The 72,089-nt window shown below is 32.1% G+C and overlaps 3 protein-coding genes, 1 long non-coding RNA gene and 1 pseudogene across 4 annotated transcripts; 2 read left to right on the top strand and 3 right to left on the bottom strand.

Annotated features, from left to right (window-relative positions):
* Positions 1–3,844: 3,844 nt before the first annotated feature.
* Positions 3,845–10,644, bottom strand: LOC114386452 (NAD(P)H-dependent 6'-deoxychalcone synthase-like). The gene is made up of 4 exons (XM_028346455.1): positions 10,308–10,644; positions 5,476–5,719; positions 5,197–5,376; positions 3,845–4,067 (listed from the first exon to the last, which is right to left on the bottom strand). Exons 1-4 carry the CDS (start codon positions 10,625–10,627, stop codon positions 3,864–3,866), a joined length of 948 nt encoding a protein of 315 aa, XP_028202256.1. The 5' UTR covers positions 10,628–10,644; the 3' UTR covers positions 3,845–3,863.
* An 11,864-nt stretch (positions 10,645–22,508) lies between these two features.
* LOC114385937 lies at positions 22,509–34,733 on the top strand (annotated as a pseudogene).
* A 6,517-nt stretch (positions 34,734–41,250) lies between these two features.
* Positions 41,251–42,809, top strand: LOC114385938 (GABA transporter 1-like). Its single transcript, XM_028345966.1, has 4 exons — positions 41,251–41,386; positions 41,493–41,623; positions 41,733–41,969; positions 42,795–42,809. Exons 1-4 carry the CDS (start codon positions 41,251–41,253, stop codon positions 42,807–42,809), a joined length of 519 nt encoding a protein of 172 aa, XP_028201767.1.
* A 10,730-nt stretch (positions 42,810–53,539) lies between these two features.
* LOC114387557 lies at positions 53,540–54,555 on the bottom strand. Its single transcript, XR_003661347.1, has 3 exons — positions 54,331–54,555; positions 54,025–54,184; positions 53,540–53,904 (listed from the first exon to the last, which is right to left on the bottom strand). It is a non-coding gene; the product is annotated as an uncharacterized LOC114387557 (long non-coding RNA).
* Positions 54,556–58,691: 4,136 nt separating this feature from the next.
* On the bottom strand, positions 58,692–59,438 carry LOC114387514. Its single transcript, XM_028347715.1, has one exon. It carries the CDS (start codon positions 59,399–59,401, stop codon positions 58,919–58,921), a length of 483 nt encoding a protein of 160 aa, XP_028203516.1. The 5' UTR covers positions 59,402–59,438; the 3' UTR covers positions 58,692–58,918.
* Positions 59,439–72,089: the final 12,651 nt, after the last annotated feature.

Raw genomic sequence — 72,089 nt, forward strand, 5'->3', positions numbered from 1 at the left:
TCAAATGTTTTTCAAAGGAAGTGTAAAAACACCCTATTGCGGTATCCAAAACACAAGAGACACTAAGAGAAACTCAAACTAACTAGGAGAGAGGCTTAGAAGTCAAGATTACCTCAGAGAAGCTATGAAATGAAAGATTGGGGAAATTTTCTCCACTGAATCCTTGAGGAGGATTCTAAGGATTCTGCTCCGATAACAACGTTCTTCTTGGTGTGGAGGTTCGACGACAAGCAATGGCGGCTCGTGGTGGTCAACAATGGTCATGGATGGTGGAGAAGGAGGTGTTAGGGTTTGGGTGGCGTTTGGAGAGGAGGAGAGGAGGAGAGGGGGGAAAATTGTGTTTTTCACGCTAAAGAAAGTATTTATAATCTGCAGATCTCACTTAGCGAGCTCGTCTTGCTAAGCGGGAGTCCAATTTTTGTGCTTAGCGCGACAATTCATGCTGAGAGCAACTCCCTGTGCACTAATTATCGCTTAGCGTAATTCCCTCTCGGGTTGGAATTATACTTAGCATGTTAATTCTCGCTCAGCGCAATTCCCTCTTAGGTTGGAATTACACTTAGCGCGCTCCTCGCACTTAGCAAGACATTCAAAGTTGCTATTTTCAAGATCCCAATGGTCAAACTATGGAGATTTGTCTTTGGAACCTCCAGCCAAAATTTGAAGACGATCCAACAATTAACGAATTCGGGATCGCGATTTTACTGAAATAGGTTTAGGTAAAATTTGAAATCTCATAATTTCAACTTAACTCAACAAAAATCCACATAACTCAACATTCACATCAAGAAATTCACATATGACTAATTCAATACATACCTCAACTCATTCAAGTCAACCATATAATCAAATAACACGATAAATACAATTAAACATTGATTTATAATTAGTAATATTTCAGGGTGTTACAATTGTGGAATTTATGGTTTAGTATTTTGTTTTATTATGTTGTTAAAATTTTTAATTGGTATGTTATAGGTATTTTGTTATTATTTTTATATGAAGTAAACTCTTATAAGTCTGCATGTCGAGTCCATGAGTTACATCTATGGAGATCCCATAAGTCTATGTAGACTTTCAAGTTCAAGAACATTGTAAACAACACATAAACATGCCATTAGATTATTTTTTACGAGAAAATGTAGGAATATTATTGTAATTAATGTTTTGAGATTTAGTGAACATAAGAATCAATTTTGTGATCAGAGTAGTGAATGAGAACATTTCGAGACTCGCCTCGGATCCAAACTTCGCAAAAACATGGATGAACACCAATGTCATTTTATACTACCTTGTAAACAACATTATCCTTATAATTATCAACAATGGGGTGATACCCTCGAACAACTCAAACCTAATGAAGCAAATGTTGTTAGTGATTTTGATCATGCAGAACATATTCAACACTACTTCTCTAGGCAACAATACCAAGGTCTCAACAATGCATTCCATAAAAGTTCACAAAGACTCTAAAACTTCGTTCTTTGCATGCTTTATGTCTTCCTTGTCACTTCATTGGTTTGATGGCTTCCGTCGTGGTTGTCGCCACTGCACCCAAACTCATCCATCTTGATCCCACTATAGTGGCTACTTCATGTTACCCGCCTTGGACAACATAGAGACATTAGGGTTTTATTTGTGTTTTTTGTGGCAATTTGAGTTCATTATTGTGAAATAGAAAATATCTCTTTAGAAGGGGGGGTTGAATAGTGTGTTGGATAATTATGAAAGTTTGTCATAATGAGTGATTTTCTTAAATAAATATGCCAAAAACAAAGTTTTGAGAGTATCGTCCAATGAATGAAAACACAACTTTGTTAAGAGAAACATAAATTATCATCTAATGCTAGTAAAATAGGTTTTCACAAAGATTTTCCAATGCAGACTTGTGTGACAAAGTGTGTCAAAATAAGCACAAGAGAATACAAGTCAAATAGTTGTAGAGAGGAGTAGAAACACTTAGGTTTATACTAGTTTACTCAAACTGAGCTACATCCAGATTTCTTATAAAGGGTTCTACTAATCAAAACATGATTACAAACAAGCATTATGACTTGCCACACTCGGCTACAATAGTATTCTCTAGGCCACTTTTGGTACACTTGTTAGGCTTCCCTTGAATCTAAGAACACCCAAATGTTGTTTAACCTTAAGTCACTCTTGGATTTTAGAAACAACATAGGTTTGAAATGAATACACAGATTCAAAACACTCAAAAAGTGTATAAGCACTTAAGCGCTAATACAATCAATTGACTTTTCAGAGAAAAGGATAATGATTTCAACAAAATGTTGTATCATCCAATGACTTGACAAAATCTCAGGACTTCAAATTCACTGGCTTGTTTTTCTCTTCATTTTTTTGTGTATTCATAGAAGTGCTTGAATCACCTTTTATAGACTTCAAAGAAGAGATTCGTTATGGGATTTGAGCCTTCCTTGATATGATTATTGTCTCACGGTTGGTGGCTTGTGCACTGTGTCACTTACTTGAGGTGAGAAAAGGAATAAAAGTACAGATGATTGCATGTCCACCTCTCTTCAACGATAATGACCTTTGAGAAATATTCTCTTCTGATTTCTTATTTACTCTTCTACTATGTCTTTACATACTTGAAATTCTAACATTAACATTTAAAATAAGAGAGGCAAAGTGTAAGAGAGTTGGTACGAACACTTCTCTTTTTAGCTAACCTTAATCGAACAAGGTTGGACATCACTTATACTTAATATAAAATTCCTTGTGTGAGTTATTAAGTCCATTGGACATGTGTTTAAAGGCACAATGTATAGACTCTAGTTTTCACAAATGATTGAATGCTTGAAACAAGTTCTAGTTATGAATGAACGATAACTAATAAAAGCATAAGATAGAGAATCATTACTACATGTGCTCATAAAAATACCAAAAGTGCTAGGATCAAGTGGGGATTATGTTCAATTTGAATTGAGTTCCTAATTATTGTGTTGCTTATGGGATGAAATTGAGTTCCAATTTGAATTATTCAATTACGTTTCATTTTAACTTGGCACATTATATATGGGATTGGACATACAAGTGTTTTACAATGAAGTAAATTTTGACGGATTTTAACCACCACAAAGAGTTATAAAAATATTAGTGAAACTAGCGTTGTGACATTATTTAATGGCAAAAAATAATGCTAGGGACCAAAAGTGGTGATGGAAGAAAATATACAAAAATGTTTAATAATGATAACTAAATCATAATTTGTGTGTGTGTGTGTCAGTGTGTGCGTGTGCGTGTGTGTGCACACATGGGTGTGCATGTGTGTGTGTGCGTGTGCGTGTGCGCGTGTATAACTAAATTATTTTGGACATGGTTAATATAAATAAAGTAACAAATGATTTTGAATTAATATGAAATTTTGCACATATGATTTATGTGAAAGGAACCTTTCAATCCAACAATAAGTTTTACAAAAATATTATTTAGTTAAAAATTATAGAATAGTGTAATAATTGTCAAAGTTATACCAGTGTAATTATATATATATATATATATATATATTATCATAATATTATTCGATTCACCTCAAATATAAAATAAGACAAGACATAAACTATATGTGAGATTATCTAACATGTGCCCGGTATAAGAGTTTATCATTCTCTATCCTATTTTACTGCCGTCCAACTTCTTATAATTTATCTTGTTGGTATTTTGAAGTTTTGTAAAGTAATGAGACAAACCAGTAGAATAAGATTTTTTTTATTGGATTCTTATAGAAAATAAAAGTACCAACACATTTAACTAACCTAAAATTTATTAGATCCAAAGTAAATTTGGAGCAAAAGACAAAGCTTTGCAACAGTGTTGCAAATAACATTCATAGTTATGTATTAATTTTCTCCATCCCAAAGGTCAACAATAAATTTTGTTGGTCCGATCTTGCTCAACTGATGCTGCTTCACCTGATCAATCTTTTCATTGTCATATTTGTTGAGTGACCAATCAAATATTTCCAAATTTTGCTTCATTCTTTCTTTGTTGTAGCTCTTAACGGCAATAGTAACTCCTAACTCATACAACCATCTAAGAGATACCTATTGCATCGAAGAGGACTACGTCAATGTTGGCTCAATACATAGATAAACATTTGTTAATAACAAACAACAGATACACTTATTATGTAATATTGATGTACTTCTTTTTATTTTGGTTAAATTAATATTTTTTTCATTTAATTTATTTTTTAGTTTTAAGTTGGTCTTCTTATTATTAAGGTTATATTTTACAAAATTAGCGAAAAGTTAACTGAAAACAAGAAAGTTAATTAGAAGCTAAAAGCTAGAAGATGAAAAGCTAACTTATATCTATTCGATAAAATTAGATGTTGAAATAGTTAAAAAGTGAGAAATGATTGAAAAATAATAAAATCATGATCTATTTAAAAATGATAACTAGAAAATTAGATAAATATATTGAGAATAAAAATGAAAAAAAAAATATAAAAACTACTTACTAGAAGCTAATGTTTTAAGAAACACTATTCCAAATAATGTTTTAAAAAATGCTAGAAGCTACTAAACTAAATTGATTTATCGAACCGTTAAACAAACTATTTAGCTGGTAAAAAAAAGACTAAAAATGAGCTGAAATATCTTGTCAAACATAACCTAAAAGATCCAATTAGGATCTATCATTTTTAAAAAATGATTGAATTAACTCCTTTTATTTTTAAAAGTTTCAATTAAGTAATTTATTTTTTTTAAATGGGATCAATTTAGTCTCGTTTAAAATCAACTTTTTTCCTTTTTTTTTAATTTCAAGGCAAATGGAAGAAAAAAGAGGACCAGATTAAACATATTTTAAAATTAAATGACCTTATTAAATCTTTTAAAAGTAAAACAACCTAATTGAACTATTTTTAAAAATTATAGGATCTAATAAAACATTTTAATTATAATAAGATTAAATTGAACTAGCGGATTAAAACTTTTATTTATTACGTAATTAGTGTTTATCATTATGCACCATTAAGTTTTTTATTAACTACGTATTCTTTCCTTTGTTGTGCATATGTAGTATCACCCATGTTTCTTCTTCCAATAAATTAACAATAAAGTGTTTATTTCTGGAGCCATAGACATGTACAGTTTTGAATATTCCTCATGTTAAACTAAATTCTGTGATAGTTGATTGAAGAAGGAAGTTGAAGTAAGAAATCGATACCTGAGCTGAAGATTTGCCATGAGCCATTGCAATTTCCTTCAGCAATTCATTGTCCACAACATTATCGGAACCCCACATGCACCCCGTTGATCCTAAAGGAGAATATGCAGTTATGATTATACCTTTTACCTGACAGTATTCTTTCAACTTCTTTTGTTGCCAAGTAGGATTCATCTCAACCTTTTTGATGATATAAAGTGAGCAAAAGTGGGTTGATCAAGTTTAATTGGTCTAAATTGAAAGGTAAAAAATATATCCAATAGGAGTTTATGGGCTTACTTGATTGATAGAAGGAGGAATAGTAGCAAATGAGAGCAAATTTTCAAGTTTGTTGCAACTAAAATTGCTGACTCCAATGCATTTTGTAAGACCTAGCTTTTGGCATTCCTCCATTGCTTTCCATACACCCTTTAAGTCAAATGATGTTACGGCCTCTTCAGGATAAGGAAATTCCCAATCTCCAGGCTTCACAGCAATGGGCCAGTGGATCAAATAAAGATCCAAATATTCCAACTTTAGAGACCTACATTAGTTTTGGGTCCCACGTTGAAAATTTGCTTTAGTATATTATTCAAATGGATGTAATGTTATATTCATTAATGGGCACATGATGGCCAAAATTAAACAGAGTTAGGATGACAATTCTATACAAATTTTATAGGTATTTGCAAAACATAGTCGCAATCTCGTTCAATTAAAATAAATTTAAGAGTCTAGAAGTTATCTACCAAAAATTAATAGGAATAAGTATCGATATGGACACCATAGTACTTAATTTGTTTCATACTTATATATATATATATATATATATATATATATATATATATATATATATATAATCAAAATATCTTATATATATAATTACAATATATTGTGGGCTTTTATTATTTTATTTATTTATTAATAATGTTATTCATAAATATAGTGTTTTTGCATTTTACTCAAGTTTACTTTTTGAATTACTGAAAACGGTACTCAAATGTGGATTTGGTTTTTCTTGGTCAAATGTTAGTTACTTCTACACAAATGGCATTTCTTAATTGGAATACATACATATATATATATATATATGGAGTAATTCTAGAGCCCAAAAGTTATTTACATTTGTAGTTGTAATTCATTTATTAAAAAAATTAGAGAAACAGTAAAACCTGGACAAATTATATTACCAACTAAAATAAAATGATTGTCACCCTAATAAATTCCATCTTGGAACATACAAAACAATAACAACTTAATTTCTTTGGGTCATATGAACTATTATATTTCTTTTTAGTATCGTACTATGGATTATCAAAGCTATTGATGTGATTGGTGGCGTTGTTATGCTCACACATCCTCAAATGAAACTAACAATATGAAGAAACTATGCAACTCATTATTTGAAGATTATCAAAGCTAAAATCACTGGATAGTGGAAAATTCAACATTCACAGGTAAATAACAATAAGTTAAATTTTAATAGTTTTAGTGACAATAATTTAGTTAATAATTATGACTCATTTATCAATGATACAAAAGACGCAAACAAAGCTTGAGTTAAATCTCTACTGTGAAGAAAAGGTAGCTTATCTTTGACATCTTTACAACACATAACTTTTAACAATATTTTTTCCTTAGTTATTAATTTTTTTATAACATTTAAAAAATATCGTCAAATATAAATAAATATTATTAATATATTTTTGTGATATTTTATCAAATGTTATGTATAATCGAAGTCGCTAAAACCTTTAACAACATAAATTATACAAAACATTTGATAAAATATTATGAAAATATATTAGTAATATTATTTATTCATATTTGATGACATTTTTAAATATTATAAAAAAAATTAACAACATTCTTATGAAATGTTAGAAAAAAATGTTATCAATTAAATATCATGTGTGTAATAATAATATAAAAAATATTATTAAAGATCATGTATAAATAGTGACATTCTTTGATGGTGGAAAATATGAATATTGATAATGGGAAGGGTAATGCACTACTAGAAAAATGCTAAATAATGACCAAAAACAGCACCCAACAAAAGTTGGTGACCATAGCAAATTTTATCGACCGAAAATTCATTTGTCCAAATCAGCAACTGAATTGGCAACCGATATCTCAGTAGCAACTCAGATAGTTGCAATACGGTTTAAACTTTTTAAAATGTAATTTGGAGAAAATGGCTACTGATTGTAATTAATACTTATTTTGGTATCCTTGTTTAAAATAACACACTTGACCTACAGATCCATACCCATTCTTGCTACATATACTTTACTTAAGTGTAAAATCAGTAATAAAGTATTAATTAAAGATTTTTCAGCAATTTGTTAAAAAAAGATTTTTCTACAAATGAATTGAAAAATCGTTGTTTAATCATCCAAAACACGGCATTAGGATATAATATATAATTTAACGTAGTCATACTAATCGAATGTAATGTCACAATTCTTAAAATTGTGGTTAATAAAATTCAAGAATAACTAATTAATAGACTTTGACAAAATGTATTAGTACTCTTGAAGACCTAAAAAAATACATATTGACACTAATAAGTTTATAGTTACATTATAAACACGAAATATATAATTATATATGTGTGTGTAATATTTTAATTAAATAATTATGTATATACATTGACTTTAAGTTATAGGAAATATTTTAATTAAATTATATATATGTGTGCGCGGGTACCCGCATGTATGGGCCTGATGATATTATAGTACCCATACTTGCATTAATTCTCATTAAATTTTGTGAAAAAATCCCCAAGGTGAACACACCCTATTGAGCTAGTCTTCTTGAGGGTATCCATAGGGTCTAGGTAAATTTCCATCCGTAGGTCTTGAAGTTTGTCATTAGTTTTAATCAATTTTAAAAATTAGAACAATCCATTAAAGAATGATTATATATGCTAAAGGATTATGTTACAAAAAAATTTTGGAGAGTACAAGGTAGAATTGTCATCCTAGTGGGAAAAAAATAGGATCAAGTATCCAATAGAGAATAAAATTGCCAATAACATTTTCGAGAGTACAAATGAGAATAAAATTCCAAAACAAATTCAATACAAAAATATTGTTTCATGTACATACAAAGCAAGGGACATTAAATATAATTTTTATAAAAAGAAATGCTTATAGAAAGATATGATAATACTCCCTTGCTAAAATAAGATTAAATTATGATTTTATTCTTCTCTAATTTTAAATATATAATTTTGGTCCCCTAATATATAAATCAGGACATTTAATTTTTTATTTTTTAGAATAAGTAATTTTGATTTTTTTGTCCATTGATCATGCAAAGTCAAGTGTTGACTTTGATATAACATATTTATAACTTACATAGATTGTTTACATGATGTTCATGTGAAAAAGAATTAAATGTGTGGAATTTTTTTTTCAATAAAAATTGAATTCATGACCTTTTATTCAAAAATAAAGTAATAAATCAATAAAACAATTAAATTTTTTAGTTAAATTTATAAATATTGTTTTATTTATATCATTAGTTAACATTCATTAATTTTTTTTCAAATTATTAAAATTTATAAATTAAAAAAATATTTAATATATAAATCATTATAATTTTATTATATATATATATATATATATATATATATTATTTTCAATATCTTGCATATTTTAATTTAAATTTTTACCAATTTATAATTATTTTATAAATTTATTTTAATATACATATTACTTTTACTCTAATTGTATAAATCAATATAATTACCTCGGTTAATATGCAAATTATACAAATTACATAAATATATTTTAATATGTAAATTATTTTTATTCTAATTATATAAGTTAATAAAAATTTAATATTTATTTTTAGGAACCTTAAATATTAATATTTTCATTTTAACTATAAATAATTATTTAGTAATTTTTTTCATATCGATTATATAAATCAAGAAAATTGCATAAATTAATATGTAAATTATTTTATGTAGTTTATAAAAAATTATGTACGTTTATTTTTATATATAAATAATAGAAATTTTTTTTAATTATAAAAATAAAAAATTAGAATTTTTTAGATTATTTAAATATTACTTTAAATTTAAATAATTTGTATAAATTACTTATTTTTTTAAAAAATATAATAGAATAAGAACAAATTTTTGTTAATTTATATTAAAATAAAAATTTTATATTAAAAATAAATAGATATAAAATTAAATATTAAATATTTTATTTCAATTTGTAAATTTTTATAATTTAAAAAAAATAATAACTCTTAATTAATCTTACATGTAAAATAATATTTATAAAATTAATTAAATAAAACAAGCATATAGCTTAGTTTTAAATAAAATATTATAAGTTCAATCACTATTAAAATCATTATAATATTGATATATCACATAAAAAATAACTAAATAAAAAATTAAAATTATAGATTTAAAATTATAAAAAAAAAATACAATGTATCCCTAGAATAGTAATGTAATCTATTTATCTCGTAACATGGGATTCGTGATTTTAAACAATAGTTCCTAACCATAAAGGCTGTAATATTGTGATTCCTTTTTATAATTTTGTAACTGCATATATCGGTACATGTATCCACAATTTTATTAAGAGCCATGCAACTGCACCGTGATTGCAGTCGTACCAGAAAGATTATTAAATAGATAACCTAAAAAAAAATATTAAATAGCTCGAGTCTAGAAGGAAATTTTCAAATGGAATATGATCGCCAAAAAGATTATTCAGAGCATCAAGGTCTAAAATATATATATATATATATAAGTGGAATTAAATTACATCAACTTTGATTATTATTATATTACTTTTTTAAATTGATATAAAATATAATTTTTATTAATTTATATTTTAATATTTTTTAAATGTTTATATTAGTTAATTTATGTATATATGAATGAGGTAGTAAATAATTTTGAATTAATAAAAAATTTTACATGTGTTATTTATGTGTACACTTACGCGACTTTTCCTCTCTAATAAAATTTAAAATAAGTGACAAAATAATTTATATTTAATTTCTTAAAACCTGTAACTAAAATTTGTGACTTCAAAATTAGTGAGAGAAAAAAATGGTCATTAGATTTGATCACTTGTTCATTCAGTATTACTTACCGGAGTGTTTTCTGTAGAGCTGGAAGAACAAGATGAGGAAAATTATCCGTGCACCAGAGTTTGGAAGTGATGAAGAGTTCATCTCTGGAGCCTATGAGGCCAAGTTGAAGTGCTTCAGCTATGGCTTCTCCAAGTGGTTGCTCTGAACCATATATTGAAGCAGTATCGAAGTGTCTATAACCAAGTTTGATAGCCTCTAACACTGCCACTCTGGTGGTACTCGGGGGTGACATTGAAGCAGTGCCAAATCCAATCACAGGCATTCTGTGATGGTTGGAGGAGGATTGTAGCACCACATGAGGGATGTTTGATGAAGACATATTTTGGTGTCACAACAAGATGTGTTTAGATGAATGGATGTTGAGGACAGAACCCTGCATCTCCTTTTATAGATATAGAAGTAGTTTCAATAAAATTGAAAATTAATAATGTGCATGCATATGATAGAGTTTTAATTAGCTTATTTAATCTAGTCCTAAAGATGCACCCTCCTTCCAAGGGATGATTTACGGCAGTCATTTGTTTTGTTATTCCAATGCATAAAAATGACACTTTTAATTACATGATTCTGAATTAAATCATTTCCTTAAATATAAAATTTCTGAAAATTAAATAACGGATTAGGAAGAAAATTAATTATAATATGTTTTTTTAATTTTCCATTAGCATGTTTCTTCAAAATAAAATTTGCAAAAGTAGAATTTTTGAAGAAAATTTAGTAAATTTTCAATTTTCTGTTAATATGTTTTATTAAAATTAAATTTTTTAAAAATAGGATTTTTGAAGAACATTATAGTAACTTTTTAAGTTTTCCATTAATATTTTTTTTTTTACAGACGCCAATTAGCTAAGAACAACTCTGTTTATTAGGAATTCCATCCATATGTGGAAAATTAATTCCAGCCATTTAAATCCTTACATTAAATTGTTAACAAAAGATATTTTTAACCTTTAAATTAATAAAAATTAATTGAAATGCAACGATAGTGTAACTTTTTAAAACATATGTCATTAATCATTTAATATAATGATATGTACCATTTAAAGAGAAAATAACTTATTACATTAGACAATAGTAGCAAACATATAAATGGATATACGCTCAAAACTATGGTTGCAAACATAAAATGGGAATGGCATCACATTTAATTATCAAATCTTTTTTATTCTTACACATGTATATTTATCAAAATCTGGACTTAGGACAATTAGGGTAGATATGACTAAAGTATGTTTTTGAACATCACAGGTCGACTTTTGACTTTGAAAGTGATCTTTGTCAAATGGATAAGAGGAGTAACTGGTAGAACAAAGGATATTTTATAGGAGTGGAGTGTGAATGAAATCTTTGTTTGTGGCATTTGTTATAGCCTTTGCAAATAATTTTCAGCTTATAGATAATAGCCAGTGACTTATAGATAATATTAGAACTAAAATGTAGGTTATAAATAAAAGCTAGTATATAATTATACCTTCTAGATAATATGCGTCTTTGTAGATCATTAATTACTTGCCAACAGATGAAGAGATTCAAATATATTTAAATATTAATAGATTAAAGCTAAGTGCTGAGAGCCGAGTTCCTTGTTTGCACCAACGTGGAAGATTGACCCGTGTCTCAAAGTGGCATATAGAGTGTCACGCGTGTATTTTGTGGACCATAGAAGTACATAAGCCCCCGAGTTGAGCCTTCTTGCGGACAAAAGAGATTGTCCCAAGTTCCACTTTTACGGACAAATGTTTGTTCAATGTTCGAAGATGTACTCATGATAAGTACATGGTGGTGAGTTTGTCAAGCTCCAAACTTGTATGGATGAGTGTTTGTCCAATGTCAATGTGATTTATCTTGTTTGACTTTTTTAAATAATTATTAAATAGGATAAGTCATAAGAATTTTTTTAAATCTGGTTATGAAGTCGTAAAAGTATTCATGATTTCAGATTTTTTTTTATCTTGAAGTCGTAAAAAATCCAATAAATTTAATTTTTCTTTAATTATTTATATAACGTCATACATTTTTCATCACTTTAAAGTTGTGATTAATTTTTTAAAAATTTATTTTGAACGACTTTAACATCATTTTAATTATAATTTTATATTTTGTTTTCTCTATTACTCTGTCTTTCTACATGTGTTCATGCACAATAACTCTAGTGTAAGTTTATTCTTCTCCTGTCTCTTTTTCTTTTAACATACTTATTTTTAATATACTTTTCATTTAATACAAAAAATATATGTGCACAAACAATAAATGTTGCTATCTTTCTTTTATAATTTTATATTTCATGTTATTGTGTTTCTACTATTCCATTTTCTTGTCATGTCACAACGTAGTGTACAACAAGTGTTTGTCTGGTATAAGTTCATTCTCCTCCTATTTTATTTAATGTTTTTTACATATTATTTTGTAAATCATTATTATTTGATAAATTTAGAAACTTAAAGCAATATAAACAATATAAATTAATAATCTAAAAATAATTCCTTATTCATTTTATCTAATTAATGGTTAAGAAAATATTAATTAAAAATAATAATTAATTAAGATTAAAAAATAAAAGTCATTGGGTTATAAAAGAATTAATCGTTTTAATTATAATGATTATTTGAACTACTTTAAAGTTATAAATTATAAAAAAATTAATTTAATTATAATTATTATTTGAACGGTTGTAACTTATAAAAAAACATTAATTGTAATTATTTTTAATTATAAAAGAATTTAACAAAAATAATAAAATTATAATCAAACTAACTTTAAACTCATTTAAAAAATTGATTATTACTTTAAAATCATGAAAAATTTATGACTTTGTGTAAATAATTAAAAAAATAAACTAAAATTATTGAATTTTGTATGATTTCACTATAAAAAAGATCCCCTCCTAGTCCAACCCCTATACCCCCAATAGTGATGGCCCTCTTTGAAAAAACATCATCATATAAAAGCAATAAGAGGGCACTCTGCATTACGCCCTAGACAACACAACACAACACGGTATAAATTAGTCTGAAGCACGTACCAAAAGAGGGAGACATTGATGTGCTTGTATTGAACTCAGTTGTGTTATCTTCAAGCACTTTTACTGGTCTCAGTTGTGTTATCTTCAAGCACACTTTTACTGGTATGTAACAACCGCCACAACCTCTACCTTCCCTTAGAACTCAGCCCCACACAAATCACTTCAAATCATGCACCAACCCTTGACGCCCCAAATTACATAACCACAAATTAAATGCATATTATCCTTACCAAGGAGCCCCTGTTTCCAAAACAATGTTGACGGTTGAGTAATCAGGATTGTTTAGAATATTGTTATGATCGTTACAAATGAGATTCTCTAATGATAAGATTTTTAGAATTTTGATAAAATATTAGATAAATAAACATTTTTGTCTTGCAGTGACATGGAACTACGCCCTCCACATTTGAAAATTTTACTAAATATTTTTTTATATCATTTTTAGTTTTTTTTATTAATTGTTTTTTATTTAAATATTATAACTTAATTATTTGTTTAAAATAAACTTTAGGGATATGTTATTATTTTTTATAGTAAGTTTTGATTTAAATATTTTAATAATTGTTTAACTAGTGATTTAAATCATGTTTTACTAAAATGTTAATTTTTGAGAGACTCAGTTACAATTTTAGCCCTTCTAATTTTTTTATTCATGATTTTGGTCCCTTATTTAGAAAATAATAATTTTGGTTAATCTTTAATTTTGGATTGATTTATTTCTTTTATTTTTATATTTTAATTAATTAAACTAATTGTTAATGGTACCTTAAATGAAATGTTAACACTAAGATTTAGTTGAATCATGATAAAAATAATAAAATATATGCAAAATTGAGAATTGAATTGTTGATGAATAGACCGGTGATCAGGGTCGGTGGAGAAGGAAAAAAAAAATTAATTAGAAGAGAAAGAAGTGAAGAGTAAGTATGGAGGAAAAGGTTTCAGAAAAAGGACTATATAGACAAAAGAGGCCCAAAGCCAATCAGATGAGATGTTTTTTAGCGTAAGGGGATTGCTTGTTTTATTCTTTTGTTGGTAGGTGACGTCGGGATTGGGGAATAACAATTTTGAAAACAAAAGATTGGATTTTTGGGAATTCAAGTGCATATGTCCACATATTTAGAATAAAAATTAAAATGAGGAAACTATGTATTCAAATCATGCGCATTGTGCAACAAATTCTGGTTGCTCATGTACCTTTTGTAACTCAACATGCAACACATCTTGTGTTGTTTGGATAATTATTTTCGGTCAAGATTATTTTCTTATGAAAACAATATTTGAGTTAAGTATTTCATGTAATTCCGATAAAAAAGATAGCCTTCTATAAATTTGGACCATACTTTTAGGGAGACACGAAGGTTCCTAACAAGTAACAACCATAGATTAAGGTAATGGATGGGATCATAATCACCTATACCTTTAACTCCGTGTCCTATCCATGACCCATCCAATAAAAATTAGCCACATCATTTAATGATCTCAAGTCATTGATCACATATGCTTAACAATGTTATATCTTTTTCCTTTCATCCTTCTGAGTTCTATGTTTACGTTCTTTCTTCCTCTCCATTAAAACACGAGAAAACCTCTGTGACATTCCCATCCGCATCCCCATACACCTCTCATTACATTGTCCATGCCTCATCGACGGTAACACCCTCACCTCACCGCTTGTCGGATCATCGCTGACCTCCATAAGCATTGTGGCACATTTAGTTGACAGTGAAAAATTGCACCATTACACATTGAGGATAAGCCACTATGTGTGCTGCCTATATCTCACATCCAAGCGCTCAAATTAGTTTTCCTTTGTGGGATTTGTTCCAGTGCGGCGGTGCTGATTGTGTAGAAGTTTTAGATCACTACATTGATGCTTAGCATAAAAAAATGATCACTACACTGATAGATCTGATCGAGAAGCACAATGTGACAATTGCTTCGTTAGTTCTGCCATCATTTTAGCATTAGTTAACAAATAACTATGAGTTTTCTCATGGAGATGCCTTAGTTTTCTTCGGTGACATTTTACACTGTTAAACATTTGTTATTAATGACTTGGAATAAATAATTAAATGACGTGACTAATTTTTATTGGTTGGGATAGGGAATGAGACAAGTGATTTTGGTTCAAGGTAATGACTTAATAGCATTTTTGTCTCTGTAGTTTATCACATAGGCGATTTTAACCCTTCAATTTTAATTGTTCAAATTAAGACATTTTTCCAATCAATGAAATTTAGTCCAATGTTAATGCTTCATTAATAAGAGGAAACTTTGATGACATTGCAGTCCCAAGAAAGATATAAGAGATGGGATTCTTAGCTTTGACTCATTGCAAATTAGACAAAGAACTGAGACTCTATTTGACTTATTGGAGGGACTACAATCAAACAATAGCATCAAACACTACTAGTGGTCCACGATTTTGGGAAGGAGGAAAGCTTCCTAACAATTATAAATTCCAATAACAAAATATTAGTTCTCTACATATTGATACTTGTATATTATTTAGTAAAATTTTGAAGCAATAAAAAATATCCAAAAAGTATTCATGAGTTTCAATGTTGTCATTTTTTTAATTAAAATTAATTTGTGTTCTCTGATATAAGAAAGCAAATCAATATCAATTTTGGAAATTCCAAGTATAGCTTTGTAATAGCTTGAACTTGACCCTTGCCAAAGCCTTCATAAATATGTGTAAATCTTTTGTCTTGTAGTACTTGAGGTTGATTTGTTAAGTCACCCCTATTTTCGTGATACATTTCTTCAAGTATTATTTAAAGCCATTTAACTTACTTGTATCTTTAGCTGCTACCACATATTTTGCCTCTTTTGTTGATTGTGCAACCATTGCTTGCTTCTTTGTTGTCCAAGAGAATATTACCAATACAAGTGAAAAGGCATAGCTTGATGTGCCCTTCATGTCTTTTATCAAACTTGCCAATCAGGGTCATTATAGCCAACAAACCACAAATTGGTCTTGATTTTATGTTAAACCATTTTTTTTTGTGTCTTGTAAGTATTTTAGAACTCTTTTATTAGCTACTTCGAAGTAAATTTGACTTGGTTTCTACATGAACCTTGATAAAAAGACTTGTAATGTATATGATGTATGTTTAATGTGGTAGCGAAAGGTTTGAGTGGCCTAATGAGAGAAGCAAAAAGAAATAACACTTTTAATGGCTACTTGGTGGGAATTGACAATGTGGAGGTAAACCTTTTGCAATACGTGGATGATATTATTTTTTCTGAGAGGTATCTTGAAGAATGTCTTGTGCATTAAGAGCATGATGTGGAGCTTTGAACTTGTTTCTAGATTGAAAGTGAATTTCCATAAGAGCTACTTTAGGATCATTGGAGAAGAGAGGGGTGTGGTGGAAATCTTTGCGGATCACTACTAAAAAAATCTCTTTTTATGACGCACATTCTAAGGCGGTTCCAAGGAACCGATATAGAATGTACGTCAGTGACATTTTTGTAATTAACGGCAACGTAACAACGACGGTCTTCGACACCCGTCTTTGTAGCCATGTCGTGATGGCATTTTGGTATTTTGAAGACGTAATTCTACTACGGGTGTCAATAGCTAACCATCTTTGTTGATTTTAAAAAAATAAAAAAATGTGTTTCAATTTGTTTTTGTCGTAAAGCGTTGGGTGTTTTCCCGCATTCTCCAGGACGCAGCGCGCGAAGCTCAAAACCTTGAAGGACCTCGAAGTTGACATCCTTTGTGTCGTTGCCTGCCTCGCCGAACCACCGTGCCATAGCCTGCCCCACCGTGGTTGCCTGTGTCGCGGTTGGCTATTTTGCATTGTGTCATGCGTGCCCCGCCGTGCCCTAGGCTGCCTTACTGTCCAAGGTAGGTGCGGTATTTATTATTTCTCGCTTTACCCTTGTAGCTAGGTTGATGGAAGTACATGTTTTTTAGTATTAGTTTTGGTTGTTTGCATTGTGTCGTGGTTGTTTTTTTAGTGAACTTGGTTATATGATGAAAACATTTTGTTAAGCTGAAAAAATGTCATACCAATTGATTCCCTGTGTGGATGATAATATGATTCTATGATTTTGGTTTCCTAGTTCAAATTTTTTTAAAAAGAAATAAACAACTTCTATGTTTCTCATACTAGTTGATTTCCTAGTTAAAAACTTATATACTCTAGTAGGCGTGACTGTGATATCCACTCCCTTTCGTGATCTGAGGGTAGCACTGCAGATTGTCGGAGCAGGATCTACATTGGTCACTCTTTGTGTGAAAAATCGTATTCTAAAGCCTTTGTTGCTTCCCAAGCCAAATTGCCTTGCGGGGTAGTTATAGCATCGTGACCTTTATGTATTATGAGAGAACAAACTAAAGCTGGTAAATGTGGAACCAATTTCATTTGTAGCCATCATGGCATAAGAAATAGATATAACCATAGTCTGCATTATCATAGGCCAAACCAGGGCTCACACTAATTGGGTGTAATTGACCATAACCATAGTCTTCAATAGTCTCTATCCTCATCATTGTTCCTATGCACGAGTCTCTAGCATTTGTTGCACTGCATGTGCATTGAGACAATCCTATAATTGCTTTATTCTAATTACAAATAAATCTGGATTTTGTTGACTAATTTTCTTAACTGTTTTACTTTCCTTTTTAACAGGGGTCTTTTAGTGGCTAGAAAGGCCCCATGGGTATTCTAGTAATAATGTTAATAATAGTTATCATTCTTGGGTCTTGGCCGTATGCGTTTTTCTTTGAGTCATTCGGTATGCTTAGACTTATGAAGGGTACTACATGATCTATAAACACAACATGTTGTAACACTTAAGGAATAGAGTCTCACAAACTGTATGTTCCTCATTGACCACAATAGTTTCCAATTCATGTACAATGTCAGTCATACTGAGGGTTGGCCTCTCTTGTTTGAGCAAAGCATCATTTTCAGTGAAATTACTGATGCTCCTTTGTTCTACTTCAAATAACAACCTATGTCCTAAGGATGGCAAGCCATAATTCCAGACAATGCATATTTTTCAAAGTCCTACTCCTGCCATTACCAAAATAATACCCCTTTTTCATCCAAGTCAACTCGCCAATGAGAAACATGATTCCGAAAAACAAGAAAAATGTAAAAATAAAAACGAAAATATTAGGTTGTCTATCCACCGATTTCTCGATTGTATTGTTGTCAATTGGTTCCTTCACTGTCTAAATCTCATATAAGAATGAAAATACCTGGTATTAGAGTCTCTCAGTTTAATCCATCTGACCCTGGATTTCTGAAATAACATGCTTTCTTTCTGTCTAATTCATCTCCAGATTCTTCATAGAGTAATCTTCTTTGATCAGAGCATTGAATCTGCCCCTCAATCATGTATGTATCAAGCACATCCATTTCACTAACCAACTCTTCAATTTTTGCATCCAAGCCACCAAAAGTCTCCCTACTCTAGCATTTAATCTTGATCTTTAATGCCTTCATTTTCTCTTTGATAGCGTAAAGTTTCCAACCTTGCACATTCATTTTATTCCAACACATTGCAACCATATTTCTGAAATTAAGGTGTTCAAACTAGTAATTGAAAAAATGAAATGGCTTAGGACCCCAGTTTTTAATTTCATTTTTCAACATAACATACCAATGGCACAGTGATTTATTTATTTCAAAGAATCAATGAGTTCACTCTTGTTTTTTTCAAATAATTATGACATTTTAATAAAATTTGTACCAAAAACCATATTTGAATGCGGATTAACTGATCTTTCAAAGATCAAATATACACTTTTTTAAGCTCTTACTTTTTATCAGCTTTTAAGCTCTTTTTTAACAGTAACTGAATAAAGCAGAGGAATGTTCAAAAGTTCATAAAACAAACCCGGAAATTTAAACAAGGTTAGACTCTGGCACTTTTTATGGACTTGGTATGCAGCATCTTTATAAAGGCTTGAATCTTCATTGACAGAAATAAGGGTTCCTGAGCAGTCCTTTTAGTTAACTTTTCCATATTCAAAACTTCAAAGCATTGAAAAGAAGATTCAAATTTCAATATACTCAAAGTATCCCTACTCAGTTTGAAAAATTCAATAATCAATATTACATACACAAACATAATAAGTTGTGAATTTATTGAAATATTATTAGTTGATTTTCTTCTCAACAACCATAATTACTTATTTTATTTTTATTCACTTTAAATAAGTCAATTTTTTAAAAAATATGTAGCACTTTACTTCCCAATAATTATTATTAGTTCACCTGAGTCATCTTTTCCTAACCATCAAGGACTCAAACTTCTTTTGTTGTTCATAAGCATCCCTAGATTCATACTCCTCTCTTTCACATGTCCCTAGATCATTAAATTTTTCTTCCACCTTCTTTTGCATCTCATATAGTAATTCAAATATTACTCCAAAGACTACTAAATGCAGTAGTCCAAGTTGAATAATGTCTTTCAGTTACTTTATGTAAGTACATGGTGTGGAAGAAAGTAAATGTTACAAAAAACAATTTGATATGGTAACACTCCCAATTGGGATATAAATTATTTATCAAAAATAAAAAAAAAAGCAGTACAAGAAAAAAAAATTAACATACATGGAATAAAAATAATGAGAAGGTGACATTATTAGCATACATTTTGAGCTAAATCCCATAACTTTGATTAGTCCTTTTGCCAACAATATTGAACCCATAATATTAAAGATTTTGGTTCACTTTTAGTTGTGTGCTTCACTGTTTTGAGTTGATTATAATGGTTACTTGTCTTGAGTTCATCATGGTATAAAAATAGGACAAATAGGATTTAAGGTACCTTTGTCTTTAATTTTACCTTCTGCTTGTATCCAATGGCAGATCTAGGATCTTGAGCTACTGGAGATAGTTTCTTTTAAAATAAAAATTGTTAGCAATTTTTCTCACACAGATGAAGATAAAGATATAAATGTTGTCACATTTATGTACCATATATTTGATGTGCTTCACAGCAGTGAAATGTTTTTTGTTGGATCAAGTGGCCTCAGAATAATTAAGAAGGGGGATTGAATTAACTATTCCTAAACCTTTACTAATTAAAAAATTACTCTTCTTAGGCTTTTACTATGTTGTTAAGAAAATAAAGAATAGAAAAGAAACTTAACCAAAAGTAAAAGTAGAAATTAAAGTGCACAACGGAAATTAAAAGAGTAGGGAAGAAGAAGACAAACACACAAGAGTTTTATACTGGTTCGGCAACAACCCGTGCCTACATCCAGTCCCCAAGCGACTTGCGGTCTTTGAGATTTCTTTTCAACCTTGTAAAAATCCTTTTACATGCAAAGATCCACAAGGGATGTACCCTCCCTTGTTCTCTTTGAACAACCTAGTGGATGTACCCTACACTAGAACTGATCCACAAGAGGTGTACCCTCTCTTGTTCTCAGTCAACAACCCAAGTAGATGTACCCTCTACTTGTACCACAAAGGATGTACCCTCCAATGTGTTAAGATAAAGTTCTCAGGCGGTTAGTCCTTTGAAATCTTTTGTTTATGGGAAAGGGAAGAATCAAAAGAATTATCAGACTGTGTCATTTTGAATTCTTTGACAAGGGAGAAGGGAGACACAAAAGAATTCAGGCGGTTAGTCATTTGTTCTTTTGGAAAAGGGAGAAGAGAGACACAAAAAGAATTCAGGCGGTTAGTCCTTGGTAAATTCTTTTTGGAAAAGGGATAAGAGAATGAAAAAGATGAATAGCACAAGTTTTTGAACAAAAACTTTTAGAAAGATGAAGAGAAGATGAAATCAGAAAGTTCTGAAAGAAATGAAAGAAGATGTTGAAAGATAGATTGAAAGATAGAATGATTGAAAGAGATGATGGAGATGAATTAAATGTTTCATGCCAAGGTCACATATTTATAGTTTCTTGATGACTCAAGTCAAAACTTGTAACTCTTGGCAATTCCTTTAAAACTAATCACTTAAAAAGTTATGACTTTTGAAAGAATCTTCAGAAACAAGTCACTTGAAGAAATGTGACTTTTGGAAATGAATTTTTCGAAAATAGTCACTGGTAATCGATTACCATAAAGGTGTAATCGATTACACATCAACAGATGTGACTCTTCATTTTGAATTTTGAAAATCTTAACATTTTAAAACACTGGAAATCGATTAGTACAATCTGGTAATCGATTACCAGAGAGTAAAACTCTTTGGTAATGATTTTGTAAAAAAACTTCTTGTGCTACTCAATGTTTTGAAAAACTTTGTAATACTTATCTTGATTGAGTCTTCTCTTGATTCTTGAATCTTTAAGTCTTGAATCTTGATCTTGATTATTCTTGAATCTTGAATCTTGAATATTCTTGATGAAACTTTCTCTTGATTCTTGAATTGTTATTGACTCAATCTTGAAATCATTCTCTTGGGCTTTTTGTCATCATCTTTGTTATCATCAAAACACCTTGAATCAATCTTGATTCATCATCATGAAGCAATGAAGTTTGCTTCTACACTTTTGCTGCCTCTGCCTGCAATTTTATTGATATTTTCAGCCCCTGCTCATGTTTGTATAGGTAAAGATTGAAGATACTTTTGACAATTTAATTTGTTCGTTGAACAAAGATAATTACCTCCATCTGATTTTAGCTGCCATTACCGCAGTCATCTCTATCATTAATTTTTTCTATCTTGGTATGTAACTTAATCCTTCATATATTTGGATTGTTACTTTGCTGTTCATATATTACTATTATTGTCCATTTAAAATATGTGCATTTTTAGTGAACCCTAGTTTCCTGTTTGAGATTCCATACCATGATTAATACGGATAGTTTGGATTAGTTGTGGTATAGAATCTTGAATTGTCCGTTTGGACAGTTTGGGAACTGTCCTTTTTTACTTCATTCATACTTATAGGTTAAGTATGTTGTGTTAAATTTGATAAAATTTCAGTTTATTGCATATTGCTTTGTTCTTCGGGTGCATACTTGATTGTGGTCAATTTATTTGACCGCTTTCATTTTGTGTACTTGGAGACCAATGTGAAATGCTGCTGAAATTTTGTCAAATTTTGCATAACATGCTTAACTTGTACATATGAATGAAGCAAAAAAGATTGTTCCTGAATGGGATAGGACCTTACCTTCATAAGAAAAAAGTTAGAATATCATGCATACGACATAAAAATAGACCCTCTGATACAATAGAAAACATGAATCGAAGTTGGATTCAAGCACCACGCATCAATGATGAGTATGAAAAAGGGGTTGAAGATTTCTTGTTGTTTGCACAACAACATGCACCAGTGTCTGGTGGAAAATATTTTTATCCATGTGTTAACTGTGTCAATGGAAGGCATCAGTCATTAGATGACATTAGATCACATCTTATTTGTGACGACTTCATTCGGAGTTATACAAATTGGATATGGCACAGTGAATTGCCAAACATGTCAACAACTGCTGACATTGAATCACAACATGTCCAAACCGAAGATCGAATGGAAGACATGATACGCAATCTTCAGCAAGAGGGTTTTTTGCATGCTCATGCACCCTATTGTGAAGAATTACAAACAGATTCAAAGCTCCCATTGTATTTGGGGTGCACAACCTATACTCGGTTATCTGCGGTGCTAGCTTTGGTGAACTTGAAGGCCAGATTTAGGTGGAGTGACAAAAGTCTGATAGAGTTGCTTGTGTTATTGAAGAATATGCTACCTAACAAAAACACATTACCCAAAAGTCACTACGAGGCAAAAAAGATATTACGTCCGGTAGGTATGGAGTACCAGAAAATTCATGCATGTCGTAATAATTGCATACTATATAGAAATGAGTTTGCGAAAATATGGAATTGCCCAACATGTGGGGTATCACGATACAAGGTGAACGACGGGGAAAACAATTATGAAGTAGGAACAAACAACAATCGTCCAGCAAAGGTTTGTTGGTACCTTCCCATTATACCAAGGTTTAAGCGATTGTTTGCTAGTGCAAACGAATCGTCAAACCTTAAATGGCATGCTTTTGGCAGAATAAATGATGGGTTACTCCGACATGCTGCTGATTCTCCACAATGGAAGACCATTGATCACTTGTATCCTGAATTTGGAGCGGAACCAAGAAACCTACAACTTGCTCTTGCTTCGGATGACATGAATCCATTTGGTAACTTGAACACTAGTCACAGTTCATGGCCTATTATGCTAATGATTTACAACCTTCCTCCTTGGTTGTGCATGAAGCGGGTCCAAGACAGTTAGGGAACGATATTGATGTGTATTTGACTCCATTGATTGAAGACTTGCGCAAGTTGTGGGCAGATGGGGTTGATGTGTTTGATGCGAGTGTTGGACAGACCTTCAAGTTGCGTGAGATGATATTTTGCACCATTAATGACTTTTCAGCTTATGGGAATTTGAGCGGCTATAGTGTCAAAGTACACCATGCATGTCCAATTTGTGAGAAAAAGACGAGTTTCATGCAGCTTAAACATTACAAGAAGACAGTATATAGAAGGCATCGCAGGTTTTTGAAACATTATCACCCGTATCGGCGATTGAAGAAAACATTTAATGGAACCCATGAGACTGAAGGTGGCCCGGAACCGTTAGCTGGCCATGAAGTGTATGATCGGGTCAAAGACATGGTAACTGTTTTTGGTAAGACACAAACGAAGGATCATGCTGAAAAGAACATTTGGAAGAAAAAGTCAGTGTTCTTTGATCTTCCTTATTGGACCAAGCTACATGTTTGACACTGTCTCAACGTAATGCATGTTGAGAAGAATGTTTGTAATAGTTTAACTGACACCCTTCTTAACATCAAAGGCAAGACAAAGGATGGTCTACAAAGTTGACAGGATTTGGTCGACATGGGTATACGACAGCAGTTGCATCCGCAAGCACAAGGTCACCGAACTTATTTGCCCCTAGCATGTTACACAATGTCAACTAAGGTGAAAAAACATTTTTGTGGTTGTCTTAAAAATGTAAAAGTCCCACAAGGATACTCTTCCAATATCAAGAGGCTTGTGTCAGTTAATGATTTGAAGTTGGTTGGCTTGAAATCTCATGATTGTCATGTGTTAATGCAACAATTGTTGCCAGTGGCTGTTCGTGGTATATTTCCTGAGAAAGTTAGGGTTGCGATAACCTGGTTGTATTTTTTCTTTAATGCTATCTGTAGCAAGGTGATTGACCCAAAACAATTGGATGATTTGGAGAATCAGGCAGCCATTATCTTGTGTGAATTAGAAATCTATTTTCCTCCATCATTTTTTGACATCATGGTTCACTTAATTGTTCATCTTGTGCATGAGATTCAGTTGTGTAGGCCTATGTTTTTACGCTGGATGTATCCTGTTGAACATTACATGAAGGCCTTGAAAGGATATACAAAAAATCAATATCGCCCAGAGGCTAGCATTGTTGAAAGATACGTTTCTGAGGAAATTATTGAGTTTTGTTCAGAATATTTACACGCCGCTACACCTGTTGGCGTTCCTGAAAGTCGTCATGACAACACCGTTGAAGGTAAGGGCACACGAGGGTTCAATGTTGTAACCATGGATCGCCAACAGCTATCTCAAGCTCATCTATACGTATTACACAACACAACAGAGGTCATCCCTTACATAGATGCTCACAAACAACATGTTAGTCGTATTCACCGAAAAATGAACATGATGAGGTTGTTGCAAGAGCATAATAGAACTTTCATACAATGGTTTAGACAAACAATCTTTGTTGATCATAGTGCTTCGAAGATGTTAAGATTGCTAGTTGTCGGTCCAAATTTTAATGTTCCAACTTGGAAGGGATATGATATCAATCATTATTCTTTCTACACGAAGTCCAAGGATGATAAAAATAGTGTGCAGAACAGCGGGGCCAATGTGGATGGTCAATCGCATCACTTTTGTAGTGCTTCTAACAATAACCCCATTGAAGCAAGCATGCCTTACTATGGAGTCATTGAAGACATTTGGGAACTTGATTATGGTGAATTTAGAGTACCTCTCTTCAAATGCAAGTGGATCAATGGAAATACAGGTGTGCATCAAGACAAAATGGGATTTACTTTAGTAAACCTTAAAAAGGTAGGTTACAAGGATGACCCATTCATAATGGCAGAACAAGCTCGACAAGTGTTTTATGTAGAAGATCCCTGCGACTCTAGATGGGCAGTGGTTTTGCAAGGGAGAACAATTTCTACAAGTCACCATATTGATGGTTCAACACTTGATGCACCTGACATGCTGCCTTTCTCCAAAGACATGCCTTCAATTACTGATGAACAACAAGAGGACGATGTATATGCAAATCGTACTGATCATGACAAGGGTTTATGGGAGAACATTCCTACGTAACTGTGTAAGCACAACCATATACGTATTACGTAACTATGTTTTATTTGTCATGCATAAATTTCTAAGTTATTTTTTCAACTTCATGCACCCTATTACATAACTGAATTTTTCGTAACTCAATTTTGTTATTTTCCGTAGGGTGATGACAGCACCCTCAACGTCCCCACCACATTCAGAAAACCCTGTAGAGGTTACTTCAAAAAGGACTAGACAATCCACCCGGCTCAGAAGCCTGACTACTAGAAGCTTAGATCACCCACGACCAGTTGTGAACGTGAATCCTGCTACAGGTAGAGGCTCAGGGCCTCATAAAGAGAAATTTCACAGTTATCTAGGGGTTGTCACAAGGGACAAAATTCCTATTGTCCACGCGAATTGGAATGTTGTCCCAGATGATCTAAAAAACCTAATATGGGAAGATATTTTGGTGAATGGTTATAAATACACGCATGCTTATGATTTTGTTTTTAAGTTAGTTTTAAAAGAATCATTTACTTACTGTTACATAACACCTTTTGTTGTGCAGTGCAAATTTGACATCCCTGAACGTGAGGATGCAAAAAAGAAGGTGATGTCAACAGTCGCAGTTAGATAGAGGCAATTTAAGTCGTCATTGACTTCTAAATTTGTCTATGCTGACAATGAAGGTCAGAAAAATATCTGATCCTACGGTGAAGTATGGTCTTGATCCAACAACACGGGTCGAATTTGCAAAAACCGTCAAACCCCTAGTTGGCAGGTTTGTGGTAGTTGCCTTATATTCAATAATGGATTCAAAATTGTATATGTTGTTTTTTAATATATATATATATATATATATATATATATATATATATATATATATATATATATATATATATATATATATGACTACTACAAGCTTGTGTTTTTAAGGGTATAGGGAAGAAGGCGCAGGAAATTCAGAAATTCAATGACTGCCCCCACGTACTGTCTCGTGGGGGTTATGAACTTCTTGACAAGAAACTTATGGATGAGAAGAGGAAGCGTCAAGATCAGCAATATGAGTTTACTGAAATCCCAACACTCAACCTCGGCCCTCCATCCCTAGTGTCAAGACACCTGAAGTGGAAGATGACCCGCACAAAGCGTTATGGCCAAATGACCTCTGAAGCGGCACAACAAATTGCAGACAAAATTGTGAGTTCATCTCTTCTTAGCTTATAGTGATTGTCAAATAATCGTTAGCTAACACTCAACTTTATTTTATTGAAATTGAACAAATATATCTGCATGCAGGATTCATTAGAGGAACAGGCTACGCAGGGAAGCTTTGTTCCACATGGGCGTCAGGACATACTGAACACGGCCATAGGCCGACCTGAGCATCCAGGACGTGTTCATGTCGTAGGGACAGGTGTCACAATAAGCCAATACTTTGGCCAAGCATCACGTGCTTCTAGCACGTCCTCACCATCAATCAGCCAACAACAGTTGGCTTAAATCATCGGTGGAATTAAAGATGAGATAAGAAAGGAGGTGGAAGAAGAACACAAGTAGCAGCAAGAGGCTTGGAGGAAGGCAGTTGAAGAACAACACAGTCACAATTTGGAGATAATGAAGTAAGAGTTAAAACAAGCACTTAAAATAGAGTTATGTCATATTGCATCACATCAGTTAGCCCCCATTGAGGCACCAGAAATGCAACCTTTAGTTGCGCGTGTGAGCATAAAGGGTAGCTGCGCTGCACCTGAGGCACAAGGATTACCTAAAGAGCCTTCTAATGTTGATGTGGATCTAATGAGGTTGTTCGTGGTTGAAGATGAAAGTACCTTGCTGGTGGCCTTGGAAAAATTGTATGACAATTTATCCACCATTCACAATGTTCATTATGCAGATGATGTTGTTAGGGTGAATGTTGTCACATATTACCACCTTAACGCTGAGGTCCCTTTTCCTACAATAGAGGTTCGATATCTGAACTAGGCCGTTGGCACATTCATCGCATGACCCAGACATCTTGTTAGAAAAGTAACTGATGAGGTTCCTTTTTCCCTATGAATCCCTTGTATTTTTTGTCATGCATAATTACATGTAGACTAATTGGTATTATGATAGGTGGTGTTGGTATCCGATAAGCCTCCACCGAAGTCTGTTGAACAGACTGACAGGGCCAATGTTATTGCCACAGATGATCCCTTGGGAGAGTTGGTTAATAAGTTGTATGTCATTTACCAAAAGCCAATGGAGTTGTCATGGGACGGGGCAAAATTTGGGATACCTAATTCCACAAATGGCTTTTTCATCACACATGCAGATGTAACTGAAATCATTTTAGGTGACAAATGTTTAAACATATCTATACTATAGTTGTGGATTATGTAAGTAAATTATATATCGTAATGTAAGTCATAATTAATTGTCCACTCTATATTTGGCTAGCAATATAGTTTACTATCTTTAAAAAAGATTTATAAATGATTGGAGTACAAGCATAGGTTTTGCTCCAGTTTATGGTTTCCTTGAGCCCCAATCTATACGTTGCGCAAAGGACATGCGTCAAGAATGTGAACAGTACATAGAAACGTGGGTCAAGAAATCACATCAAGAAATCTACTTAGGACCTTACTTGAATCAATAAATCAATTGATGTGGTTGTTATCAATGTGTTTGCATTTATTTGATGGTCAATTTGATTTTTTTGACTTCAGTGCACATTGGCAACTTGTGTTGTGTCCACGAGAGAATATTGTGGAGTATGAAATTGTACCTCAATGCTTCATGTACTAATCTTATATAATTTTTTCAAATTTGTAGTGCTTTTCTGATGGAACACCATTAGACAGTGACACCATGACGACACTATGCAAGAAATGGGCAGCCTATTTTCTACAAGTTGGAAAGATGGATGTAAATTATAGAAATTTAGATGACATAGGAACATTATTGTTTGTAACATAAAATTTTCATTGTTTAAGTTTCATGATGTGGTCGTGACTTTTAATTCGGCATCATTATATAAATCTCTCTAAATTTGACTTCTTTACGTTATTCATTGTGCACTACTTTGGGGTTGCGTTTTGTATTAGTCCCCATATAGGATCAGTGTTTTTGTTGTGCAGGTCAGCATTAGCCGCACTATATATGGTTGTCCCTTTCACAGGTTGTCTAAGAAAAAGACAATAAGGTATGTCATATACTACCTTTTGATAGAGCAAAATTTATGTAATATACAACCATTCTTTCTTATCCAATAGACATAAAATTATTAAGTTTAATTAGATATGTCAAATTTATATTTTGTCCATACAGTAGTACAAAACAATTTTGTCTATACAACCATTCTTTCATATGCAGGTTAGGTGGCACTCATACAATGGAACTAATGATTACAACTGGAAAAATAGTTCCAAAGTTACAGGTAGAACATGGATTGGTTGTTGATAGAGTTTATACAGGGTCATTTATGACTTCTTTTGTGAATTATTATGTAGTTCTGATTCGCATTATTTCATTAGCTGTTAGGTTTTTCAATTTCTATTATGAAGGCTGATCCAGTTATTCTTCAACAATTACATGCTCCAACTAAAGCTTCTTATTGGCCTATTGCTGCTGATGGTTGGTAATATTCTGTAATTGCTTTTATCAATCAATTTAATTACATGGAAAATTTTCAATATCTGTACTTTTCTAGTAACAAGCTTTTACCTCTAAAAGGTTCATTCGACTGTGATATTCATTGGAGCAAATTAATTAATTATTCATTGATTGAAATTTTGAAATGTCTTAGTCAAAGAGTTGCAAGGTGAGATTGCAACATCATTTTCATGTAACCTTAGAAGTTGGAACAATCATTCATATTTTTCAATGTGGGAAAAATAAATATAAAGTTTCAAACTAACCAAGTAAATCCTAATTTTAATGTTACAGGGAGAAAGGCATATGAAACTTTTCATTAGATAAGAAAAGACAATATTTCAATGAGTGGTCAAGGTGAATGTGTGTTTCAAAGTGTTTAGAGGGCATGCACAATTGCTGAAACAACATGATAGTATCTCTCCCACATACTTCAAAACCTTCATTAACCTTGAAGGTCCTATAACTTTATTGTTACATTCCCTTTAGTTACCTTTTTCATATTAAATCCTACCTGTAGGTAACAAAGTTCAACAAGTAAATTTGCAGAGAAACAAATTAAACTCAAATCAGTGGAACTAGACAACTTGATACAGTATGGAAAGCCAGTGTACTGTAGGATTCATGTCTCCACTATATACAATTTCAGTATGCACTTACAGGGATGGACAAGCAATTTCAGTCATTTATTTTCGGGTTGGCTATACACCAATTGACTATCCTTCAGAATCAGTGAGTGACATCAGTCTTTTTGCTGCTCATAAGCATGTTTTTCCATTGTAGAAACATCTATTTTGTTTTCTATGTATGTAAACTTCTTTTCTTAAGAAATAGGAAGGTGTTAGGCCACTGAATCTGGTATGACCTTTTGGCAAAAAGATTGTCTCTAACTCACCAATGTTAAGTAATTGTACTTTATTGCCAATTAATATTCAATTAATCTATCTTCTAACAAAACTTTTTAAGATTTTCATGATACAAAGTGTTTAAACCACCTATCAAGTGAAGTAAAGCTGACCAAAAAGGCCAACACTCTTTCTAACTTAGCACCTATTTATATATTTCTTTATGCTATAGAGCTTAGTTAGTTAACAAAGTCGTATGAGAAATACCTTCTCCAAGGTTGCCGGTTTCTTGTGGATCATCTAACTTTGGGACACCTAAACAATTTGGGAAGTTTTGCTTGAGAAAGCATGCTTCTGACTTTTTTAGGCTTTTAGCAATCATTTTGTTCATCCTTTCATGAACTCCAGTCATTTGTGATGGTGTTTGTATTTTGTACCTTTGACTATCATAGTCTTTTGTAGTTATTTATTGATTATAGACACTTGGCTTGTTCTTTTAGATCAACATGTCATATGGTCTACAAATTCAAACCAAAGATGGATGGTGATTGATCTTTTTTTAATTTTATATGCAGATTTTTTGGAGCACAAGATGGGCTATTTTGTTGAATTTGCATGTTGAGATGTTCCGTGGGAACAAGTACCCTGTATATCAACTTAACATTTTTTTGTTCCATATGACATTCTTGGCAAAACCTCTATGTCTACTCTTTAGGTTTAACTTGTTAATGTTGGTTTTTTTTGTTTAGATTTTTTTTAAAAGTTTTGCATTTAGGATGGATATGGGAACTGATTAAATTGACACTTGATAGATAAGGTGGTCCATTAAAATGAAAAATTGAGGGCTAGTTTGTGTTGAACTGATAGTGATATAAGAGTGTGTGTAGGGGACTAGAGGATTTATCCTTACCTAGATATACTTTCATCCAAAATAAACATGTAGATTTGGTCAATACTTGAGTTGAGAAATAAAGAGAGAATAACTGGTGGCTAGGCTACCTCAAATCCTTCTTTTGATTAGTTATTCAAGTTTACATTTTAAAGCAAATTAGAGGGAATATAGCTGATGAAAAGTTTTTAATCATCTTCAATGCCACATCCTGCAACAAACTAATAGAGATTGTTTAAGAAAATGATCATGAAGGCTAACATTGATACTTATACGAATTATAAACTTTTATTTTCATGGTGTATTCATTGTTCTAAGGATATGAGAAATGAATGATGAAATGTTACATGTAATTTTGCAAATATATAGATTCCACAATGGCATTCACAAAAATTTGTACCTTAATTCAACCAAATTAAGCACCTGATCATTATTTATAGATTGGCACACATACATACTGGATGCTTCTAGTTTTCATATGTCTATATTCATTGATATTATAAAATTTGAACGTGGCTCACTAACTATGTAAATAGGTGCTATTGCTAGATTACTTTGCTTGAACCAATGATTACAGGATTACAAGACTCTTTGCCAAAATCAATTGGGCTTCTTCCTTTCGATGGAGGTGTGACAGGTACATGATGACAATTTTCTTTTTACTTGAATAAACTTTACTTTGCATTTTACTTATATGTGAATGCTTAAAATGTATTCTTTCAACATCTTGATGGAAAATTATTCATATCGATTCATATGCATAGAAAATTATTCAAGGATAAAAAATTATGAAAGGCAAAATCATTCTCCAAATAATAGTGAGTCTTATCATGTAAATCATGTTGGTGTTTCATATATTGGACATGCATGCATCATACAATATTCCAAATTCTTGGTAACTACGCATCAATTACACAGTGCTTGACCAAATCGTTTCTTAGATATTAATTATTAGTAGTCGTTATTTCTTTGTCCTTTCTTTTGAATAAAGTATGACTAGATGCATTTCTTTGTCATGGAGTTGAGGTCATTGGCATTTCTTATACCCTTTTCTTATGTTTCTTATATAACTAGGAGAGACCTTAGGCATAATGCATTTGTCAAAATCTCAAAAGCACTGAAACATTTTGCTAGAAACTAGACATTTATCAAGGCAGTTATATTTCATGGTCATTACAAATAGTTTTCTACTAAGGAATACAATACATACACACATGGTCATATATGAGAAATTAGTTCTTATATTATTGCTACCCAGGTTGCGTGAGACTCGTTAAGGAGCATCTTAACTAGGAGACAAAATCAGAGCTGAAAGTTGAGGTTCTTTATGGCATAAAAGAGATTGGAAGTGTATTATATTGGATGGGGCTTCTAGATATTGTGTTGGTCACTAACATAGTGCAATACAAATTTATTTATTGTAATTGGCATCAACATAATTTCAAGAATTAATAAATCTGTTTTATATTTCAAGATAACAATTTTAAAATTCATGTTATTTTTGAAACCCAACCAAAAAAGAAAAATGATGGCACAAGACCAGTTATTTTAGCCAATTGTAGGAGATAAAGTACCAAGGGGTACCTATAGTCGAGAACCTTTATAATGCAAAGCTGACTCAAAAAACACGCAACATATTGTAACTTACTTGAAGTCCTTATTTGGTTAGACTTTAAATAGATAGAGATGGCAAAGTTATTTAGGTAGCACTAGAAGAATTTAGGCATTGCAGGCATAAAAATGGCAAGGAGGACCTAAGAATATGAGTGGAAAGTAAGGTGTTTGTGGGCTGGGCTTAACTGGTCCAGTCCCATCCTAATATTTTGGACATGGACCGGGCTGATTCTAACAAAATCTACAACTTCAAATATTATGCATAGCTGAGTTATATGATATGTGTGTGTGTGTGTACAAATGAACACAAGTAGACAAATTTTAATTTCTATATTCTGAACTTGTTCCAATTAGCAACAATGTTACATGTTGTTTCGACAAGAATGTTATATGCATGGTTTGATATTCTTTTCATGCATTGATCCCACAATGGCTAGTTACATGTTTTTAAATAAAAAATGTTTGTGTTTTGTTAAATATTTGTATGTTTAAATGCAGTTCCTAGAAACTTCAGATTGCTAGAGGAGCTTGAACGTGGTGAAAAAGGAATTAGAGATGGCACAATTAGCTATGTAATGGATGATGGTGATGACATTTACATGCGCTCTAGGACTGGCACCATTATTGGCCCCCAAAATGTAAATATTTCTCTGTTCACTCTGTAGAATCACCCTTATCGATGTGTGTCCAATGATAGTTATCAGTTGCATGTAAGAGGCTGCCCCCAAAAATGTTAAATTGGAATTTTCTATCCCAAAGATAAGTAATTTGTACTAACATATAAATGCTTAAAAATAAAGAAAAGTTACCCAAAATTGGAAATATAATTGATAAAAAATTAAAAAAATCTAAACAGTGATGAGTTAAGTGGCCATTTTTTGTCCAAATTTAAGAATTGGTTGGATGCTTGGAGCACTACCTTATAATGGAAAGTGTTATTGCTATTTTGAAGTTTATTTTGTGATAATAATAGGATTTTTTTTTTGGATTTCTTTAGTTTGGAATATGCATGCCTTCCTATTTTCTGTTACTGTTGGATTGACTTAGCATATTTATATGGTAAAGAAGTCTATGCCTTTGCAGTATGAAAATTTGTTTATCCTTAAATTTTAAAGTTTGGGATAAGGTTATCTTTTATATATATAATAATGTACTTACTTTCATTTTTTTTATAGTTAAAAAAATTTGTTTGCAAATCCTATAATTATGCTATTCTCATTTATCTTTTCTCTGTCAGACTATACATGAAGGAAAAATTTATCAACTGAAGCTGTTTGGTGATAAAGACTACCCAGAAAAGCCCCCTAGTGTTCGGTTTCATTCACGAATCAACATGACTTGTGTTAATCATGAAACAGGAGAGGCATCATTTATAATTTTCCACATGCTTTTGTTTTATAAATATTTTTTGATAAGTGCATGCTAGGACATATAATCAAGTTTGATTTGGGTTATAATTTCAGTGTTTTCCATTTTAATCATGTCTGTGTTAATCATTTGGGTTATAATCATGCTTATGTCTTATAATTTCAGTGTTTTCTATTTTAATTTTACAATTGTGATGATTCGAGATGTCTGTTATTAGAGATCTAGTCAAGTTTGATTTGGGTTTTTGGGAAGGGAATAATGGAATATATTTCTTTCTTACTTTATTTCAAAGCACGGGTTGAATCTGCTCCATCTTGCAACACTTCTCATGTTTATGATTATGAGAAAATTCAGTCTATTTTATTGGATTAATAACTAATTATATGTGTGACAAGATTTATAGACTTGAATGAAATAGGTTGAACCAAAGAAATTTGGTCTTCTTGCAAATTGGCAAAGAGAGTACACCATGGAGGACATACTGACATAGTTGAAGAAGGAAATGGCCGCTCCTCATAACCGGAAGCTTGTCCAACCTCCAGAAGGTACCTACTTTTACCATCCAAGATGGTATACACGTTGGATCAAATTGCATATTTGTTGTATGCAATATATAGTGTGTAATGCTTTGTGGATCCATCTTTCTGAATTCTAGAACATATAGGGGAATGCCCCAAAAAGCTTCATGTTTCTATTTCCATGGCTTTAGAGTTGTTTTGTTGTCTTTGTTAGCTGTGCTGAAGGGACTGTTTGATTAAAATATTGTGTGTCAAATATTTCGAAAACTCTTTTAAGTAGTATTTTCCCTTCTAATTACAAAAGTGCTTTCAATTTTAGTCTTGCTTCTTATTGCATTACTTTCACTACTACAATAACGATCTTTTAAGTTGGTTATTTAAGACATTTCATGACAATTTTGAACCGTCCTAAAATCTGGCATCATAATATGGTAATACACTTACAACGACGGTTTTTGAACTGTCGTAGAAAGTAATGTTTTCTAAGACGGTTATTCAATAACCATGAATAACCAAACCGTCTTAGAATCTAGTAGATACAAAGGCGATTTTACATACTATACCGTCTTAGTATCTATTACATTCTAAGATAGTTATTGAATAACCATTGTAAAAAGTAGTATATACTAAGACGGTTTTTAGTCCACCCGTCTTAGTATGGCGTAGTCAACAAGCGAATTCTAAGATGGTTGTTCAATAACCGTCTTAGAAAGTTCAACATTCTAAGACGATTCTAAAAGAACTGTTGTAGTATGTCTTAGAAACTAAGATAGTTATTTTTACAACCATTTTAGTTTCTCACCCTCACCAAATCAGTTTTCACATATTTTTCACCCTCACCAAACCACTGAAGCAAAAAGAGACAAGAAAATGAGTTGATATGCACAATAAACTAATAAAGGTGAAATCAATATACACTTAGAGAGATACAAATTTAACCTTAGATGTGATACTTGACATAGAAATGTTGATGAAGTTAGCACCAGCTTCAGTAGCAATTGCCTATGCAAGGCTGCACAAAAGGTAATTCAGAGTCGAGATAACAGAATGAATTATATTTTGATAAAGAGCAAGTTACATGCAAGTGCAAATTGTCGTTGAATTTGTGACTTGTTAAAGAAGAATGACTACCTTATAAACAGAACCAAAAACTCCTTGGCCAAGCTTGTTAGCATCAGAGAAATTGTCTATTGCGGCAACTATGGAGCTAAGTTCAAAGAATGGTAATTCTAAATTTTTTTAGTGTTAAATTCTTGTAGACCAGTTGAGTCGTCGAAGGTAAGACAAATGGAATACTTGCGATCCCTTCTTATTCCTACCATCAAACAAGGAAACAAATACATTTGACCATGTTATTAGAATTAAGACCGTAAAAAAAATGTTATTAGAATTAAGAACACTAAGTTTGATAAAAAAAATAATTCCACTTACATTGTCTCCTTGCTTTAATAAACCAATACACGAAAGTGATCGCCAACAACAAAAACAAGAAAATAGCAGCGGTTAAAACTGCTACCATCCCCTTCTTGCCTAGAGAACCATACGGATGTTTTGCATATTTAACTGCAAAATCAAAATGCACAAATATTATAAGTAAAAGAAATAATGACAAACAAATCAAGTATACAAGATTATCTAACTTGAAAGTTTAGAGAAATTTGTGAATTATGAAACTTTAGTAGTAAACTTAGCTATAAAAATAATATTAAAAAACTAATAAAAAATATAAATTATATAATACAAAAATTCTGTCATAATTTTTTATAACATGCATTCACAAAACATCATATTTTATATCACAATTAATATCAAAGAACACATAAGACAGGAAATTACTATCACACTAGAGAGAGGATATTACTAACTTTTTTTGTTATTAAATAAAAATTGAAAATTTTAAAATATCATAATTAAAAATATTTTATTTTAGTTTCCAAAATATCTTGATTGATTTTTTTTATCTATATTTGATTAGAAAATAAAATGTGATTATAGTTTGATTATGCTATCCAAACAACAGAGAAAAAAAATTAATTATACTATAATTTATTTGATTTTTAAAATTTTGATTAAAAGAAATTAGAAACTCAAACGAGTAATAACAATCATGGACTATTTATTGTTACCAAAAAATAATGATGGATTTTCATATTAAAGTAAGAAATAAGGAGAGTACCTAACTGAAGCTTGTCAACTCGCACAAACAAACTTTGTCCCACTTGCCTGTGAGTCCTAGTGTCTTCCATATTTCCATGCCAAAAAACCCGTAACAAGAAAGTTCACTGCAAGCTTGAACCAATTGACTATTCGAAGTTGAGCTAAGAACAACATAGATCCATAAGTATAGTTCACTTATTGGACAATTTTATACGATATTAAATATATTACCTGTAAGTTAACTACACCTCCAGACAGAGATAAAAAAATAATATAAAAAGGTACAAGTAAACAACTAGAATATATTCAGCTTAAAACTCGAGACTAAAAAACAGAAAGACGAGTTATAGAAAGGTACAAGTAAACCCAGTAGCCAATAATGGCTACATCTTTTTCTTGTAATTAGAGCAGCTTCTACTATGCCTCATCTGAAAAGAATAAATTAATTATATATATATATATATATATATATATATATATATATATATATATATATATAGCAAATGTTAAAATGCCTAATAGTAAGATTTACTTACCACCTCCTTCCCTTTACATAAGAAGTTTTTTGTTTTTAGAAAATTGTTGGGTAACTTTTATAACTTTTTTTAAAAATTATTTAATGTATTATTTTTTATAAACTATTGATAAATTTAATATCACATGTTCATATCATTTGATGATGTCAAACTAATTAATAAAAGATTAAAAATACAGTTTTAAAAAATTCATGTGATTATTTGTTAGACTTTTGGGTAATTCTGTTATTAGTCACCAATTAAATGTTTTTATTTAAATATTTAAATATGTGAATAAATTAAAAGCATGACTAAATAAATAAAATAGGGACCAAAACGTTTTTTTGATTAAAAGCATGAATAAATTAAAAGCATAAATAAAAAATAAGGACCAATAAGGACAAAATTTACAAAACCAACCCTGCTCTCCAGGAGGAACTTCAATATGATAATATTAATTGGTGATTGAAGGCCCTGGTAATTAAATGAAGTATTTCAGTTACAATATGCAAATGTTTTTTAATAAAATAAGTAGATTTTTATTTTTATGATGTGTTTATTTAAATTATTTTTAATTAAAATAATCAGTTTTTTTTATCTTTTTTGAAAAAGTAAATCTTATTTGTTTATTAAAAAATATTTTTTAAAAATAACTATTTTAAAGTTTTTTTAGCTTAAACAAATTCAGTCTAATATATTCATCAATTTCATTGATGATTATTTTTTAGTGAAAATTTTATAATTAATGCTTTTAAATTCATATTCACATAACTCAAATGTGGATCAAAATAATTTTTAGTTACTTTTGATATATTTTGACGTAAAAATTTGATTAAACTTACAATCTACTATTGGGGGGAATTTATTTGGTTTTCCCATATAGTTATTCGTTTTAAATAGTCACTAATATCTAAATACACGCACTTAATTAATCACTTAAATTGAATGTAATGTCTAATCACCTTTTGTAATTTCCATAGGTTCAGTTCCTGGTTCGGTGGTTAATTAATCTTACAATAAATTTATTGCTTGGCCAATATGATAATATTATCACTCTCTCAAGTTCATCATCTCTACTAACAAAACAAAATTAATATTTATCGTTAATTAAAAAATGATTCAATTTTTGAAATTAAACTAAATGAAAGAAAAATAATCCTCAAAAATTAAAAAGAAATTAAAGAGAACTCATTTCCACAATGAAGCAAGGAAATCTTACATGCTGATTCTGGAAGGTACATTTTCTGATGACATAATCACGAATGGAACATATTTCCAAGAAGATCCCTACAGCGGTAGTAAGCAATGTCAAAAGAAGAAAGAAAGGAAAACAAAAAAAATAACCAAATAAAAAAAAGACAATATGTAGGAGTACGTACACAGCGCATAAATAGTTTAATTCATTAACTTGTATAATTTTTTTTCTTCTTTCTTTATGTTATGACACGATCAAATAAATTCTTGTAAGATATAATGCTATCAGATCTTCAAGAAAACTTGCATAAATAGTTACGCATTAAAAAGATAATCTTATGTTGAAGGGAAGTTTAAGAAAAAAGAGGCATGTGATCTTAATACAAGACAATTCTCTTGATTGTGGGGGAATGATGCAGCAAGATTTACCTTGATCTTAATGCAAGATAATTCTCTTGATCGTGAGAATTAGCAATTTACCTTCTTTCCCTTTCTCTCTGGAGGCACTGGCACCCTCGAAAACAGCTTAGTTTCTTAACACCTATCAAAAGCCTTGCAAGATGACCTCAAAAAGTAACATCTTTGGGATCTGCTTTTATTGCTTTCAAAAGACAATAATCGGCTTCATCAACATAACCATGTTCTCTGCATTTGAAAAAGATTCTCAACTCGATAACTAAACTATTTCTTACAGCACTGTTTAAAATTAATACATGCATAAACTTAGTGAAATGAGAAACAGTAACACTACTACAAATATGTTATTCTAGGACACGCCTTCAAGGACGGTGCTTTCAAAAACGACATTGTTTTAGAAGCGGTGGCATTTTAGTAAATAGGAGATTTATGTCAAGGACGTTTTTGTTAAAAACGATGTCGTTTGCGCATTACAACAACAGGTTTAGTGCACACCGACGTTGAACTGCACTACCCTAGCCTGCACTTGCACTCTACCCTACCCCGCACTACCTAACTCATTTGCTAAAGGGATTGTGCGCATCGATGGAGAATAGAAGAATTAGGGTTTAGATTTGTTGCATAGGGGAGACGCTGAGCATGGGACCGCCACCATGGCATTTACAGCGACGCCGACAGGGACTCACTCCATGTGGCGCCTGCTGACGAGGCCATCCGAAGCGGACCGCCACCAGCGCAGCTCAGTTACCTAAGCATGCTCATGTCTTTTCTCTTTCTGTCTCGCACACGCAAACACTTGTTCCGGTGGCCCCTTTCTCTTTCGCTTCATCTTCAACATTAGGTCTTCTTTGACTCTGTGGTCGTCACTGCTTCTCAACTCTCTTCCTCTTTCCTTCACTTGCTTACTCCCATTCGCAAACTGTAATGGCCAACGCAGCAAGTTGAATTTTCAGAATCGATTTGTCCAAGTTTGATTCGAAGCAAAAAGAAGCGAAATTGGAGTTTTAGGGAAAGAAGAAGAAAAACAACATGGCGTGCGATGGTGCAGGTCCCGTTGGTGGTTCGAGTTCGGCATTGACAATAAAGCAAGTCAAATTGGAGAGAGAAAGCAAACTGAGAATACAAGTTGGTAACGACGCACCTCTTCGCCTTCGACTCCTTAACGGCACTGCCGAGAATTTTGGCACCGAGCTTCCACCTGAAATCTGGCTCAATTTTCCTCCCAGCCTCAAGTTTGTTGTAATATCTTTTTATATCTGCATTTTTGTTACATTTACATGTCTATTTTCTTCTTTTTATAAGTAAAATGTTTTTTTTTTTATCTTTCAGGTGTTTACTTGGTATGGTGCAACCATTGAAATGGATGGTGCTACTGAAACTGATTATACTGCTGATGAGGTAAGCCAATGTAACCGCCCTATTGCGTGCATTCTTTCTGTCAAACATATTGGTAAGACAAAAAAAAACAGAGGATCCGATGAGGAGATTGCAACTTTTTGAGTGCAGACTCCAATGGTTAGTTATCTAAATGTAGAATTTTTTTTTTTTGCAGTAACAATGTAGAATTGTATAAAGTGCTTCTTAAGGAGCTTGCAGGGATGATTGACAGACAATTTACTTGAAATGTTGAATCTAGAGCTTCAGGCATGGTGATAAATACCACAGGATGGATAGAGGGTATAGGCTATGATGTATTTGGCCTTTGTATATAACAATGTTGTCTTGGTTTTGGGTGAGGTATATGCCTTGTATATATACTATATACTATATTTAACATTTGCATCATTGCATCTTCCACATTAGTTATGCATTGAAAGCCAGTTCCAATGATCCCCACTATCATATATTTTTTAATATCATACTTTCCTTATGCATAGTTGTTAATTCATGCCTTCTGTAGAAGCTCAATGTCTCAGGCTTTGCTTTGAATTCCTTGTAGGAAAAATTGTGCAGCATGCTCAAAGATGTGCTCAAGAGTGAGCCCAAAGTAGACGTAGTTAAACTTCAGATATTTTCCTTCTACACGTGTCCATATTTGAATATCTTCTACATGTGTTTACCATATCTTGATATTTTCCTTCTGTTTTTTCATTTTAGAGGATTTCAATTTAAACTATGAGAATCTGTTGTCTGTTGGCACTTGTTCTGCTCAATTTAAACCTACTTGTCCATATTTGTTAAATAATTCACATTTCTCTGGTAGTATGACTATGAGGTGAATAGTGTTTTTTTTCTAATATATAATCTGTACATCAGGGGATGTTAAGTTTAAATGTGATGTTAAACATATGTTTGATGGTAAGATTTTACATGGAAAGAAAAGAAAGTATAAAAAAAATAAGTTATATAATGTTTATAAAATGGACAACAAATTAGCATATTAAATATATATTAATATATTGATTTTAAGAGCTTTTCCTAATGGCATCCGCTACAGACAATTTACTTGTTGTCAAATCCAAATGGAACTATGAAGCTTTATGAGTTTGTAGTGATATTTGGATACTTCATGCTGATTTTGGCTCAAATGCCACATATTAATCTGGTGTCTTTGGTCATGTGCTTATCCTACGGTGCTTGTGCTACTGCAACTTCCATATATATTGGTATTTTCTTTCCCCTCATTAATAATCCAATTAACTAATTAGCACCTATGCTTGCAATTGAGTGCATTTTTTTTTCTGAATTTTCTCAAAATGTCTACTGAATCAGGAAAATCATCAAATGGGCCAGAAAAGTATTACTCTTTAATAGGTGACACAACAAATCGCTTATTTGGAATCTTTAATGCCATTCCCATCGTTGCCAACACTTATGGTTGCAGAATAGTTCCAGAAATTCAGGTTAGAAACAATCAAATGTGTTCACTCTAACATATAGAACTTGTTAATGCTACCCACGCCATCAAAGTATTTTAACTTCTAATTAGAAAAATACACATTTTTATTATAGGCAACGTTAGCACCCCCGGTAGAAGGGAAAATGCTCAAAGGACTATGTGTTTGTTATGTTGTAGTTGCATTGAGTTTCCTTAGCATAGCTATCTCTGGCTATTGGGCATTTGGATATCAAGCTGCAGGCCTTATTTTTAGCAACTTTGTAGATGATTACAGCAAGCCTTTGGCTCCCAAGTGGCTTATTTATTTGCCCAACATTTTCACAATAGCTCAATTATTAGCTAATGGTGTGGTAAATAACACCCTGATTCCCACTATAGTCTACAACATTAATTGCATGTTTAGATCACGGTATAGTTTGTGCACACCATACATTAGTTTAGAGAATGTACACTAAATTTAATACTCAATAATGTGTTTTTTTTATTATCTAAGTGCTGATAAATAGATAGGATAAAAAAATGAGTGGGCTTAATTGCGGGTTAAAAGCATAAAACAGTTGGCACTTCTTTTCTTTTTATCTTGAAATTTGTGGGCTTAATATTTAATTATATGTCCTTAATTGCTGTTTAAAAGCATATTTTTGTGCAATCTAAAAACTACATTGACAGTAGATCACTTTTACAGGTTTTGATCTTTTTTCGGTTCATGGGTCTTGGTACAATCCTTCCATGCTTTTTTCTCATGGAAAAATTTTAAATTTGTTTCAAAACTTTCTACATCGGTCGTAAAAGGACTGTTGTAGAACACATGGCAAACTACATTGGTCATAAAACGACCGTCGTAGAATACGTGACAAACAAAGTCGTTCCTGTAACAACACCGATGTAGAAAGCAGTGCTTTCTACATCAGTGTTGTCTCAGACACGACTTTGTTTATCTTGTGTTTCTAAGACGGTCCTTTTACGACCGTCGTAGAAATATCCACCTCTACAACGTCGTTACTTTCAAAGACGTGTGTCCCCCGTCTTTGAAAAGCGTTTTCCACCGTCTTTGAATTCTATTTTTCTAGTTGTGTAACAAACACCAAGGACAATGAGGAAGAAAAATAAAGTGGAGAGGCATTTTGGAATAAAATATGAAGTTAATTGTGAACCATATTCTCCATTAATACTAGCTTGATGCAACTTGATGCTCTTTCACAATCAGAATAGAAGTACAAATTCATGAAGCCAAATTATTCCAGAATAATATCTTCACCAAAACAAACTAACAATTAATATTTGCCAATTAAAAAAAATCACAAAAAGTAACAGTGGCAACAAAACTGACAAGCCATCTCACGTGGACCAGGTAAAAATCATTTTCCAAAAAGATGAATCTTTTTGGATTCAAATGAGCAGCGATCAAGTAAAAAGCCATAGCTCTTTCATAATCCTAGAGTGAAGTATAGACAAGTCCAAGGGTGTGATACGACTCATGCAATTTTGGTGCCAGCCTAATAACTTCATGCAACACAGCTTTAGCCTGCAAAAAGCCAACATAGCAAAGCAATCCATAATTAATCTGAAAAGCCTAAAACAGTGGCAAAATGTATAATACATATCAAGCGTAAACAGAAGCAAAAAAGCATTCAGAATCAGAAAAATTAAACCTGCTCTTATGCCATCTAGCATAGTTGAGATAATTAGAAAGGGGTAACGTTAGAAAGCGTTTCAATAAACAGGAATGCAACTTCCACCTAATGAGTTTCTGCTGGTGGCAAGTGGCAACAATATCTTTTTGAAAAGCAAGACACTGTAGTAGCCAGATCACAAATGAGTGAGGATGAATATTTCATCAATTTGATGAAGTTAGATTTCTTAACTATTATTAGAAAATAGGAAGATTTTGAGCAAAAAAACAGGGTTGATTAGAAAAAAGCATCCAAAAAGGTATGTCAAACAAACACATGCATTTAATAACCCAAGTTGCATTAGATGATCATATCCTTAAGGCACAAAGAGCCTAAACAAAGAAACATAATCATTTATCCTATCTCCTAAGGTACCTAATACTAGAAAACAATCCTCATAAAAGAAATGAATATAGTAAAATGACTTATTTAACCATCATTTTTTCCTTAACATAGAGAACTGTGACAGTAACTACTAGCAAACTCCAGTACTGTATCATGCTGTTATAAATAAACAGAGGATAATGTATCATGTTGTTATAAATAAATTTACAATAATGAACTTATATTCTAGTGCAGCAGCAGGTGTCATGAACTTATATTCAACCTGAAAAACATAAGTATGGAAAAACATAAGTATGCACAGCTCGATTGATATCCACGAAGGAGGGGGCATAGAGATAATCCCTGGTGGGAATCACCAAATGATCAATCCCGTGAGCCTGAAACAAATCAAGCAAAAAAACCAAGATATCATTAATGGTTATTTCTCCTAAAACAAATAGGCTAAATATATTGTGAAACTATTTTGCTTATATAGAAATTCATTATTCATGTATCAATTAAACACACAAACATCAGAGATTCGACATGTTTCCAGCTGCACACAAAATGTAAAAAATAAGCATTCTAAAAAAGGGAAGGGGATATGTCTTACCTGATACAACTGCACCAAGGTTTCGTAGGGCTCATTGAGAGTAATCACACCACCCACACCAACCTTATTCAAGTGAGGAACATCTTTGGGGAATGGAACAGTGCCCAGTAACAAAAACTATAAATAACAACAAACAAAATTTCAATAAAACCCCAATTACGATTCTCGCCTAACAATTATACAACAATTCAAAACAACAAAACCATGATTAATCAAGAACGAAAAAAAATAGGATTGTGTGTGTGTGTGTGTGTGTGTGTGAGAGAGAGAGAGAGAGAGAGCAAAACCTCGTCAATATGATCCCACCACCTAAACTCAACTTCAATCTGGTTACGAAGCACATTATACAAGAGTGTGGGGTAGAACAAGATCCAAGCACCTGCTCCAACCAACGCTCTCTTTGCATCAATGCTCACAATCTGCCTCTGACACTTCTCTTCCTCGTCCCTACTACACTCTCCATCATCCAATTCCTCAATCTTCATCACACACACCAAACTAAACCCTAATTTTGTTCAGTTGGAAACATGAAAAATTGAAGGGAATCGAAAAGCACGAGGGAGAGATCGTTGTTTCATACGCTAGCTTGGAAACCCTAGCTTCAGTTCGGAGGGGTTGGTGGTGTTGCGGCAGCATGAATGGTTGGACGACCGACGGTGGGGTCTCTGAGGTGTGCGGTGGCGCCGTGTGAGTAACTGAGAAAGGGAGTGATACAAGCTTTAGAGTTTGGAGGAAAGGAGTGGGGTGCGATGGGGTGGATTGGTTGAGAGGGATGAGAACAAATAGGGTTAAGAATGTTCAAGAGCGTGAGAGGAAAACATGAGGTGCGCATTTTGTTTTTTTAATCCAAATGAATTAAGACAATTTTTTTAAACAACCCGCCGTAATTTTAATTTTATACAACATTCTAAGGCGGTTTTTATTAACCGTCTTAGAATGAATGTCGTAAAAAGCTTTTATTCTTACTGTAGTTACAAAAATGTCACTGCACTACTTTCTACACCGATTCCCAAACAACCGTCGTAGAGTCCCTGTCGTAAATTATTGTTTTTCTAGTAGTGTTTCTTTCTGTCTTGTAAGTAAGTTGGAGCCAAATGGAAAATTGGTAATGGACATGTGAATTTGTGCTTTTGTCTATGGTTTGGTTCAGGTGTAACTACGTCTTAGAATTCCGAAAAATTTAATTATATTTGCATTGTTATTGCCATTCATGAACAAAAAGGAAAAAAAAATAAAAAAATTAATAATTCTACATCGGTTATTAGGATAACCGATGTAGGATTGGTGGATATTCTACATCGGTTATTAGGAAAAGCGATGTAGAATGTTTTACCATGGGGTAGCATTCTAAGACATTTCACAGCTACAACCGATGTAGAATGTCGGACATTCTACACCGATTATTAGGACAACCAATGTAGAAATAAGACATTCTAAGACGGGTTTAGAGACCAACCCGTTTTAGAATAAGCACAATTCTACATTGGTTCGTCGCCACAACTGATGTAGAATAAGCACAATTCTACATTGTGCTCATTCTAAGACGGGTTGGTCTCTAAACCCATCTTTGAACCACGCCTTTCTAAGACAGTCGGTCAACCGATGTAGAAAGACGTAGGTGTTTCAACGACACCAGTTATAATGACGCGTGATAACTGATGTAGAAAGACATTTTTAACCGATGTAGAAAGGTAATTTTGTAGTAATGGATTTGTTAAATTTCCGGATGATGAAACTACCTTTGGTATACTTGGGCGTACCTATTGAAGCAAAACCAATGAGGGAGGAGATGTGGAGACCTATCATTGAAAAGTTCCAAAAGAGGTTGGTGGTTTGAAAGCATAAACATCTATCTTTTGCTAGAAGGGTTTGTCTCATAAATTTGATCCTTGCTTCTCTTCCTTTATTTTTTATTTCTTTTTTTAAGGTTCCAAAATGTATTGTTACTAAATTGATTAATATTCAAAGGAATTTCCTTTGGAGTTGTGAGGAGGGGAGGAGGAAGATAGCTTGGGTTAGTTGGAGGAAGACATGTCTTAGAAGTCATAGGGGCTTATGAGTTAAGGACATTAATTATTATTTTTTATGAAGCATTACTAGGAAAATGGAGGTGGAGTTTAAGTGGGGAGGGAGATTATCTTTGGAGATAGGTGTTGATATCAAAATATGGAAGTTGGAGAGATTTAGAGGTAAGTAGCTATAATATATTAACATCTATATGGTGGAGGGATCTAAAAAAAATGTGTAGCGGAGGGAATCCCACCAAGTGGTTGGAAGTGTGTATTCAAGGGAAGTAGGGGATGATAATAATATAACTTTTTGGAGAGATGTATGGGTAGAGAAGAGCTCTTTGAAAGACAAATATCCTAGGCCTTTTCTTCTTTTTGAACAACATGATGCAATGTTAAAGGACATGGGTTTGTGGGAGGAGGGAGTGTGGCAGTGGAGTCTTAGTGAGAGAAGACATTTCTTTATATGGGAAGAATGGGATATTAGGGACAGTCTAGAAGGTGACATAAATGCAATAGCTCCTATAGAGGGGAAGTGTGATGGATGGAGGTGGGAGGTAGAAAATTTAGGATTATACATGGCAAATTCATCATATTGTGTTATTCACAAGTTCATTGTTGATTCAATCGCAAATGAGTTTGAGATAGCATAGAAGTTAAAGGTGCCGTAAAAAAATCAGCACTTTGTATTGAGATTGTGTATGGATCAACTACCAATCATCAATAATTTTCAAAGAAGGAATGTGCTCCTAGGAGATGAAGCGACCTTATGCCAATTTTCCAAGGTGGGGGAAGAAACAACATGTCACTTCACTACTAGAAAATAGACTTTCTACATCGGTTATTGACGCCTTTCTACATCGGTTATCACGCGTCGTTGTAACCCAGAGTCTTTGAAACACAACGATGGTTAAATGACCGATGTTGAATGATGATCATTCTACATCGGTTGTCAGGACAACCGATGTAGAAATCTGCCCATTTTAAGACGGGTTAGTCTCCAAAAACCCGTCTTAAAATGGGCAGATTTCTACATCGGTTGTCCTGACAACCGATGTAAAATGGTCATCATTTTACATCGGGTATGTACTGAACCGTCATAGATTCCTATCTCACGATGAAACATTCAACATCGGTCGTTCTAATAACCGATGTAGAATGATTGTTCTTCTACATCATTCTAATTCAGCTTTTGCTAATAACCGATGTAGAAGGGGTACTTTCTACATCATTTCTTTAGACAACCATCATAGCATCAGTTCAATTGAAAATTGTCAATATTTTGAAAACCAACCGATAAGACCATCAGTTCAATAATAAATATTTTAGCTGTGATTGAACCAATAATAATCAAATTAGTATTTTAAAAATTGATTTTCAGGTTCAAGTGATTACAACTGAGTATAACTAAGACCTTTGTAGAACTTATTAGTATGTTACTGTATGACATGGATGCGATTTCTCATGACAATATAAACTAATAATTCTTAAACATGTGTAGAGACTAGCACTTAATGTTTTCTCATATGGCTACTACAACTCACACCAGTGATAACACACGGGTGAATTTCCTCAAGAAGATAATGTAAAGGAATAAGAAAATACAAATTAGAGGGATACCTTCAGGGACAATGAAACTGTATGGGCAAGCTCAGGATCCTCCAAATAAAATTGCCTTGGCTATGATCCTGATTCACTTAAGTGTTGCAACAAGTGAAAAAATAAATACTAATACAAGCATTATGTGTAAAGAAACATAGGAAAATTCATCAACAAATGTAACAAATGAATCAGAAGATGTGTATAATAAATATTAACCATACAAAGCTAGGGTATGCATGGAGTACTAGAGGAGTAAGAGTGGATTATATCAAGACTCTAGATACATGGTAATTTTATTCCATGCCATTTCATTCCATCCCACTTAATTTGTAATTTATAATTGTTCTAATATTTGAGCCGGACAAAATTATCTCTATAAAAAGTATTAACTCTTGAAAAAAATAAACGTGCACAGTGCAGTAAATTTAGAAAGTATAAATGAGGGAAAACAAGTGAAGCATAATGATAGTGATTAATTTACTAACTTCTTTTGTATTCACATGCATGGCTATATGATAAAAATACAAAAAAGAATATTGAATATATATTGTTAAAGTAATTAAGTATATTTAATAATATACTCATATTTTTTTAACAGCTAATAATTAATATACTCCTATTAACACTCAATACATCCCATTTATTAAATTCATTTTTGTATCTTATATTTAACAACTACACAATTGACAAGAAATTTCATTTTTGCATCCCAAATCATGATAATGAAACAAAATGTACCCTGTGAATATAAGGAAAGTACGTTAACCTTTGTCAGTAATTCCACGTCCTCTGTTATAGCCTTCTTTTCATATCCCTTGTTTGTATATCCTGGTGGTGGAAATGGAAAGCAGCGCGACATTGCACAAAGTCCAGATATGTCTGGTGTATATTCCTTGTAAAATTGAATAATTAGGCCAAAATAAGCTTAAATGGTCCAAAGTTAAAATTGAAAGGAAGAGTGGAGGTGGCATCCATAGTTGATGGTTGGAGTTAAATATCTTTACCTTATTTAAATGGTCCAAAGTTAAAATTGAATACTACTACTAAATTGATTAATAATAAAAATTTAAAAATAATAATAATATAATAATAATAATAATAATAATAATAATTTATTTTATTAATTTATATGCTAGCATAAATTATAAATTAAAATATATGAATATAAATAGTGATATATATATATATATATATATATATATATATATATATATATATATATATATATATATATATATATTCGTGTATCTCTTATTCTAGTTATTTGTCAAAGTAATATTTTTGAAAAATAAATGAAAGGAAACAAAAATCATTTACAACTGGAAATGGTGATCTCTGTTATTATTATATTTATTTTTTTGGTATATAGTGGCATGAGTTGTGTGCTTGAAAAAGATTCTTGGAAGTGGCCATTCCTCACACTCTCTAGGAAGGTATTAGTGTTGAAGACTCTACAACTATATATTTAAACCTCTCTTACTTCGATCAACTCACAACCACTCTCTTTTATTCTTAGCTTTCCTTTCCAGTTCATACTTCATCCTATTATTACTTTCCCTCTTTGCATTCCAAATGGCCACTGTTGAGGTAATTATAAGATACACTAATCTCCATAGTTTTGTTTATCGATCCTCTATCTAGATTATGGAAACTAATCAACCATTTGTGAATAAGCTTGTTGATTTTAACGTTAAGGATGAGATGGGAATTGAAAGGAAGACGCATAGCAAACAAACAAACAAATCTTTAATTATATAAGAGTAAAAAATCAAGAATATTTTTTAGTTGCTCAAGAGGGACAAATACAGCAAACTAGAAGCAACAAGTAACACATCACATACCTCTTTCTGACTTGATCCCGGAGGAGTGCAAAGCAATGTCGGTGATGCTAGTGCCGAAAGAGTGGAGGTGACATCCATAGTTGATGGTTGGAGTTAGAATGTTGGAATTAAAACTGGAAAGAACCCAAGTGCAAGTAGAAGAAGAGTCTCAAAAGTCAAAACTCATTAATAAATAAAGCATCATCATTTGATGATCATTGCATTTGATGGCCTATATATTGTGATAACTCATGCTCATTTAAAGCACTTTCAGTTTTTGAAAGCTTACATTACATACATACGTGACTGTATCACGACACCACCCATAATAAATAAAGCAACTCAACAATTTAAAAGTGTCTGCTTCCATTAAAGCCTGAGGTTATTTCTTTTTCCCATATGAAAGCAACTTTCATTCTCATATGCTCATTTAAAATTGTTTGTTATCAAGTTTTTAGAAAGGGTAGTTTAGAAAAAAAAATATTTATTTTTAAATAAAATTAATACAACTAAATGCCAGTACTGATTCATTTTCTTAATTAATGTGTTTTTTTGTTTATATTTGTCTATTCGAAACAAGAGTATAAATTTTAAATCAATGGTTGTGGAGGAAGCCAAGAGCACTATGGGGACAAATGCAGAAGAAGAAAAGATGGTGATAGTAAGGTTTGGGGACTTGCAAACAATGAGAAAAGTGAGGACGAGGAAGAGATTATTAATGAAGAAGAAGCAAATGGTTGTGGCTGCAAAGGCAGAGAAGTCTGTTCCGGTGTCTCCGGCTGGTGGTCCTCAGTCTCTACCCTTGTTATGAGTACACACTTTTTTAACACTCTCCATGTTATGTTATTTTGCTGAGTCTTGGTAAATTTTAGTCAGCCTTAACAGCCCTTGACTTGTGCAGGGTATTCTTGATTATGTCCGAAAGTTAATTGTGAACAGGAAAACCACTTAATCACCCAACAGAAAATGGCAAGAAGTTTAAGAGAAAAAGATATTAACTGGAACTTCTGGTGTTTAACATTACAAATGGCATTACACACAGATTTAAAGAAATTATACAAAGGAATGAAAAAGAACATCAAAATTAACAAAACAAACCAAATAGTTATGATAATTAAAAATTTAGAATGTAAAGCATGCAACATATTTTGATTGTGATAAAATTGACAGAAGAAAGGCACTAGTTTGTCAATGGAATTGACAGAGAACACACGGGTTTGATCTGCATTTTTTCTGAGTTTACTACTACAAAAAAATTCACGTGTAAGATACTACATTGCTACAATTACTAGATCATTTTCATTTTGGATCTGATAGTAAAGATAGCTTGCAGGAATAAAAATACCTTCCATTTTTCCCAAAATCTTGTTTACTGCTCCAGCACACCCTTGACATGACATACCAACTTTGAGGACAACGGTCTGCAACCATAATGGAAAAATTCAGACTGAAGGAGCAGAGAAAAGCATTAAATAATCATCTTAACCCCCAACATCACAGATAACTTTTCTGTCCATGGCAGTGTTTCCAGCGAAATTTCAGTAAATAGTATACAAAAAAAAGAAGCATATAAGCAGGACACAATTTGAGAAATATGAATAATCATGGCTGCTAAGTCATGCTCCCGGTTTGCTCAGTGAAATGTGAACAATCAAAGACATAATCGATTGCAAAGGAATATGAATAAGCTGACTAGAACGACAGAAACCAAGAGCGTGAAGGGAACAAATGATTAAAAGATAGGGGATGTAAAACCAAGATGCCAAGATAATCATGGCTGCTAAGTCATGCTCCCGGTTTGCTCTATGAAGGACTAGAGCTACCTCCTTTTCCATGACAAAAAAAGATTATGACCCGTGTGCATGTTCTGCGGTTAATTGTCTAATAACAGAATTTCAAAGCTTAATTAAGCATCATGGTAATTATCTAGGTGTAACAAGGAGCCAAAACTGTATAATTGACACGTCCTAGCATTTATTTTGGATTGGCATGAGGAACATTGATTTTTTAAAGGGTGACCAGCAGCATGGGCCAGCTTTTTATAGTCTTATCTTGCTATATATTCCTATGTGTCCTTGAATAGCTAAGAGTCAAAAAGACGCACAGTGATTGTACTTTATGGGAATGGGTGATAGGTTTTACCAGCTGCGCCGTTGTTTTTCATGATTTAATTAGTTAATTATATGTGTAGTACTAGGTACATACTAATATTATACAAATACATACACGTGAGATAGTCCTCTTAGAGCACGGAATCTATTTAGACAAACTGACTCATATATACTAACTTTGCTTGAGAAAAGTGATAATATTTTGTTTCTCCTCAATTAATAAAATAATTCAAAATTTGAATCTTTATTTTAAATATAAAATAAATTATATTAACAATATATATATATATATATATATATATATATATATATATATATATATATATATATATAGAGTGTATGTTTATAATTTCCGACCGATATTAATTATGGTTTTAGATGATAAATATTTTATATTAATATTATACTAAAAAAAAGACATATGTATCTATTTATTCATTATGAATTCTCATGAATATTAAAAATATTTTAATTTTTTTCTATTTCTCTTAAATCAAACATTTTTACTTATATTATATTTTCACTACTAGAAAATAGGCTTTTTAGAGAACTTACATGCAGGCAATGAACAATATAGAAGGAGAAACGAAACTCCAAAACATTGGTCCTTTAATTTAGAGAACTTACATGCAGGCAGTGAAGAACAATCCCATCTTTTTTACACAAGGCGCATTCTACAAAAAAATTGAACACAAATTCAATTATAAGAACTAGCTAAAAATAATAGTAAGAAATATAACTGCAGCTGAATTGTTTCTCTCGTGATCGACTTTGTCGCTTCTGAAATTAGACAAGCGTATAAAAACAGGCCTTTGAAATTATGCCACAATTAAAACAAAATGCATTGAAGTACTTACAGGCAGGGCTTTAATATATTCCAATATGTGAAGTCAGCTTCTTAAATCCTGATTCATTGTTGCATTTCCTTCAATAGGCCTCTGAAAAAAAATGGAATACAGGAGTAGCATTTAGCAATTATACACTATTTAAAAATAAAACACAAGTTCATGTAGGGAAAAATATTTAAAAAAAATAAGGAAAACGAGGACCTTTGTAAAGCTGGTGCTGGCATATTCATAAAGCTTTCTCGTGCTAGAGAAATATGACAAGGCCAACTTGTGCAGTGCAGAGGATTGCTAGCTCTTTGGCTTTCTTGATCATTTGGAGTGTCCTTGTTGCAGCTACTATTGTTTTCTTATAGTCTTTCTCCTGTTATTATTGAAAATAGAAATTGAAATCCAAAATTTCCAGTACATATGAATTTGAAAAGAAGAAAAAAATATTATAATTTTCCCAAATAAACAAACAAATATGTTATATTAAAAATTCATTTAATATGAAACATTTGAAAGAGGTTATTTGAGCTTGTAACAGTAACTTAATAATAATCTTCCTACATGCTGTTTCTTCTTCTACTTTTTTTTTGTGAATAATTAATATTCTTTCATGTATGTTTTTATTTAATAAATGCTTAATTAAGTTTACCACAAGAACTTGTATGGCCTGCAAGTTGCATTGAATTGTGAACAATTAAGTTAGAGTAGTAAAAGAATTGTGTACAAACAATTAGTCAGCAGAAGCGGTCATAAAGAGAATTTTATGGAAAATAAAGAAAATAATATCAATATATCATTTTTATCCTAATTAAAACATTTAAAGAGCACTGAGCTAATTCAAAGGAAATAGAGTCAAGGAAGGAGCCAACCTCTTTGAGCCTTTATTATCTACTACTGCCAGAGAAAATTGAATATTCAAAGTGAGACAGACATGGCAATATTAACAATTCTTTATTTTTGGCTCAAAAATTCAAGAATTGAAATTAGCCATTGCTATGGCATGAACCCCGTTTTTGGCAAGTAACATGATAATGCAAGTGAGTCCTTTAGCCAATATATACAAAATACTAAATGACTCTTATTATTACATGCCAACAATATTTAAATGTACAAAAGATGTGTACAGCTTATTTGTAAAAGTCAATACAGGGGGGAGGATGCTTGTTGAAGTGGAAGCTCAGTAGTAGCTGCAAATAGATTAATTGTAGCTGCCTGTAAACTCCTCTCTGACTCTCCAGCTTTTATGTGCCCAAGCAAAGGACCCTGCTCTTTCAACAATTATTGTAGGAGAAGAAACCTGCATATAATAATGATAATAATAATAAATCCAAAATGAATGCAAAATGCAAGGACTAAAAAAATATCATTTTCTGCAATTACAATCATAATGTTTTCATGAAAGGAAACTATTTCATACTCAAAGGATTTGCAGATTATGAAGTTTGGAAATGTCATTTGGCAAAAAACCCTTCAGACCTTGATTGTACCCTGGTGCTACCAATCTCTTAGCAAAATACAATGGCTTTGAATACCAACAGTACATCCACACAATCTCAAATCCAAAGAGCATGCAATCCCTAAATAAAAATGGAAATAAAAATTACAATAGTCGTTCTATCTAATAGATTTGAGATATACAACAATCTTTCGGTGTTGTACTTGACGAGATTTGAAATTAGGAGTTACTGAAAAAGTGGCCAGAGTAGATTTGTAAGATGCTTACGGTGTGGGTGGAAATAGCTTTGATGGTCGCAACTTGGATTGGGCAAATTCAGAAGATAAGGCTTATGGTGGTCGAAATCAACCACCGTGGCGGCGGAGCAGAGAGACTGAGGGAGCGAGGTCGAGCAAAGGCCCCAGAGTAAGAGTGCGGAGGGACCTCGATTAGGAGCCAAGGAGAAGAGAAAAAGGAAGGGGAAGAGACTGCGGAGTTCGTGTTAGGGTTGCATTGTTCCTAGCTGTGTTTTGTTTTTATTAATTCAGAGGAAAAAATAAAATAAATAAATAAATTTAAAATTTTATAACCTCCATCAAAGGTGGCTTTTAAAAAACGCAGTAGTTAGACCCACTAACAAAGACGGTTTTTATAAAACCGCCTTAGTAATGTTTACATCGAAGACGGTTTTATAAAAACCGTTGTAGTTATATTTAAAAAGTTTGCTTTATTTACAATAATGTCACCGTATCATTTACTACATCAGTTCCTTTATAACCGATGTAGATACGACGACGTAAAAAAGCCCTTTTGTAGTAGTGCTTGTATTTCGAGTGTTGCAAGATCGCAACATTTTGACGAATGCTTTTCTTAACCGGGTATTAATTTTGTTCTTCATTAGGTACCTTTACAAAATTTTTTACAACATCTGATTATGTTTGGTTCTCCAAAAGTAAACGAGATGTGGAGGAGCCTTTGTTGTGCCATAATGTGGAATTGTAGAAATAAATGCATATTAAGGAAGACAACTTTGATCACTGAAGGTTGATGGATGAGGAGTTTGGTCTTGGCTAAAGGGGCATTCCCGACATTTTGTGTTTTCATATGTGTAATGGTCAGAAAACACAACTTGTTTATTGGACCAATTATGATGTTTTAAAGCTATGTACTGCTACTAATAGAGTAGGTTTGATGCATTAATCTCGCTGCCAAAAACACTGCGTTTCTCCTCAACACCCTAACGAAAATGTGCACGATTCCCTCAAGCTAGCACATTCTATGTCTACCCCTTTCATTCTTCATAGTCAATGCCACATAGGGAAGTTGAAAGTTTCCCTAAAGCTAACACCCTAGAAGTTTGGCGTTTGATTGGTTAAGGAAGGAATGGGAAAGGCATATCCCTCTTGCGGTAGCGACAACGAGGACGATGATGCCTAATATGTCCATGACCATGGTGGGCTTGCTTAAATGCATTATAAGGAGCTTGAGATCTATAAGGTTGCATGTTGACACAGGGAGTGCAGTGATGGGAAGTGCAACTTATGTGGAGGTGAGGAACTGGCCATAATTTACCCTGACAACGTTGTGGGTGGCCTTTTAGAGCAAGACCATGACATCATGGTCGAATGTGCGGAGGTTGATGGCAAGGAAATGGATAGGGTTGTAGTAGATGATGGTGATGACATGAAAAAAGTTTACGACGAAGGACGACAATGGCTATGCAAGGGGAAGAAAAAGCTATCCCAATGGTGGAATTTTGTCACGATCGATTTCATGGGTCACCAGTGATTGTTGCGTCATTGAAGCAGTCGTTGTTGTTGGTTTTTTCTTTGTAGGTTGTTGTGCCACTGTGGAGTTTTTGGTGGTCATCTATTTGGATTATTAAGGCACTATTTGCGTTGAGGGTTTGGAGGGTGACCTCCATGGTTTTGGGATTTTGGGGAAGGGAAGATGAAGTTGGGGATTGTGGAAAGTTTGTGGGCGAGGGAATCTGACTATTTCAAGGGGTCAGGGAAGAAAGAAATGATGTGGAAAAGGCTTGTTGTAATGGTAGAATTAAAACTTTGATGCATGGCTGAAGATAAAGGGATGATGGTTGAAATTGGGTTGAGGGTGGTGAGTGATATTAAGGGTGGAAAATGGTTGTGTTTGTGGATAAAAATAAGGATGTGATTGTTGGTGAGATGTGGGATAATAGAAGGTATGGGGTTCCTGATGGAGGAAGTGTGGGTATGAGGAAAAAAGTGATTGTTGTTGCCATTGTGGTAGAGTGGGAGGGGACTAAAAAGAGCCATGTTGGAACTGGGAAGAGAACAATGAGATTTGCAGGGGAGGTGGCTGAATTTAGTGAAAGTTGTATGATGGGTCATGGGACTGACCACTTGCTGCGGCGGCAATGGTTGGGTAGGGTAGTATAAATGACCATATGTGGTGGTTGCAGTGGACTGGTAGGCCGAGTAAGATGATGGAAGCACCATTTGACAGTTGAAACTACTTTACTTCTAAGAAAACACCATTAAAACAACAAATAAAAAAGCTAAAGAGAATAAGATAAAATTCTGATTTCATTTCAATTCCTTGAGAGGGTGCAAGTAATAACCTTAATGAATGATAATCATACATTCATCATCTAGTATTTTAGGAAGTTAAAATAAAACTAATGTCAAGATAATATCTAAGTCCTATAATAATTAAATCACCTAACTGGGCATTCTGAGGCTCATCCTATCATAAAAATCCCTTCCTCTGGTTGTTTTACCCTCTATGTTGAGGACATAATCCATCAAGTCAAACTTAGTCATCTTGAATGTCTTCATAAGGTATTCTTTGAATTCATGCATCATCTTCATATTGTTTCCAATGTAGATAAAATCATCTATATACAAGGATACAATCAAAATATCATGCTTACCATAGAGGTCTTGACGTATAATATTGGCTCAATATTTCTCCTCTTAAACCTTTGATTGGTGAAATATTGATAACATCTGTATTATACACTCGAGGACCTTGCTTGAGACTAGCACTGATGACAAATAGTAAGCTATAAAAGATGATGAAACCCTAGAAGTTGACAAATATTGTACGTATATGACAACCACACATACATTATGTAAGCTACAAAGTCTTCTATCAAATTTGACATAAATTAGATTAAGATAATTCATATTAAGTATTTTAATAAATTTTATATTATTTTATTATATTGTTTATTATTCGTCAAATAATGTATAAAATAATAAATTATTATGTAACTTGAGCCTTTATCTTTTATTGTTCTTCTGTTGGGTATTATATTTTTAACAAATAAAACGAATCCCAAGTCAAGTTTAGTTCAGAACAGCTAGCCGAAAGATTTCTAAGATACTTGCGGCCACAAAAGAGTTTGGTATATGACATAAAATCATGAAAAACTCAAGGTTGTTCGACTACACCAACATCAATTGAGCAAATTCAGTAAGTGACATGAAAAACACATCAAACTATACCTTCAGTATTAAATGAATAACCAAATTTAATCGCACTAAACCGAACGTAAAAAAAGTATCAACTGTTTTGAAAAAAAAAATCTAACAGAACCACTTTAAAAATAATTCATTTAACTTACCATTTTTATATAAAATAGCCCAGTTCAATTTTTTAAAAAAATTCAAATCCTACACAGTTATATAGAAACCCACCACTGCCACATCATTCTAGGCGAGAACCATTTAATGTTGGCTCCTAAGAAATCGAATTCGAATTATCATCATGAGCCAAAGCATTCGTCTCAACCCCCAAGGTCTCGCTCTTATTATCAGCATGATGAACGGGTAGCACAGGGCACGTTGGTCAAATCAATAGTCTCAAAGAGAAGCTGGTGGAAAAGTATTTATCCGATTCCTAAGAACATTTTCTTATCTGACATGACGAGAATAATTAATAATAATCGAATGATTAAAAATAATAAATGATTATTGAAATTAAAATATTTAAAAATTAAAATTAAAATTTAATATAATTATTACATCTCTAAAAGATTTACTATATAAATCATATTTTAAAATATCTTAATTATTTATCGTTTATTTATCATCATTACCGTCATCACTTTTATCACCATGACGATCATCATTATTGTTGTCACTGTCATAGCTATTGGCAACAGTAACAACAACCACAATCATAATGATAGAAGCGATCATAATTGACGACAATGGTGATAGAGATAATAATTATGGTGATAATCATGGTGGTGGAACTTACAATAATGATGGTAATAGTGATGGATTATTTGGCATATGTTAGGAAGTGATAATTGAGAACTTCATGAATTTGTTTGTTATTTGATTAATCTTTTAAAAATTTGATGATATATTAAATTTTAATTTGAAATTTTAAATATTATAATCTCAACCGTCTATTATTTTAATTTTAATCTGATGCTTATTATTAATTGTTCTAAGATAGTGTTTGCGGTTAATATCATACTATATATAATATATATCTCAATTATTTATGGATTAACTAATGTTTAATTATTTACTACATTGTAGCACTTAGAAGAAAGTTCATTTCTATTCCTAAATGGGAAAAGAAAAGGAAGTTCATTTCTAGAATGATCAACTAATTCACAAGCATTTTCTAGCACAAGCTGTTAGTTTCTAGGATTTTCTCATCTGAAATTTGGGTCATATATCTTTCAATACATATTATTATCATCATCATCAAATCAACATTGCATATATAGGGAACACACATTCCAGTCTAGCTAGCCGATTCTATACTTTTTTATAATCAAATTCTCAGCAGATTCATCTATTATTCAAAAATCAAAAACAAATTATCAAGTACATGGTTCTAGACCCTCAATCCAAATGAACTTGTGATTAAATAATCATATATCTTTGATCTCTTCCTTACCCTGAAGCTGCAGGTTCTTTTCCTTCTCCTCTATGGTCATAAAGGCTGTGGCAGGATAGGACTTACCAAGCCCCATAGGGGTCTTGAAGAGTATCTTTTTCCCATTGTCCCCATCAATGCTCATCTCAGCAATTGGCACCCAAATGAACACTTGCTTGCTCTTGATGCCATTCATCTTCTTCATCTTGAACTTTTCCACATAGGCGGTGACCTCCGCCGCGTAGCTCACGAGGGTCTTGGTTGCCTCGAAGAAGTGCTGGCTTGGCGCCTTCTGCTTCATCCAAATGAACCCCGTTTCGCGAACCCGGCCGCACTCCACAAGGTCCTTCAATGGCATCACCCCTTTGGGGAATCCAAGCTCTTCCAGGAGCTCCATGGAGCTGCGGTGGCATTCCTCCGCGCCATACACGATCTCCGCCCCTGCACGCTCGTCTACCATGGTGGTGTTGCTTGCCATTTTAGAAAATGGAATGTGTTGTTTAGGGACACACCATCATATAATATATACTACTACTAATGTAATGAGGCATTTAGAGTCCCAAACTACCACTTGATTCATGATCCTGACCGATCACTGTATAATACATAATTAAGTATTATTAATTTATTTTGTAATATATAAGATCTTAAGAAATGATAGTTTAAAACCAGCTAATAATTTCTCGTAAAGTTGAAGGGGTTTTGAACTTTTGATTGATTGGAAGTTGAGCCGTATGGACTGTTTGAACGTGGTGGTTCAACAAACTTTAACGGCCATTATTGTTGTTATTTGGTAAGCTATGATTTCTTCGAGCCCACACACATGGAGATTGAAATCACCTGTTCAGTTTTTGTTTTTATTTCATGTTTTAGAAAGAAAATAAAAATGTCATTTAGTTAATCCGTTATTTGTAAGTGTTGGAATTTAAGGGGTTTTTTTTATTTTCTCGTGATTTTTAAAACATGAAATAACATTTTTTAGATTTCATAATTAACGACAGTTAAACGGAAAATATAATTAAAAATAAATACCAATTCCATAATCCAGTTGAAAAAAACAACTCCAAAACTTAATTAACAATAGCTAAATAATTCATGAATTTACAAATTAATTTTAACTTTTTTTAAAATACCCAATGAATTTGGGCTCCATTTCAATCCTTAAACGAAATCATACCTGTATGAATGTATGCAAGCAACCATCTCTGTCGGTGTCTTGGTTGCCATATTTCTTTTTTCTAAAATTAAAAAGAAGTACAATTTGAGTCTAAATGTTAGATTACTGGTATACTCGGAGGATTTTGTCGCTGTAATTTCATGTGTTTTGGGTGTGTTTGAATTAATTTTAATTAAAGAACTTCTAGACATTCATTTGGATATTCTGAAGTGCCAAAAGCAAAAATAACTCTTGTTGCTTTTAAAAACATGTAATGAACTCCAAAACACGCGTACGCGCTTAGTAATGGGGTTAGGTAAGGCTTTTTGAGTGTGAACAGAATCGGATCTTGTTTGTATGTTATTTTAACATGGGTAGCTGTCTTATTGGACTCACTAGAGGGATCAAGACCTTTAAAATTTACTAGTCGATTTTTCAATTATGTTATCATGTTTAAATTTGATTATTTCACTAATAAGAGTGTTGTTATCCCAATCAATTATATAAGTACAATAATTTAATCACAAATCCCTTCCCTTTCTCTTTTCCTCTTCTCATTTCTTCTTCTTTCTTTCTCTTTCTCTTCCCTAACTCGTCCAAGTAGTTCATATAGGAGCTATAGCCGTATCATTCCTATTCGTTGTTATGATGTTTCATATTCAAATAGCGGAGATTCACGAAGAAGTATTACGCTATTTACCAGTGAGTGGTATTATTGGACTGATCCTTTGGTGGGAAATGTTCTTCATTTTAGATAATGAAACCATTCCATTACTACCAACCCAAAGAAATACTACCTCTCTTAGATATACGGTTTATGCCGGAAAGGTACGAAGTTGGACTAATTTGGAAACATTGGGCTCCTTCTCGGCTTCAGAAGGACCGAACTGTTGTTCCCAGCCTTCCTCCTTCACCTACCCATCACGCCTAACACTTCTCCCTTTTCTTCCCCAACTCTTGAGGAACCTTTTTTTTTTTTTGCAAATTCACCTTCAATGGAATCATGAATTTGTTATAGATGTTGCTACAATGGAATCTCGACTTCGTTTATATTTTATTTTTTTGAAAAAAAACAGGTAAAGGAAGCACGATTCTGTTGTGTATTTTGTCACAACAAAATTACAATTATGTTACCTATTTTTTTGGGTTTGGAAAATCACAATGAAATTGTGATTCCGTTGTTGCTCTAGAAAACATCACAACGAAATCACGATTAACTATTCCATTGTGCATTGTGCATTCCGATGAAAAACACAATGAAATCATGATTTTGTCGTATGTTTTATCTTTTTTTTTAATTACTTTTAGACAAATGTAATGTTTTTAGTTTATTTTCTTAGTTAAATATAATTGTTTATTATGAAGGATTATCGACTTATTTTTTATTTTTTTTCAGAGGGCTTGCATGAAGTAGACATCGTACGTTGCTGAACGTGACCTCTCACATGAAGGCCCCTCGTAGGAAGGGGAAAATGCTATAGAAAGACGTCGTAGAGTGACTGTGTCGGCATGCTAATGTCATGATGACAAGTAATTGCAACAATGGCAACAGGTAGAGCCAAAGCCACAACCACAGCCAGGCCCAGCTGTCGGTAGGTTCATTGGACCTCCATTTGGAGGAAGTCTAGTCTTATAGGGACCATTGTGTTAGTCATGTTTAGATCCGTCAAGAGCGGTCATAGCCAAAGGTTGTTAGCCATGGTGCCCAGGTGGTAGCACCCCCTACTCATTGACAAGTAAAGGCTTATGTGGAGCGAACGAGTTTATTAGCTCTTGCTACATTGCGATATTCTGCCACAAACAAGGGCTTGGTGAATCCCTTTTTTGAGAGGTGGCACTAGGAGACATTTTCCTTCTACTTGCCTGTCAGAGAGATGACCATCACTTTGGATGATATGTCTTGCCTATTGAACTTGCCTATGGCACGCAGACCCATTGATCATGTCCCCTTACTCTTTTGACAGAGATGCATTGTAGATCCTACTGATAACTCATCGAGGCATTTCAACAAAGACAAAGGCTTATGACGGTGGCAAACGTAGGTGCCAAGGTGAGGTTGATATGGCTAGAAGACCTTTATCACCGCTATGTTGAGTCAGGCTTATATGCTTAGGCTGCCATGACTTATCTCTTGCACTTGATTAGTAATACGATATTTACTAACAAGTCCTTAGCTTACATCCATGTTGCCTACCTTCAGTACCTTGGCAACCTAGATGCTTGTCATGAGTACGCATTGGGAGTAGTTGCACTATGTACCTCTAGGACCATCTCTCCTATGCAAGCCAGTAGAGCAATAGGCAATGTGGAGGTTATATGACATTACTTATGATAAGTAAATTATTTTATATTACTGTAATTAATAATTTTATTTATATTTGTTACAGTCATAGGTGTTTGCACATTTTCCCACTATTGGCTACTCAAAGAGACAGGAGAATTATGTGGTGGAGGACCCGATAGCCACCAGATGGAAGCCATTGAGAGGTTCTGGGCTTCTCCTTTCGATCAGGGATATATGGGATAACCTATAGAAGGATGTTGTTGTGTGGTATTCATATAAGGACCACATGAATATCAAGCCTTTCACACAATAGACCTTTTTCTTTGGTTTCATCAAATGCGGGACTAACGTGAGGCCTTATAGTTTGGAGAAGGTGGTTAGGAAGTTTGGTCATTTCCAAACGATTTGACACTAGCCACCTCCCCAATCCTAGGTATCAACTTTGTGATCGGGCAAGGGAGGATTGGCAACAACATATCATTCCTCTTGGCGATGTTGTGCCACCTGGGGATCCTTGAGCATGCACTTATGACTATCTGTCTTGGTTTTACAAGATTTCCTATGTCATTCCACCGGAGGAGGGTCAGCCTCGATGTGGTCCTGTACATTTATTGTCCATTAGAATACAACCACAACATGGGCAGCCACTGACAAACTATGTAGCAGGTGGAGACTACTCTTGCCATGTAATGCAAATTGGAGTTTATTGATTTCCCCCCTAAATTGTCAATGAAAAAATAGTTATTAATTTTAATTGTTATTGTAGGATCGATTTTGGATAATGTCAAAATCTATGTAGAGCTTGTTGGACCTTAGAGTTGTGCTAGAGGGCGCGAGTCAACATCAACTCATACAATTGTTGTGATACCCTCTACCCCGGCATACATATAAATAAATAAAACATAAAAATAAAGGTAAACTAATTCATGTGGGTAAAAGGTTCACATTCGCTTCACTATTATCAAATAAAACTTATTAAAAACATATCCGACTCAGAACAAAACCATCAAAGTTTACAAGAGAAATTTTAATAAATCAGTGAGGCAAATAAAATAAAATAGCATCATGCAATTAAAATAAAAAATAATTCCCAATGTCACATCCTATTAGAGCATTGTGTCTCAGCGTCCTCTAGCACAAGATTCTTTAAAGTCATCCACCTAGTCATCTGCTCCCACGAACACAAGGTTCATGATCATCACAAGATCCCAAATACAAATAGCACACAGGGAGTGAGTTAACACATTTCTAAAAAAATACAAATAAACAAAGAGGTAATCAAAATAAATTATGAAAGTATTTATAAAATAGTTCAACTTAATACAATCCACGTCGTTTCACCAATTTATCATTTAAAAATCATTTTTCAATCACCAATCACATTACACATGAATCACACAATCGGGTCAAGACCTAATAACACTCATCAATTTCATAATAAATAATTATCAAGCGTTATGCAACAATTATACTAAGACTCAAGCCTATATGCAATGTTGTATCATGTCAGTGAAAAACCACATTTGAGCTCTTAGGAGTACATAACAAGACACACCACACAATGGGTATGTCATGTCACTCTCGCTAAGTAAAATCATAAGGGGACCAATCAAGGTCACTTTGTTTTGTGAGAATGCTCCAACCATATGGGATCAACATAGACTTATAGGAGCACTCAAATCAAGTGTCTTTACCCCCAAGGCCAAGACTCCAAAGAATCTGTTAGGGCATCACCTTCCCGATTCAAGTTCAATCTCTAAAACAATTTTTGCACACAAACATTGCTCATGAATTATGCAATACCCCCGACCTCACACTCGTGTTTCAAACACATTTAAAACATTACACTACAATTTAACACTTTAGGTTCCTAAATAGGAATGCTACACTTTCCCTTTAACATTGCGCATAAACACATTTCTCAGGGTAAACACCAGTCGGGTTATTGTATAATTCACAGCTCACAACACAAGTATTGTCACATCAAATGTTAACCACACACTTATTCACATCCAAATCTCATGTCCACAATTTAACATCTCATAATGTCACAATCCACCATCACATGTTTACGTGCATCTCACAAATTAACACATGTTCAACTTTGCACTTATACTTAATCTCAATAATAATATTATGATCTCAATGCAACATGTTATCTCACAATTCATCACATATTCAATTTATCTCTTACACACAATTTCATGATCCCAATATAACAATCTCACAAGTATAATCATACATGATGAATTACAATACAATAAACATCCCAAAATAAATCCTAATTTGATCCCCTAAGGATGCCTGTACATGTTCATTCTAACCCCAATTGCGATAAACTCATTCCTTACCTCAAAGCGGGTTCACATGTGTAGTCCAACAGTGATAGTGGCGTCTCTAGCAGTTACCTAAAATTCCTCAAGTTTTTCCTCTGTTTTCTCTGTTAGGGTTTCCAAGCGTTAGAGAGAAGGAGAAGAGATTGTAGCCTCCATTCCACTGTCAACATGCGACTCTAATTTCTCCTTGCAAAAACATTATTCAGCAAATTCCAATGGTGAGCATGTGACAAAATGGGTTCCGAAGATGGTGTCCAAATTTCATGACACTTCAATGGTCGAAGAGTCCGAGACTGTAGTTTTATTGGAACAGTTTTTAGGTGTATGCGGGAAAAGAGAAAGCTCAGTGCAAGGGACATTTCTTCCACCAAAGACAATATCCCAAAAATCCCAACGGTGGGGGTATGCAAAAATAGGACTCCAACTATATGTTCAAATTGCAAGATGATCCAACGGTTAAAGAATCCGAGACCGCCATTTTAAAGAATCCAACTATATGTAAAAAGTTACCTATTATGTCTCTATTTATAGCTGGGGTACTCTTGTCCTTTCATTTATTATATATTTTTTATTTTATAAAAAGGAACTCTATTTTATTTCCTATCAAATGAATAAATAAAATATCTTTTTTATTTTGCTTCAAACCATTATTTTAATTAATAAAGTTATTTCTCCTTATTTATTTAATTATAAAAATCTCATCATTTTTCTAAAACTCTATTTATTTATAAATACAAATCCTTTTTAATTTATTTATGAAAAATGAGATGCTACAATCATTGCAGGAGGGCTCAACAACTTGGTGCAACTCAGGCACACAAAGACCCAGGAAGAGGGCTGACTAGGATGGTGGCAGAGTTGGTTGATATTATCATTATTAGTATGTATTGATGTATTATGCACAATTTTTTTGTTTTGACATATTTTTTAGTTTATGTTGTGGTTGAATTACTATTTTTTTTCATTCATCAACTGTTTAATCAACATGTGCCTAGTAACAACAATAGTTTCTTCAATTGATTCATAAAACAAACATCGACATCAACAACTAAAAAATAGTGATAATGCATACTTTTCTTAGAAGAAGTCAACGTATGATTTTTATAATGTAAAAACATGACTAGTTATCATGCATCAAAGTGATGATCTCATCAGCAAATCTTGGTTTCTTTTGTTCGTATAACATGACAAGGATTTTATCTAAAGATCAACCAAAAGTTACATTTAACTCAATCAGACATTTGCTACTAAATTCCAAACAGATGAAAATCATTTTTCTCATATCATTGTTGCATTTAAGCTCCTTACACTCATATTCAATACAACCATCATCTACGTAAATAGGTTGGCAGTAAAAAAGATCAAGTAAAATTTTGCAACTTCCAATAGCATCCATAATTGTTTTCCTTAAAGCATCAATCGATATGTCCTCAGTTATTTTGATGACTTTAGGACTACTAGGACATTCAAATAATATCCATTCAGATGATGACATCATGTCACCATCATAATACACAACACCAAATACACCATGTTTTAAGCAATATGATGAAATATCAAATAAAGGTGTTGAGTTACATCAAACCTTTACTGCTATTTATATTAGATTATCTACTATTCTCTGGTAAGTCATACCAATGACTGGGATCACATTGACAATATGGACGATTTAGATTGTGTCTATATTTAATATGATTGATATACGTATGAAAAAAAGTGTAAAGTTAATAAATACAATGTTGCAGTGTTCAATATATAAAAAACACAAAATGTATTTTTTTCTTTTTTCAATATTTAAAAAATAGTACAACAAAATCTAGATTCTATTTTTAACCTTTTTTTATTACAATGAAATCATGATTCCATTGTGATGTGGAAAAAAAATAACAGCGTAATCAAGATTCCGTTGTGTTAAGGAGAGTGTCAATTTTTTTTTAAAAAATCATGATTTCATTGTTATGTTTGGGGCGACAAAAAAAAAATATACAATAGAGTCGTGATTCCATTATACATTATATAAAAGAATTACGATTCTGTTATAATAAGGAGGTGCGAATTTGGTTATGCAACATAATTATGATTTTTTTATACATTTTATTCAATAAAATCATGATCGCATGAAAAAAGATAATTTTAGAATAAAAAATCATTAAAAAAAGGATTCATTTCTTAATAGAGGTGAAAAAAACAATTACGATAAGGCCGATACCAATCCCTTAATCACAATCCTAACCTACTCGTGGCCCTGCAAATGAAGGAGAGGGCCCGATAGTTTGATAGTTCATCCGTGAATTTAAGGCTTAAAACAAGTTTGAAGAGCTTTTAACTTACAGATAGCAATATTTGAGGGGGGAAATATCTCCTTCTATTCAAAATAATAAATTTAAATTGTGGCAGTTAAAATAATTAATTATTTTAAAATTTAAAACATAAGAAAACTAATATTTTTAACGGAAAAGAAAAAAAACTAAATGAAAATTTTAAAAACATAAAAGACTAAAATAAAACTTTTAAAATTTAATGCATTAAAATAAAAATTTTAAAACTTAATATATCAAAATAAAACTTTAAAAAACATACATAATCAAAATAAAACTTTTTAAAATTTAGTATACCAAAATAAAAAATACTAAAATATAATAAACCAAAAATGAAATTTAACCCTACTTAAACGATAGATAATAGCATGAGCATTAACTTAAAATAGAATATGAGACGTAGTGTATGGTGAACCTAACAATTCTTAATGCAAAGTCTGTAGTTTGGCTTTGGATCTAATTAAATATCCATAGAAGTTTTTTTTTTCGTGTTTAAATCACATGCGTGATTGGAAATTCCATAGTTGACACAAATTTAGAGCTTGAAAAATAGTAAATGAGTAACAAAACCAAGAGACTGAAGACTGTTAAGTCTTGATTAAACAATTCTTAAGCAACAATATTGAATTCTATATGGGTTTCACTCTAAAACATACTAGGAGCTCAACTCAGCCTGTAAAATGGCAGCAAATGTTTAGCAGTTTCTCTATGAATAAATTGGCAATAAATTCTAACACTTCTTCATATAAATTGAAAAGGAGAAATTAGACCATTGTCTTATTCTCAATTTTATCATTAATGCTTTAATTATCATATTTAATGTATTATCTTTAATTTATGTTTCATAATATTTATATAATTTTTAATTAAAAGTTAATAATTAAAATTATACTAAAATACATAAATATATGTAATAAAATTATAAAAATTAAAATAACATTTATATATCATTTCCCGTCACCTAGACTTGCAGTATGCTGTTGTTTGTAGTTCAAAAATATAAAGTACACAATCCAGCTTGAACTATTAATTTCAATAGTTTTTTTTAATAAGTAATAATAATTTTTTTCATCTCATCCCAAATCGTCTTGTATGTTAAGATATGTTATAGATATATGTTGATACATTTTTTTTTTGTGTGCATATATGCTGATGCATAACAACAATAAGATTGTAAAGTCAAATGTAAAATGAGAATTATTTACCTAAAGTTACTTTTTATATATTTCAATCAATTAAAAAAATTTAACTTAATTTTTATAAATTTAAAATAAATGAAAACTATTTACCTAAATTTTCTTATAACAACTATTTACCTAAAGTGAATAAAGAATATAGTTTTTTTATAATTAATTAAAAAATAATTATTCAGATTTTAATATTTTATCATTTTATTACATATATTTTTGCATTTTAGTATAATTTTAATTAACAATTATAAAATTTTAATTTTATACCTAAATGAAACAAAAGAAAAATAAAAATGATGCATCAGATGTAATAATCATAGCATTATATTAATTGATAGAATTCATAATAAAACAAAGGTAAAATTACATTTTTGGTCCTCCAATTTGTCTTCAATTTTGATTTTGGTCTCTCTTTAAAATTATTGATGAATTTTGTCCTTCTATTTTATCCAAGCATGCAATCTTGGTTCCCCAATCCAGAATTGGACGTTGACGGTTACAAAGGAATATTGACTGCCACGTGTCACATTCTTATTGGATGATGACTGTTACGTGTCATGTTCTGATTGGATGTCGAATCCATGGAAGATGAAATGTATTGTTATTGTCATTGGCCAATCAGAATATGACACGTGGCAGTCATCATCCAATAAAAACGTGACAAGTGATAGTTAACATTCCTTTGTGACAGTCAACGTCCAATTTTGGATTGGGGGACCAAGATCGCGTGATTAGATAAAATAGGAGGACAAAATACGTCAATAATTTTAAAGGGGGACCAAAATCAAAATTTGAGAGAAATTGAGGGATCAAAAATACAATTTTACCTAAAATAAATGTCTAAATTTTATTGGTTGTTATTTAAACGTGTTTTTACTTGGGGCCTATTAGACAAACCCATGGCATAGTGTTGGTAAGTTTGACTTATCGACAAAGATTAATAAATACCATTTAAAATTCTCAAATCAAAATGAAGGAAATGCTAATAAAGACATTTGATTACAAATTAATTATTTATAACTTTTAAAATAATAATAACATATTAACTACTCTCTCTAAATTCATATATAAAAAAATTGATGTTCTATATTAAACTTAAATATAAATAAATCTAATTAATTTTATAATATTTAATGCTTTTATTTCTAAAATATCCTTTATTTAGTTCTAATTTTATTTTCAATGATTCTTTTGTATTCATGATAGCAAGTTCTAATGAAGAGTATTTTAAAAATAACTTTATTTTTTAATTGAGATTATTAAAATTAAATGATGTTAATTAAATTTTTTGATTAACATGAAATTAGTTATTTTTGTTTATATATGAATACAAAGGGAGTATTAGAAAAAAAAATAAATACTCAAATATTTTATTTGGAAAAAGAAAATATAATTATCTATATGATAAATAATACAAAAGAATAGAATATTATGTTAAAAAGTAGGAAAAATAAATACTCCCTCCATCTCATTATAATTGTCCTGTACGTAAGAAAAAATTATCTCAAAATAATTGTTATTTTATTTTTTTAATATAATATTATATATATATATATATATATATATATATATATATATATATATATATATATTTTATTTATATCCCTTATAATATTAATATTGAACAAAAAAATTTATAAATAAATTAATAATGATATAAGGTTAATTTTGTTAAATTATTGCATGTGATGTACAAATGCATTAAATTTTGAAATTTGGTCCTATATCAGTAATTGGATAATTTAATTAATACTCTTGCATGAATACGTATACAGAGCGTATCCTTAATTATATGGTATTTAACAAAGATAAAAGAAAGTGATTTAGATACAATTCAATTATCACACAACTATGTGTATGCAACTCAGAGGAAGGGAGGGCTCCTATGAAACAAGAAATTTTCTCAATACTAGTTATCATAATTATGGCAACATAATCGTATCGTGCGTGTTAATTTGTGGCGAATTTACTGTAGAGGGTCCCCTTTACAAACTTTTTACGTAAAGGGGTCCCTTTTGTAACAAATTGCGCAAGGGTCTGTTTCTAAGGTGAAGCCGCCAGCAGGAGAAGTGAGAAAGCAATCCCGCCAGCAGCACAGGTGAGATGCTCCATGTAGGCACTGATGCCGCCATTCTTCTTGGGGATACTTGCTGAGTAGGCATTGATGCTGCCAGCAATAACAACGACATACACCACTAGGGCAATCTCGCCAGTGCTAACAGCGAGATGCTCCACGTAGGCAGTCTCGCCAGTGCTTCCTGCGAGATTGGTTACGCATGCTCTCCCTGTTCATGACGAGACTAAGCTAAAGCTAAGGTCTGAAAGGCAGGTTAGGGTTCAAAGGCTACCTGTAGATGTTCACATGCATTGCAGGTGCAAGGACATTTGTTGGGCAGGTTAGGGTTCAAAGGCTACACCTGTAGATGTTCACATGCATTGCAGGTTTTAGGATCACATGCATACAGTGTAGCTTCAGAGGCTCACATCACATGTATGACTTCGGGGAAAATTTTGCATGCTTTTAATAATGGCAAGACACAAGTAGTTTTTGTTTAAATAGAGTAGGATACAACTTCAAATTTCACAGCATTCTGAAGGAAGGAGAAAGAAAGATACTGGTTGTTTAAAGAGAGAAAGAAAAGGTTGAAATTTCACACGCTTTGTTTGAAGTTTGTTTTTGTTTGAAGTTACTTCATTTCATCTTCAACTTCAAAGTTCTATTGAAAGTAAGGATCTTTTTAATTTATTTTAAGGAATAAAATTTTATTGAGTCAAATTTTTAGAAGCATTATTTGATGCTGTTTCAACTTAATTTTTTTAATAATTTGTATCATTTACAAATTCTTTATTTTGAAGTAATTAATTTTGTGGTTAAAATCAAATTTGAAGCTGAAATTTAAGTGTAGTAAATTTTTGAATTAGATTTTGTATTTGAAAATTATTACCACTAATTATTTCAGTCTTAAGAATATATTTAAACGTGATAGTTGCAGATTTTGAACTTGAGGAATTTTTCACAAATTATTTAATTAGTGTAATAATTTTTTTAGAATAAAATATGAATGTCTAGTTTAAGTTTAATAGAGCAAGCAAATAAATATTTTTATTTTTATGATTGACAAAATATTAGTTGAAGTAATAAATTTATTTGTTAGACTAAAAATTGAAGGTAAAGTTTAAGTGTAATAATTTTTGGAATTAGAATTGTTATTTTAAAATTATTATCAGTAATTATTTGTAAGCGTCTTTGTTCATGGTTTTTGTGGCTTAGAAATTTGACATGTGACCCTTCGGGTTATAAGCTTTTGTTGATGCTATTTCTGACTTACAAATATTTAGAGGTGAGTCTTCGACTTTTGGAAGTTACAAAAATTTTTTAGAATTATTTAATTCGAGTAATAATTTTTTAGAATTATTTAATTGGAGTAATAATTTTTTCTGACTTACAAATAATTCGAGTAATAATTTTTTAGAATTATTTCTGACTTACAAATAATTTTTTTGTTAAGGAAATTTTAATAGTACAAGCAAATACATTTATATATTTTTATCATTCACAAAATATTTAATTGAAGTAATAATTGTTTTTTTTAGACAAAAAATTAATACGTGAAGTTAAAGCGTATTAATTTTTGTAATTAGGTTTTTTTACTTTGAAGTTATTTTTTAATAATGTTTAATTATTTAGAAGCATTTGTTCATGGGTGGACAGGTGTTACAAATAATTACATGATTCCCATATAGTTTTTTGAAGTTAGAATGAAATTTTAATCTGTAGTTTAAGTTTAAGTTTAACTTTAATTTAGTAGATGCAACAAGCAAATACACTTATTTATTTTAAAAAGACTATTGTTATGATTAATTATTTTTAATTTTGTTGAT

This window comes from Glycine soja, chromosome 15 (assembly GCF_004193775.1).
Source record: "Glycine soja cultivar W05 chromosome 15, ASM419377v2, whole genome shotgun sequence".
Lineage (NCBI taxonomy): Eukaryota > Viridiplantae > Streptophyta > Magnoliopsida > Fabales > Fabaceae > Glycine > Glycine soja.

Bases quoted from the DNA above. Each gene is read 5' to 3' on its own strand.
- LOC114385938 (XM_028345966.1), top strand. From the start codon at position 41,251: ATGAAGCTTTATGAGTTTGTAGTGATATTTGGATACTTCATGCTGATT. The intron at 41,387-41,492 runs GTATTTTCTTTC...CTACTGAATCAG, and splicing joins TGCAACTTCCATATATATTG to GAAAATCATCAAATGGGCCA. The intron at 41,624-41,732 runs GTTAGAAACAAT...TTTTTATTATAG, and splicing joins GAATAGTTCCAGAAATTCAG to GCAACGTTAGCACCCCCGGT.
- LOC114387514 (XM_028347715.1), bottom strand. From the start codon at position 59,401: ATGGCAAGCAACACCACCATGGTAGACGAGCGTGCAGGGGCGGAGATC.
- LOC114386452 (XM_028346455.1), bottom strand. From the start codon at position 10,627: ATGTCTTCATCAAACATCCCTCATGTGGTGCTACAATCCTCCTCCAAC. The intron at 5,720-10,307 runs GTAAGTAATACT...AAACTAATGTAG, and splicing joins GCTCTACAGAAAACACTCCG to GTCTCTAAAGTTGGAATATT. The intron at 4,068-5,196 runs GTATCGATTTCT...TCGATGCAATAG, and splicing joins ATGGCAAATCTTCAGCTCAG to GTATCTCTTAGATGGTTGTA.